The sequence below is a fragment of the Phragmites australis genome, chromosome 5 (assembly GCF_958298935.1).
Source record: "Phragmites australis chromosome 5, lpPhrAust1.1, whole genome shotgun sequence".
Classification (NCBI taxonomy): Eukaryota; Viridiplantae; Streptophyta; class Magnoliopsida; order Poales; family Poaceae; genus Phragmites; species Phragmites australis.
The window spans coordinates 42,401,712-42,459,700 of NC_084925.1; the positions used below are offsets into that span (position 1 = coordinate 42,401,712).

The 57,989-nt window shown below is 43.0% G+C and overlaps 2 protein-coding genes and 2 pseudogenes across 2 annotated transcripts; 3 read left to right on the forward strand and 1 right to left on the reverse strand.

Annotated features, from left to right (window-relative positions):
• The first annotated feature begins 5,363 nt into the window (after positions 1–5,363).
• LOC133919792 (sphinganine C4-monooxygenase 1-like) lies at positions 5,364–7,563 on the forward strand. Its single transcript, XM_062364297.1, has 2 exons — positions 5,364–5,982; positions 6,741–7,563. Exons 1-2 carry the CDS (start codon positions 5,752–5,754, stop codon positions 7,305–7,307), a joined length of 798 nt encoding a protein of 265 aa, XP_062220281.1. The 5' UTR covers positions 5,364–5,751; the 3' UTR covers positions 7,308–7,563.
• Positions 7,564–12,280: 4,717 nt separating this feature from the next.
• Positions 12,281–14,015, forward strand: LOC133917712 (uncharacterized; annotated as a pseudogene).
• Positions 14,016–14,458: 443 nt separating this feature from the next.
• On the forward strand, positions 14,459–16,344 carry LOC133918094 (probable hexosyltransferase MUCI70; annotated as a pseudogene).
• Positions 16,345–20,530: 4,186 nt separating this feature from the next.
• LOC133919793 (cullin-3A-like) lies at positions 20,531–23,655 on the reverse strand. The gene is made up of 2 exons (XM_062364299.1): positions 23,235–23,655; positions 20,531–22,720 (listed from the first exon to the last, which is right to left on the reverse strand). Exons 1-2 carry the CDS (start codon positions 23,402–23,404, stop codon positions 20,680–20,682), a joined length of 2,211 nt encoding a protein of 736 aa, XP_062220283.1. The 5' UTR covers positions 23,405–23,655; the 3' UTR covers positions 20,531–20,679.
• Between the last annotated feature and the right edge of the window lie 34,334 nt (positions 23,656–57,989).

A 57,989-nucleotide genomic window follows, 5' to 3' on the forward strand; every position in this document is an offset into this window, starting at 1 on the left:
GAAGCCCATTTTGTATTAGAGAAAAGTTTTCTTTGCAATTTGTTCGAGCTCTTTTGTCCACCATAGAATTTTTGCACATTGTTTTGCTACTGTTTCATCGTTGCGCTTTTCCTATGATTTTTTTGGCAATTCCATTAGGTCAACAGCCGTGGACCATCATTGCCTTGTCATATTTTGTCTGGAAAACTAAAATACTATTTTGGACCAACAATAGGTCCCCAAGACCTCTCACTAATTTGACTTGCTATTAGCCAACATATGAACCATATGTAGATCCTGATTTATCATAATTGGCTATATATTTGAGAAGAAATACGAGTTGGGGAAGAAGGTCAAATGGTATTATAATGCTTCTATCGGTAGTCAATGTCCGTTCAACTGACAGCTGCGACAAGAAAACAATATCTAGAAGACTAAAATGGCAAAAATTTCCGATCAACTGAGATTGCAACAATAGAAAGATGCAAATTTACTATGGTAAAATAGAGAACAAAGCTCAAACTAATGGCAAAATGAAAATTTGAAGCCGCCAGCCAGCCGAGCGGATCATCCTTGCCATCATAAGTCAGGAATTCGAGTTTGTGGAAGCAAGGCACACCTATGTTACCACCCGTATGACCGTGGTCAATGGTGGAATTAATCTGCACAACAGATGAAATTTGTGGCGGCTACAAGATTGGAATTGGGGATGGCGAGTGGGAAAATTGGATGTTGTGGATGGTGGTGGAGGGCGGCAGCATGGGGTGGGTGGGTGGTGTGGCATAGATGGAAGGGGCTATTGCGGCAATGGCGGGATAGCTGGAGATGTTGTGGCTGTCAACAGAGATGGCATGGGCACCAGCGGTTGCTGCGATGGTAAAGCAACAGATGGCAAACTGGCCTGCAGAACAGCCAATTGGTTCGTTGTCTCTGATGTTTTCTTGTCAATAGCTGCCACCTGCACAGCCATCTCTCTCATCTGCAGAGCCAATTGCTTTTGCATGTTAGCCAGGAGCTTGGTCAAGGCATCCATGGCCTGCGCATTAGAACCCGGCATCTCTGGTACCAGATTGATAAGGCCTCGCCTTCTTAGATTACACCTATGCTTCGCAGCCGGCTGGGGCTTGAGAGACCTGCGAGGAGGTGCCGTGGTCACCTCTGGTAACCACGGCAGCAAGCAGCAGGGAGGGGCAGAGGGCAGCAGAGAGAGAGAGCTTCAGCTGGAAAAGATCATAACATAGGAGAGGGAGAGACCTGCTGAGAGGGTAGAGACATGGAGAGACAAGGAGGAGGAAGGTTGATCTCTTTATTGATTGTGTTCGGCCAGAGGCCCCTCATATATATAGCCGCCTGGAGATAATCCCAGCTGGCCCACAAGATATCTTTATCTCTAATTAAATCTCTAATTTAAATTGATTCTATCTCTAACCCTTATCTATAATTAATATGAATCTCTTTTATCTCTAATCTCTAGACAAAATCCTAATCTGACTTGATGTCTATCTGCCTCCATCTAGCCACCGACTACCGCCTCCATCTAGCCACCTTTGTTGCGCCGGCTATTGTGCTTGCCGGTCATAACAGAAGCACTCTCCACTAGCTTCTCAGGAACCAAAGGAAGCTATATTTAGCCTATTTGAAGCTTTTAGTACAAAAATGCTTATATTTGTTGTGGTTTCTAATTCCCAGTTGCATGATAGAAATGTTTTGAATTTTCGCTATAAATTTCAACTTCCACAACGGGATATCAACTCAAGTAAATTTTGAAGCTTTTATTGGGGGTTTTCAGCTTCAACTGTGAGTGGCTCCGAGTGCTGGTGTTGTTGGTCCTTGGGGCTCTATGGTGCTTGGCACGCCATACGCTCCCGAGCCACTATGAAGGCAGTAGCTCGCCGGTGACAAAATGGGGCATGTGTTGTTTCTTGGAGATTTCATCTTGCAAGCATGAAGTGGAATTGGAATGGGGTGATGGGGATTTGTAATGGGGAAAGTATAGGTGTAGAGGGCAGGTGGGAGAGTAGAGGGTCGTGATCTACTTATCTGACAAAAGCCTTATCTGCCTAGATCCAACAATTGATACGGTGCCTGTTTAGGGTTTGCAATAGGCACCTGTATAATAGTTGTTTCATAGACTTACAAGATGAGCCTAAGCAGCTCTGACAGATTTGGCCTAGATCCACCTTTAAGAAAGCCTAGATGCTGCGGGCCTGTGGCCAAAGCTTGGGCAAACATTTGTAATGTGACAGCCAATTGAACTGAGGCTTTGGCTGTTTGTCAGTTTGGCTTAATCCTCGACATTGCTAAATTTCGTTGTGACTCGTGAAAGTAGAAATATTAGATGATCCTTGAAGAGCTAGTGATCCCGCAACTATATTCACTTAACTTGCAATAATCCAAAAGTTCCATTGTGCAGGTAGCAGAATTTTCATAATCAGTGGCAATTAGCTACGCAAGAGACTAAAATATTAGGAATGAAACTGAGAAGCAAAAAATATTGGATTTCTTGCTCTTTTTTTTAAGGTTGGCAGTGAATATTTGAATGTGAGAATGAAGTGTTTAACTGAGCGTGCATTGGGTTTCATATTTCGTATACCATTTGTACCTGCTTATTTTTCTGTGGCAATGTGACATTTTTTTTTTGAAATTACGGCCTATTGAAATTCCTTTTATTTGCTCACAAGTCGTATATCCGTTAATGTTTGATGAATGTTGAAATTCTTGAACTTCAGTGTTGCTTCAAGACCTGCAGCTGTTAGGGATCCGCTTCTTGCAAGAGATTACCGAGCACTGCCAGGGGAGCTTGCTGCACGCGCTGAACGCCTGGATGAACTCTACCTTTCTCAGATTATCTTCAACCATATTCCTTTCATTTCGTTCGTTTTCTGATTCACTTCTTCGTTCCTATTTCTTTTATTTTCTCTTATCTTCAACAACTTTCCTTCGAAAGGAATCGTGAAGAAAAAAAAGAGAGAATCATGTCGTGACGAAAACTGTAAAGAAAAATCGTTAAAACGCTGAAAAAACAAAAATCCTTTCGCAACGAGAATATGACCCTAAAAAAAATCGCTAGTCCAAACTTTCTACTCGCACGATGGACCTACATCAGGACCCAGCCTACGTAGCAACTTCCTATAGAACCCAAGAAGTGTTTACAGCGAAAGCCTGAGGCCTGTTTCTACAAGGGTTAGCGGGCCTAATGCGCCGGTGTCCACCCGTTATTCTTTTGCTGGTCCACCAACATATCAATGAGATGATCAGCCAAATGCATGCGCTCAAAATGGCCCCAGTCAGATTTGCTAGTTAATGTAACTAATGGCTTCTAGTAACTTTTGGAAGCCAGGACAGAACTTATTTGTACTGGCAACTGCAGTTCATCGATTACTTTTGATAGCCTTTTCAAGATAAATGTATGGAATCTGGGCCTTGTTTCATTCACGTTGTTGATCAACAGTGCAAAGCGCCTGATGTGTCCTGTCTATATGCAGCGGGGGTCTTGCAAGTTGCAAAGATGATTTGTGTTGTTTGTCATGCAAAAAGTCTTGCACCCTGTCACTCCTTTTGAATCGTATTTCCGTGAAATGTCTCAGGCTAGCAGCGAGTGCGTAATATTTCATTCAGGAGATTGTCGTTTTAACCAGCTTGAGAACTATGCATTGCCTTGGGGATAGCTTGGCTTCGGTTGGTTTACCCTGAAACTCGGTGGGCTCCATAACAGATTTTGTGTGTCCTTTTGCAGCCCGTTCTGATGAATGTCTTCACAAGCAAAACTTAATAATCGACACGATTCACTGACCAAATTAGCACGAAGTTTCTAGCATATTAGGATCTGACTACTCGGTGTTGGGGAAAACAATTCTTTCCAATATCCAGTTGACACGCAGTTCTGAACTGGGTTGTCAAAACCACTAGTTCAGTGCAGATTTTTTCCCCTTAGAAATACAGTCACCGCGCGGTGCGTGGTGCAGGATGCATGCGTGCGGCGCTTGGAAGCCGACGCCGTCCACGAATAGAAATGAGGCTACTATGGCCGGCGTGACCTGGTGCGTGGCGTGTACTGAACTGGCATTATCAGCTCTCAGCTCCGGCCGGCTCAACACCAGAGCTTAGGGTGTGTTTGGTTGATCATTGAATAGATATATATACAGGGTAGTAGGGTAGTATGAGACCTGAGCATGTTCTGATATTAATTTGTTGAATCGTATTATTCTGTTCAGAATTAGACGATTCAGATTCTTAAAATATATCGAGAATATATTGTACCGAGCCGTATGACAAAATCAGCTAAACGACCCTATACATGATCTATCATCTCCGCTAATCGCTTGCGATTAGTAATGATTAGTGACTATCAGCAGTTATTAAGGATTTTTTAGTTAAACATTAGTTACATTTATATATCATTAACCATATCTAATTATTATTATAGGTATTTAGCGATGATTATTGATAATTTAAGTTATAATTAACTAGAATTAGTAATAATTAGCACTAATTAGCATAGTTGGTTGATAATAACAAATGTAAAATTATTATTTTTATAAAATAATTAAGTTATACATAAATATAATACATAGCTTTTAAACAACTAAATATATTCTCATATCATTCAATACATACAACCAAATATATTCTCGTACCATCCTATACATCTAAACAAACAATCTACGTCACATCATCTAGGACCATCCCATTCATCCAGAATAATCTCATCACATTTTACTTCATTCATCGAGAATAATCTCATCACATTCTACTTCGTTTAATTGACAATGGTGCCAAGCAGGAACCTGCAAACGTTGACATCAGAAGGGTCTCGTCACATCATCTCACAATCTAGACTTGGAACACGAGGTTGCGGTTCCGGAAAGCGTTGTTGTTGGCTTGTTGCCCATGTAAGCCAGATGATAGGTCAAATAAGCAACTCTTCAGGAAAAAAAATCTAGATAAAGACGCAAATCAGTAAACCATAGGTATCTAATGACTCTCTATAGTTCAATTAATAATTTTATTTTTCTCAAAATTTAAGGTTCCTAATTGAACTAAAAACGATGAGCAGATACCTTTAAATTCACAGATTTGCACCCCTGAATCTAGCTGTTGTACGTTCGTGAATGAAAAGTCCATTCCGTGAATGAAAAATACATTCCGTGAATGACGTAGTACAAGATATAGCTGCGATAGGTAGGATACTTGACTTATTTGTGTCCATGGATCGAAAAAGAAGATTCATTCGTAGTTGCACGATCATATGATTATATCATCATGACTTGGCCGGAGAAAGATGCTTCGTTTTGTTCTTGCAAAAAGAAAGAGCCATGCCTAGTAGGTCGGTCTAGTTTAGCCGATCCGAGCCGTCCGTTGCCGATAATCAGACGGCCTATCTACCTTACCCGTCGCGTCCTCGGCTCCTCGCCGCCCAGTCCACCTGTTAGACAGCCCCCGTCCGGCCGGGTTCGTCGCGACCGCCCCCCTCCTCTCCTTTGCATTGCAACCACCGCCCGTCCGTCCGTCCGCCCGCTCGTCCCCCGCCTTGTTCTGACCGGCGGTCGTCCACCGGTATATATCTCCCTCCCTCCTCCCTTACCCCCACCGCGGCCACCAACCTCCCCCAGAATCCAACTCCTCCTCCCTCCCCGTTGGAGAGATCCGGATTGGGGTTGGGCCGCCTGCTAATAATTCCCCTCGTATCCATTTCGCCTCCTAACCCGACCGCCGGGAGCCGCAGCGGCGGCACGGAGGGCTCCGAGGGGGAGGCGTTCTTTCCCCGGGGCGATGGCGATTGGGGTGTCGGACGAGCTGCTGGGCACGTTCGTGCCGATAGTGGTGTACTGGCTCTACTCGGGGCTCTACATCGCGCTGGACGGGCTGGAGCGGCTGGACGGGTACCGGCTGCACTCCAGGGAGGAGGCCGCCGCCAAGAACGTCGTCTCCAGGGGCACCGTCGTCAGGGGCGTCCTCGTCCAGCAGGCCTTCCAGGTCGCCGTCTCGCTCACCCTCTTCGCGGTAATCCTCTCTTCCTCGCCGCCGTCTCTTCCCTTATCTTTACTAATTACAAGGACGCCGGCGCCGGACGAGTTGTGTTAGTTTTAGTTGAGCCTCACGCTCAATAGTTAGCTTTTCTTTGTGGTAATCATACTGTGGAACGAAGCAAAGTTGATATTTAATTGCAGAAATGATCATTTGAGGCACAAGACACTTGCGAAATCTGAAGAAAAATTGGTTTACCAGCTTCCTAGATTGTTTTGCCATCCCGTCACTGCATACCGCTTAACACTTCTTTTTTTCCTTCTAGACTTGACTCTTGTGCATCTATCCTAACCTATGAAGTATGAAACATAAGGAATCAGAACCTGTTTAAAGTTGTTGGTGCTAGGAGTGTTGGTCAGTGCTGACTTTTGATGATCTGAGCAAACATGTTGTGTTTACATGCTTTGAATATTTGGAAGCTGAACATAACACTCAATACATTTGTAGCTTGTCAAGTGGGTGAAAATCCTTGTATCGATATCATGGGGGGTTCAGGGTTGTCGGGTTGGTCCATGTTGATTGGAATAAAACTATGAGTGTGAAAAAAAACCTAGCATAGGGTCATGAGAAATAAACTAATGCAGGGATATCCAATTCTATGGTCAGTTTTGATTTTAGAGCCAACTTTGTATCATAATGTTTCTTCTGGTCCTAAAATAATAATGTTTCTTCTGTAATTTACTCCATCATCTATACGGAAGTTCTTAAAATGCTGACATTTCCTTGAATCACAGGTTATTGGTGATGAGAGTGGTACTGGACAGAAGCAACCTCCTGCTCTTGTGATAGTCTTGCAGTTTATAGCTGCAATGATTATTATGGACACGTGGCAGTACTTCATGCACAGATACATGCACATCAACAAGTTTCTGTATAAGCACATCCATTCCAAGCACCACACTCTTGTAGTCCCTTATTCCTTTGGAGCTCTTTACAACCATCCTCTTGAGGGCCTTATTTTGGACACCATTGGTGGTGCTCTCTCATTCCTCCTCTCTTGTATGACTCCACGGACATCCATATTCTTTTTCTCCTTCGCAACCATCAAAACAGTGGATGATCATTGTGGACTGTGGCTTCCCGGTAACATCCTCCATGTGCTGTTCAACAACAATAGTGCTTATCATGACATTCATCATCAGCTCTATGGCAACAAGTACAACTTTTCACAACCCTTCTTTGTTATTTGGGACAAGATACTCGGAACTTACATGCCCTACTCTATCGAGCACCGAAAGGTTGGAGGGATTGAATCACGGCCAGTTAAGCTCAAGTTAGCAGAGGAGGCCAAGACTGATTGATTAATACATGCATAGTTTGTGATTCTTGTTTTGACCGGTCCAATACTCAAGCCTTGTGGTGCCACTGACTACGCAAATGATGTAAAACTCTCACCCCGGTTCATAACTTCATATAGTGAGGTTTTTCTTGCTTTCTACTTTCTTTCTTTTTTTGTTTGTTTTTGGGGAGTTCCATCCTGTAACAAGATATAGTGAGTAAAGTACTGTAATGTTTGAAAGAATACTCAATACCACTTGGATTTGTGTCCTTTGGATTGATCTGTACTTCCATCCATGATGTTGTTAACAAAGAAAGTTGATATTAGGACTTTATACAACATTGGCTCATTCTTTCTTTTCTTTGTGTGGTGCTTTTTGAGGAATATTTTTTTGAGTTCTTTGTGGCGCTTTTTGTCGTTTCCTTGCTCCTTAACCTCTGCAGGCTATAGCAATGCTATTGGTTCGTGCTAATTTATTCTTCTGTAGATTTGTCAGGTTATGTTGCTGCTGGAGGTATGGTTAGAACTGGACTGGTGTACACTGAATCTGGTTTTATATTGATTACAAAACTGTTGCGCATCAGGTTTGATTAGTTTAAGACCATGTTTGCCACTAGTAAGGAAAGGTTCATCTGTGTCTTACTTGTCTTAGGTCTGTATACAAGGGTATGCTCTCTCTGGGGAGTGCATCGATTGGGCCATCATGAAGCTATTTAATAAATCTTGTGGAATGACTACAATTCTTCTTTTCCTACCAGTAATTTGGTTATAAGAAATGATAGAATTAGGGACCAACTCAACCCATCCTTGGAACTGAACAAGATGCTGCTAATACCATTCTGACAATTTCGACTGCTCTGTAAGTTCATATGCCCCAAACTATCATCGAAGTGGGTTTTTCTTATTAAACAGTTGCTTTAGCAAACCTTAAACACTCAAGAAAATACATGTTCCAAATTTACCAAAAGTTAAGTTTATTTATGTGTCGGAATGATGTGCCACTGGCTGAAATCTTGCGAAATGCGGTCGATCCTTGCTGGTTGGAGCAGATTTGCTCTGAAAAATTATGCGTTCCCTTTTCTTCCAGGTGTTCATTCTTGTTTTTGTTTTTAAAAAATTATGTTACAAGCTCTAGTGTTATTTCAGAAATAAATGATGGCGTGAGGGAATAAGCGGATGAATGAATATTTGGTGGGAGGAATAGATAAATGAGATTAGACATGTGTGTACAACAGGTATATATGTTGTTGCATTTCTCCCAGATTCAAGCCCAGCAGGTGGGACGCTAGAAAACGCCGATGGCGCTTGATTCGCTGGTGGGAAATCCTGATGATCCCCGGATCGGATATGGGACCCTTGAGTTCGTAACCAAGGAACCCACCAAATTATCAAGCCATTTAGACCCGTTTGGCACCCTTGAAACTACTTTGGAGACCTCGCGCCACCAATCATCATTGCTACGGTGCTAGGTGATTTTCTCTAATAATGTATTTTTCACCTTTTACTAATTTTTTGAGCTACCATTAAGTAATTCGAGCCCTCTAATATCAGTGTACTACGGTAGCAGTAATAAAAGCTAGTACGTATAGCAGGGCTGGTCAAGAAATTTGGCATTTCACCAGAAACGATAGGGATTAAGGGTCTATTTGTTTTGTGACACAGGAAGCCAAATTAAATTTTGGTCATGTCAGGTGATTTGGCTAGCGTTTGGTTCGAAGCCAAACTTTGGTTACGTCCGAAATTTTTTGGTCAAGGTCTACAGTCAACTAGCAGCGGGGACAGGTTTTGGATGGCCGGTCGCATGTCTTTTGGCCGGGCTATCAAATTTTGGCTTGGTCACAAATCAAACGGTTTTTTTTAATTTAAATTTTGGCATTGTCCTGCTTGGCCGCCCACGTTTTGGTCGAGCTGCCAAATTTTGGCTTCGTTGCGAACCAAACGGCTATTTTTTATTAAATTTTGATATTACCCTGACTTTAACCATGACCAATATTTAGCTTGACACTCAAGGTCTGCAACCAAACAACTCCGAGAACACCGAAATAGTAGGGGGAAAACCAAAGGGGCAAAAAATTTCCCTCTCTCTCGACCTACCACCAGCGCCGGTCCTGATGTTTTGGAGGCCTGGGGCGAGATAAAATTAGAGGCCTTATATTTGAATACAAGCAATAATAAATTTCTTGTGTTAAAATCATAAAGTAATATCGAATACATCACAAGAATACAAACTGGGTAATTACTTACAGTCCAGTTGTTTATAAATGCTATTCCCTCCATTGAAGAATGTAAGGCGTATATTGTTTCGACAAAAATCAAACTTCATAAGTTTTGACAGACAATTAGTCAAATTATATGCATGTTTAGCATACAAATATGATGTCGATTTTATAATTTTGATAACATATTATAAGAGAAATTAACGGTCAAAATTTACATTTAATATTTTTTTCAAAACAAAATACGTCTTACGTTCTTGAACGAAGGGAGTAGTAGGTCCAATGAAACAATTTTAGGGTAGGAGAGAAGGAAAAAAACAAGAACATGTAACATACCACATATGCAACGGTTTTATGTAAGGTTTTTAAGTAGAATTGTTGCAGATGGATGAAATTAGACTATTAGAGGCGGATTAAGTTGAAGCTCTCGAGTTTAAGCCTTTGTCTTCCATTAACGGCAATAAAGGCTGACCTAGCAAACAATGTTGCCTTTGTTTGAGGAGAGGAGGGGAATTAGAATATGATATGGCTTCAAACTTGGTGAGACAGCATGGAAAGAATGAGAGCAAAAGGAAGTAACATGATTTAGGGTCTAGCCTTTCCAAATCACCGTTCTGGACCAATGACTTTCTCTTAAAATAACGTTTGGGCTAAATTTTGACTAGTGGCTGGCCAATAAATATTGTATTCATATACTATGTATTCCTAAGTACACATGAACTGGCCCCTGAGTTTTGGGGCCCGGTGCTGTCGCCCCTCTGCCCTGCCCTCAGGGCCGGCCCTGCCTACCACCTTGACGCTTCGCCAGAGCGCACGTGGGGCATGCCGAAGCGCCGCCTGCCTGTATCCACTCCGGTCGCGGCCGAACCATGCCGCCATTCCCGCTGACCACAGCACCACTGCCGCCTAATCATCCTACCAGCCTTCGCTCTCGCGCTCCTCTCCCTCGCCTACCTCTCCTTCTCCCATGCCAACCTCCTGTTCCAAGGTAAGCGTCCTAAATAACCAGACTAAAGATGTGTAGTTTTCTTGTTGATACCTATCTGTTTGCTTGCAAGTTGCAATGTAGTGGTAAATGTGGAACCGTCAAGAGAGACTTAGGCCCGATTCCTTGCATAAAATCTGGAAAGCCACATTCCACGGCCTCCTCGGTCGAACTGTCTTGTCCTCGACTCCCCCCGCATCGCCTCTTCGCAGCGACCGTCGAGTGCTCGCCACCGCCAAGCGCTCCCCACCACCGCCAGGTGCTTCCCTCTACCGTCGGGTGCTCCCCGCCGCCGCCGGTACCACCCCATCCTCCCCTACTCCCTCTCACCCCTCACACTCCACTTCATCTCCCCCTTCTGCTCCAAACATGCAATCCTAGCGAATCAATCATTTTTGTTATTGTTTTTATGGCCATATTTTCACATTGGTATCGTCGAAAAAGGCCTAGGCTCATTGTTGATGTTGATGAAACGGTAGAGAGGGATGTTAGAAGTAGGAAATAGATCCTAAGAAATATGTACCTGGGTTCAAATGTCTATTGTTATGACAGTTTGCGCCTAACTAGAGGCTATTTTCTGACCTGTGTGCCATCTTATGAGAGGTGTGGTGTGCATGACACCCTAAATGTGTCTGTAGAAGAAAAAGTTGCGATCTTTTTGTTTATAGTGGGCCATGGGACGAAGATGAGGCTAATTCATAGCACATATGGGTGGCCGCTTGAGCCAATAAGTCGGCATTTCAATGAGGTGTTGAGAGGTGTACTGTCATTATGCTATGAATTTATTAAGCTTCCCGACCCATCAGCTATACAACCTGAGGATTCCAAATGGAAGTGGTTTGAAGATTGTCTTGGTGCACTAGATGATACACATCGATGTTTTTGTGCCAATGGCTGACTAAGGGAGGTATAGGAATAGAAAGTAGCAGATTACCACTAATGTTTTGGGGGTTTGTGATCGGCAGATGAAGTTTATTTATGTCTTAGCGGGGTGGGAAGGATCAGCCTCAGATTCACACTTGTTACGTGATGCAATGTCCCAGGAGGATGCATTTACTGTTCCAAATGGTAATTACACATATCATAACACTAAGTTAGAGTTACTAACACGATATAGATGCTAGATACACCAATGGTTCGTGGTTCCTTGCTCCATATAGATCCACACGCTACCACTTGAATGATAGGCTCTCAAGGGAATAACCCATCTACTGCAAGAGAGTTATTCAAGTTGCGTCATTTATTGGCTAGAAATGTGATAGAAAGAACATTTGGACTGTTGAAGATGAGGTGGGCTATATTGAGAAGCAACTCATATTTTGACTTAAAAAATCAAGTATACCATAGTTAGTAGTCAGCCAAAAATTTAAGTGTGAGTTTCTTTAAGCATCTATTAACTCACTCCTACTAACTTCATGCAGATTAGGATCATTAATGTTTACTGCATATTACACAACTTTCTAATTGATAGGAAAAGTGGCATGGATGATTTAATTGTACGCTAAGTTGATAGGGTGATATCTGTTGAATCTGCTGAAATTCAAGGAGATATGAATATGATTACACATGTCAATCATCGAATGAATGGAGCAATTTTAGAGACACCAAGGCTAACCAAATGTTTGCTAATTATGAAGCGAGACGAGGCCAATATGTTTAGTTCAAATTTTCATTCTTACCTTTTGTATGTATGTACCTATATGTCTAAAATTTACGTTCTTACCTTTGCATGATGTTTGCCTATTACTTGATTGTCATGCTTACTAACATCCTTGTATTTCTTTTTTGCTACAGGATATGGAGAAGGGTAAGAAACTAGGTAGGGGTTACGTTTCTTGGAATGATGAGATGGATGAAGCATTGCTTAACACTTTTGTGGAGTACTACAACAAGGGTGATAGAACTCAGAATGGGTGGAAGTCTCATGTGTACACCGCTACTATAAAAAATGTCGTGAGAAGTGCGGTGTGGATATCACCAAGGATAATATCGTTTCGAGGAGCAAGACATTTGATAAGCACTACTCTATCATTAGTGGGATGCTAGGATCTAGTGGATTCGGTTGGGATTGGAACAAGAACATGCTATCAATTGATAGTGATAAATTTTGGGAAGACTATGTTGAGGTAATTTCAGAAATCTTCTACTTGTTGATAGTGCTATTCTGATTTTGTTTATGTGAATGAGTGAATCGGTTTGGGAATACTATGTTGTGTGTTCTGTTACAAGCTTTTATATGTTCATTCAATTATATGGGTTTGCACACTTTACATCAAACTGATTTGTTCTGTTTTACATATATATGAGTGAATCAAACTATTCTATGTGTGTGTGTGTGTGTGTGTAAAATAGTGTGTTGTTATGTTTCTTTGTTTGTTGCTGATTATCACCCTAATGTTGAAGAGATATAGTCTGGATATTGTGCCAATCACTGTTGTAATTACATAGCAACTTATGTATATTCTTCTAGATCTTTTCTTGCTTGCACAGGTACCTTTCATTGTCAAGTTTTCTCTCTCTAACAAATACCCACATGCACTTCTTTCCTGAACTCATGCTTGTATTGTTTCCTCAAATTTAGGGTTGTGTGGTATTTAAATTTTGTTGGCTTGCCATATTTGTAGTTTCATAATTTGTCTTCTTTTTGGCAAATGCTTAGTGAAGAGAGGATCTGAAGATTTGCACTTGAGCCATATTAACATTGTTGATCTACTGTTCCATTGGGTAGAAATTGCATGCTACTCAAATCCATGTTGTATTGTTAGTTTTCTGACATTTGTTCGTCTGATGTGAAGGTGTATGTCTTCTAATTCAACAATGTATACCTGTTTATACGATTGTGCATTTTTATGTCTATTTGTGATTGTGACATGAGTTTGAATAAATAAAATATTAGGCGATATCTAAAAGAATAGCCATACAGAATTTAGTGCTTCAGTGTTACGATTTCATCAAACTGTGTTGTTCTGCCAGCATCGATCTTTACATCAAGCTGTGCTGATTACATTTTGCACTCAACCAAATAGATACCTCAATTTGGTAGCCGAACCAAAGCTAATTTATGTTCCATTTATATATTACAGAAAAATAAGGAAGCCAATGGCTGTATGTACAAGGTTATAAAATTTTGGGATTTAATAAGTCTGGTTTATGGCAAAGATAGTGCTAATGGGGAGGCAGCAAGAACCGCCACTGAGAATTCAAAAGAAATATCTAAGGAAGATGGTACCGCTAAAAAGCCTATCTCAACATCAACTATGACAAGTTTAAAAATGCAGCGGTCTGAGGATTCTTTCACTTCAATGATGTTTGAAAATTGGATAAGTTTGCTGAAGCACTTAAAGATGATATGCCAAATGGTCCTTCATCAAAGGAAGTTCTTGCCGCACTACAAGAGATAGGACTTGATGAAGATACTGAGCTTGACCTGTATGATATTCTCACTTCTGATACTCGCAAGTTTGACTCATTGATGGCACTTCCAATGAAAAGGAGGAAGAGGTGGCTCATGAAGCAACTTAAGAAGTGAAACCATTGTTTTGTTTGGGAAACTCCTCTGATGATTTTGCATTGTCTTAATCTCAAGAACCTATGTGACTGTGTGTTTGTAGGAGCAAGTGTTGTCTGTCACTTTAGGAACTAAATATGTTGTGCATTTAAATTCATGGTGTGAATGCTTATTTGTAGGAGCAAGTGTTGTCTAACATTGCCTTGTAAATGTTGATGCTTATTTCAAATATCTATTGAATTGAATGGAGAACTAAATCAAATGCTGATGGTTTTCAAACAATGTAGTATTGTGTTTCCTGTCGTTCTGTTGTGTCTGTGTGGAGAGAGGGAGCTGTGTGGATGGATGGAGAGAGAGAAGAATATTCAGCTCTGGAAGCACACGTACCATATTTTGAATATCCTATCCAAATAATATTTATAATTTGATTCCTAGAAAAGAATTCTATGTACATCCAAACAAGAATGTTAGATTTCAACCAAATTCTGGACAATTCAATTGCTCTTGAAAGTAATTGCTGAAATCTAATTGCTTGAATTAGTTTTAATCCTAGAGATCCAAACAGGCTCTAAGAAGAATGTGTGCTTCGTCATGTTCATGGATGAGCTAACGTGGGCAACCCTTTCCTCTGAAGGACACATGCCTGATGAAAATGGATTCATTGGCCTGTGGTGAGTTGTAGTTAAGAACTTACCATATAGAGATATGCGAAGAGCTGGGAAGGTGCCAAAATTTCCGGCCCATCGACTATTCCCATCTGCCATGTAAGTCTTTGAGGAAGGATGTGTGCATCTTACCTAATTGCACAGTGAATTTATTTATTACCAACAACGTCCTTTTTCACAAAATAAAATCTTGTAAATCCTAAAGTTCATGTAAGCACTGCCTAGAAACAGGTTGGCACGTGTCATCCCACCAGCTCCTAATGTAATTTAGGACTTTGTAGTTTGCTTTTTGTTGGAGCATACTTGCCTTTTCTTATTTGTGTAAACAATGCATACTCCGGTCACAAAAGAGTGTTTTCTGGTCATCTTCGTAGTCTCCAAAATGTAGCATTGACCATCAATTTCTATAGTAATATGTTTGTAAAACCTAGTAAAATTGTATGTTAAAGTATTTTTCAAGAAAAATCTACACATGACATTTTTATATGTTCATGTTATTATTCATATATATCAATAGCCAAATTCATTATTTTGTAGCTGGAGGGGTATTTTCTCACCTCGGCTAACAGAACGTATTTTTTCATTCTAGGTACTCTATGTGGTTGGACAGCAAATTGTGTCTCCATTCTGATCCAATGCGTATCATTGAGTATTTCTTATGGAGAAAGAAAGCAGAATACGCCATTTCAATGCACTATGATCGCTCGTGTATGGAATGAAGTGCTCCAAACAAGCGCTTGAACAAGTACAATCATGCTGCTATTGATGAGCAATTTTACTTTTATCAATCTGATGGTCTTGTGAAGTTTAATGACTCTGGCCAGCAGCCTGTTCTTCCAAGCTATCCGTATCTTATCATATGGTTTAGTAAATGCATTATGAGTATATTGTTTTTTGATTGATCCATGAGTTGATCTTGTACACGATCTTTTTGCAGATGTGCCTGAAGGATCATTCATTGTGCGTGCCCATACACAAATGTCTAATTTGTTCTCGTGCCTTTGGTTTAATGGAGTCAACCGCTTTACCTCATGTGATCAGCTGAGTTCTCATACACTTGAAGCTCAGGAGAATGAATCCAGGGAAACATTTTCACCTCAATATGTTTAAGGTAAAAGCAAGCCTAGCTCCATTTCACAATATTTGTCCACGCACGTTATGCGCAGAGACCAAGAAGTCGATAAGTCTAAAAAATAGTTGAGGACATTTCGACCATATGTACCGATACAGAATGACACCAATATGACTACTCAGCCTATTTTACACCATTAAATTAGAGGTACAGTGTGTATGTAAGAGCTACTGGTAAGACCTTGTTTCTTCTCCTGAATTTATTTTGATGTGGCACCATGCATTAGTAGACAATAACCGAGTGTAGCATTCCATGCTTTTGCATATTCATTTGCTGGCATTGAATTATCCTTTTGAACTATTCGTCTTTTAAGGTTCGCAAAATGCAAATCTACAGAATCAAGTAATCACCGGTACATTAATTGAATGGGTTTACACAGAATCCTAATACTATGTATGTTGATTTATTGTTGAAACAGGACTGTGAAAGAAGAGCAATAGCTAAACTGTTCCATCACCGAACTAATGAGACTACAGATCCACCACCAAGTAATCTCCGATTGGACAAGAGTACAAGACTCGCTCATCGATACAAGGCTGAGACTGCCATTTGAGGAATTAACAGCAACATAACTATATTTCATTGTGCCAAATATATCAGGCATCCAGCTGTTGCATACAGGTTACATTTTGATCTTGTCCTTGCCGCGTCCAAGTTTTTACTTTCTTTGTGAGCAGCACTGCTATGATCAGAGAAGCAGAAGCAGTGTGCCTAACATGCTTGTAGTGAGAAGAAATTGAGAAACTTTTGCACAGCCATTGGTAGTAGAATCGTAGAAATACCAATGATTACTTTCTCTGGAAATTCTTTTTAGTTCAAGTTAGTGTTGTTCTAATGTTCAATGAACGAATTTAAGAGTTAGTATAAGATTTTTTATGCCCATCGGCTCATAGCAAGATGTATCATTTTCAGGATTTATAAGTACATATTTCTAGTCCTAGAGCAATTTTTTACGGTTCCTTTATTGATACTTGAAATTCAGTGTTGTGTATCCAAATTTTTTATTCGATGGCTGTTGGCCTCATTCAGCAATAAACAATTGCATGCCTAATGCAGACTCTGATGAACTATCTTCGGTATCTGATTCCTTCCATGTACTATACTTCAAGCAACAGTGCGAATCTTGCTGTTAACGGGTGTTAGTACGAAAACATTGACAACAACAACAATAACAACAAAGCCTTTCAGTCCCAAACAAGTTGGGGTAGGCTAGAGATGAAACACATAAGATCTTGCAAGTCTAGTCATAGCTCTGGCATGTGAATAGCTAACTTCCACGCACCCCTGTCCATAGCTAGTTCTTTGGTGATATTCCAGTCTTTCAGATCCCTCTTTACAAACTCCTCCCATGTCAAGTTTGGTCTACCTCAACCTCTCTTGACATTATCCGCACGCTTTATTCTTCCGCTATGTACAGGCGCTTCTGAGGACCTGCGTTGTATATACCCAAACCATCTCAAACGATGTTGGACAAGCTTCTCTTCAATTGGTGCTACACCAACTCTATCACGTATGTCATCATTCCGAACCCGATCCTTTCTTGTGTGGCCACACATCCATCTCAGCATGCGCATCTCCACTACACTCAACCGTTGGACATGTCGCCTTTTAGTTGGCCAACATTCTGCGCCATACAACATCGCAGGTCTAATTGCCGTCCTATAGAACCTGCCTTTTAGCTTCTGTGGTACTCTCTTGTCGCAGAGGACGCCGGAAGCTTGGCGCCACTTCATCCATCCGGCTTTGATTCGATGGCTCACATCTTCATCGATTTCACCATCCTTCTGCAGCATCGACCCCAAATATCGAAAGGTATCCTTCTGAGGTATCACCTGCCCGTCAAGGCAAACCTCATCCTCCTCGTGCCTAGTAGTACTAAAATCGCACCTCATGTACCCAGTTTTAGTTCTACTAAGCCTAAAACCCTTCGACTCCAAGGTCTGTCTCCACAGCTCTAACTTTTCATTTACCCCCGTCCGACTATCGTCGACTAGCACCACATCATCTGCAAAGAGCATACACCATGGGATATCACCTTGTATATCCCTTGTGACCTCATCCATCACCAAAGCAAAAAGATAAGGGCTCAAAGCTGACCCTTGGTACAGTCCTATTCTAATTGGAAAATCATTGGTGTCACCATCGCTTGTCCGAACACTTGTCACAACATTATCGTATATATCCTTGATAAGGGTAATATACTTTGTTGGGACTTTGTGCTTCTCCAAGGCCCACCACATAACATTCCGCGGTATCTTATCGTAGGCCTTCTCTAAGTCAATGAACACCATATGCAAGTCCTTCTTTTGCTCCCTGTATCTCTCCATAAGTTGTCTTACCAAGAAGATAGCTTCCATGGTCGACCTCCCAGGCATGAAACCAAACTGATTTTTGGTCACGCTTGTCATTCTTCGTAAGCGGTGTTCAATGACTCTCTCCCATAGCTTCATCGTATGGCTCATCAGCTTAATCCCACGGTAATTAGTACAACTTTGAATATCCCCCTTATTCTTGAAGATTGGTACTAATATACTCTGCCTCCATTCTTCGGGCATCTTGTTTGCCCAAAAAATGAGGTTGAAAAGCTTAGTTAGCCATACAATTGCTATGTCTCCAAGGCATCTCCACACCTCAATAGGGATACCATCAGGGCCCATTGCCTTGCCTACTTTCATCCTTTTTAAAGCCTCCTTGACCTCAAACTCCTGAATCCTTCGTACAAAACGCCTGTTGGCATCATCAAAGGAGTCGTCCAGCTCAATGGAAGAGCTCTCACCTCCTCCATTGAACAGCTGGTCGAAGTACTCTCGCCATCTATTCTTAATCTCATCTTCCTTCACCAGAAGTCGATCTGTCCCATCCTTGATGCATTTGACTTGGTTGACATCCCTCGTCTTCCTCTCACGGATTTTGGCCATCTTATAGATGTCCCTTTCCCCTTCCTTCGTGTTTAACCGCTGGTAGAGGTCCTCATACGCCCGACCTCTTGCTTCACTCACTGCTCGCTTTGCGGTCTTCTTCGCCACCTTGTACTTCTCTACGTTGTCAACACTCCTGTCCAAGTGTAGGCGTTTGAAACATTCTTTCTTCTCCTTGATAGCCTTCTGGACATCCTCGTTCCACCACCAGGTATCTTTCGCTTCGCTTCTACTTCCCCTCGTCACCCCAAACTCCTCGGAAGCCACCTTCCGAATGCAAGTCGCCATCTTTATCCACATATTGTTTGCATCACCTCCTTCCTCCCAAGAGCCCTCCTTAATTACCCTCTCCTTGAAAGCTTGAGCCGCTTCCCCCCTGAGCTTCCACCACTTCGTTCTAGCGACTTTAGCGCGCTTATCCCGCTGGACACGTATCCGGAAGCGGAAGTCAGCCACCAAAAGCTTATGTTGAGGGACAACACTCTCTCCAGATATCACCTTACAATCTAGGCAAGCACGCCTGTCTTCTCTTCTCGAGAGGATGAAATCGATCTGGCTAGAGTGTTGGTCACTACTAAAGGTCACTAGATGGGATTCCCTTTTCTTAAAGAGGGTGTTAGCTACGATCATGTCGTAGGCTAGAGCAAAGCTTAAGACATCCTCTCCTTCTTGATTCCTGCTTCCATAACCAAAGCCCCTATGCACCCCCTCGAAACCTGTGTTAGATGTACCCATGTGGCCATTGAGGTCTCCTCCTATGAAGAGCTTCTCGCCAATAGGTACACTCCTAACCATGTCCTCCAGGCCTTCCCAGAACTCCCTCTTGGTGCTCTCATTGTGGCCTACTTGAGGGGCATACGCGCTGATAACATTGAGAACTAAGTCCCCAACGACCAGCTTGACCAGGATAATCCGGCCCCCTTGCCTCTTGACGTCTACCACTCCATACTTGAGGCTCTTGTCGATCAAAATGCCTACTCCATTTTTATTTGTAGTTGTCCCCGTGTACCACAGCTTGAAGCCGGTATCCTCCACCTCCTTCGCCTTCTGTCCTTTCCATTTGGTTTCTTGGACGCATAGGATATTAACCCGTCTTCTCACTGCTGTATCAACTAACTCCCGTAGCTTACCCATCAGGGACCCTACGTTCCAGCTACCTAAGCGGATCCTACTTGGCTCGGCTAGCTTCCTTACCCTTCGCACTCGTCGAGTCAAAAGCGAAGACCCTTGCTCATTTTTCACTACACCCGGGCGCCGATGTAGCGCGCCACTAAGGATGCGACGACCCGATCCTTGCCCACTTATCACCGTATCCAGATCAAGATACGGCGCGCCACCAAGGGGGTGACGGCCCGGCCCTTGCTCATTTAACACCACATCTGAGTTCCAATGTGACGCGTCGCTAAGAGGGTTACACCCCAACGATTTTCTTTCGGGTTTCATCTCCATAAGAGTGGCTGAGTTTTGCGTTGGCTCGCCAAGCCTATCACAACCCTCCTCCTTTACCCGGGCTTGGGACCGGCTATGTCGAGACAACATAGGCGGAGTTAGTACGAAAACATTGACAAAATAACGAAATGCAGCTGGACATAGCTTACGACGAAACCTTGGTGTCGGAGAGATAGGAAGCATACATGATACAGAAAAAGGAAAAAAGGAAATGGAGCCAAACGCAACATAGGAATTCTAAAAGGGCAAACGATGCAGCACAGGAAACAGATAGTATTTGCTTCTTGCAGGCCTGTTACAGCACCATCAAATGAAATGGAAGGGTACTTTGAAAGTGTTGGAGCAGTACAATTCAATAAAATCTCAAGCATCTAAGGTAAATAACTGATGCTTGGTAGCATATATGATTTCAAATTTTCAATGGCCAAATCCAACTGATAAAACTGAACTCAAGCATAATAAAATTGTTTTACAAGAGCAGAAGGACGCCACCTGATCATAAATCATTACACGATGGCTTTTTATGCAAGATAACGATATAATTTTCTATCTAATTTGTCTCTTTCTAAGAATTCACGTTCAATTAGAGATTCTATGCGTTTCTTTATGACAACAGGGTTTGGCAAGAACCGGGCTTGCAATTGCTTGGTAACCTCAGCTACAATACTGTTATGATCCAAGACCCTCCGGGATTTCATGATCCTGACAATGGCAGCCTCGATCTGAGGTTTCCTGTCCTCCTCAACCCGTTGGCGAGTTTCTTGTTTCTCTGGCTCAGATTCCTTTTGTGCCACTACTGTACCAATCTTCACCTTAACAAGCTTGCTTGTGAACTTATCATTAAAGTAGAATGTATCATCCTCTGATATATCCTTGCTCATGGGTTCCTTGCGGAGAACATTCTTCCCCTTGACACAAGCAAGAGACTGGAGACATCTCTTTAGGTCTGAGGCAGGGATCTGAGTATCCTGTTCGATCTCTTTATAGGTCAATCCATCAGCTGAGTTAAACAGCATGAGAACACACATCTGATAAGTGGATACATTCAGCTCATGCTTCTGGCCTTTTCCAAATGTGGCTTTTATATCAGCTGTACCCATGTTTGTTTGCCATGTCAATCTCCGGCCATTGTGAGTCCCAAGATAATATGCCTTGAACTTCTCACAAACTGTAAGGATTTCAGGTGGAAGGTTGCAGGGAGGGCTGGGCTGTGTTGGCCAAGAACCAGTTGTTAGAATGTGGACATCAAGTGTAGGGCCGTCCCCAAGTTCCTCAGACTTCTTGGCATAGAAGTCACGCATGGTGTCCTGAGAGGTTTTCATATCAGTAAACATGCCCTCTAGTTTGGAAGTGAACTGGTATCCACACTCTGTCTTGAGTTTAAGTATCATACTTCTCTCAGCATCATCAGAAACAGTTTTGCCAGACAGGAGCCTTTTCGCCAAATGCTGCTTATAATACTTCTCAAACACATCCTTCTCTTGGAGGTACCGAAACAGCATCATGACTTTGTCCAGTATAACCTCCATATCTTCTTCTGTAGCCCCTTTTAATCCTTTGCGGAGTTTGTCATCAACATACAATGATATGAACTCAGGTGATCTGTTGTTCAAGTTGATGAAATACTCGAAGGACGAATTCAGAGCATTCTGGAAGGTTTTGTCATTGCCAAAAGCAACACTGATGATCTTATCATGCTTGTCCTTCTCATTTAACAAACTTTGAACAAATTCCACAGGGTCTTTCAATCTTTCTGGATCCGTCACTAACTGCTTCCCTGTTTCTCTCAGGTAAGAAGTCATCACATCTCTGAGTATTGATAGCCCATCGGGAACCCTTCGGAACAAGGCATACATCCGACCTAAATCTTCATACTTGTCATCTATAAGCATGTTAACAAGTCCTGAATTTTCCATGTGAACCAATCTGTGCATGTGATTGGCAATCATTTCTTGCTCCACCACACTAGTTATCTTTGCCTCACTGCCAGCATCCAAGTAGTGTGAGACACGCTCCATTTCCTCATTTAGACGACTCTCAGCCTTCTTAAGGTAGTTCCCACAGTCACAGCACTCAATGAACTCTTGAGACTCCCCACTGTAGAAGCTGGCTGAAACTTCCAGAAATGGTTTCTCAAAATCGTCTTGATACACAAGAGGAACAAGATCCATTAGCATCTTTGTTATGCTCCTCATCAGGCCTCTGTTAATCACTTCACCCATTCTTTCCCTGTGTATAAGATCCAGAAGGGTGTCAAGCAGCCGACTATGGATCATGGGGGAGTGAATTATGTGATCTCTCCACAAATTCAGACCAAGCTCATGAACAGGTGTCCTATGAGATGCTGGGACATATGTCCTATCCATGTACATTAGAATATCTCGGATCATCTGCAGCGCCTTGTTGTGATCCATCCACTTCACGTTCAACTCCTCCAAAAATAAACCACCCTGTGCGGCCTCTATCGATTTAGATATTTCCTTCAAGCGCCATGTCATAGTGCTCTGAAGGCCGTCATAGAGCTTCTCACCATACTTGTGAAGCACCATGTTGTAGGCACTCCTGCAGAGAGAAAGAAACTGCGCAAGTTACAATCAGGCTAGACTGCACTATCTCTTGGTGTACTGCACCTCCTCCATAGCACACCAGATATTTTTATGCAGTAATTACTAATTGTTATACCAACTTTCTGCACAAAAGCTCAACACACACTATGATTTGCAGAGACTATAACAAGTCAATACAAATGATATGGCTCACATAGTCACATTAAGTGCAGTGCAAGATCAGTTCCTAAGTATAAGCAAGTCTCAGTTAATCAGATTGTTGGCTATAAAAATCCATATAAAGGGGTGGGGAGGATCACAAGAACTGATGTTCAGCTAATGATAATCTCAGAACGGCACAGGCTTGCCCGAATTTACACATCATCTCTACTCCAGAACGAGGGAATTCTTCGAATCAACACAGGTTAGGATCATCGCGGTAGTAGGATGATTATTTAGATTGGCAAGTGGGAGAGGTAACGAAAGGCGGCGACAGTAAGGAGATGTTGGGTTGGGGGATTCGGACCGACCTGTAGAGCTCCTCGAAGGAGAGGCCACTGGCGTTGTGGTTGTAGATCTCGTGGATGGCGTGCTCGAGGACCTTCCATGTCCGCTCCGCGTACTTGGGGTCGAGCTCCACGCGGTGCTTGAACGCCTCGATCTTGAAGTTGCGCTTCCTCGGCGGGCCGCCGCCGCTCATCGTCGCTGGCGGGTGGGGGCAGGGTGGAGTGGGTGGACGCCGGGGCGGAGGTGGCGTGGACACTGGACACAGGGATAGCGGCGGCGGGGAAGAGAACCGATGGGGAAAACCAGACGGCTCCTCTCTGTCTGTCTCTGTCTCTGTCTCTGTGTCTCTCTCATTGAGACGGCTATCTTCTCTATGGTCTTCTACTCTTCTTCTAGTTCATGCGAAATTTAGAGGATAACTGCAGTCATTCACATGGCTGTTTAGTGTTATCACCCAGTCATGGACCATGATAAACGCTATAGATATAGATTCTAATTCATCAGTTTTTAATTTTATACATAAAATCCATCGAACTTAAATAAATAGTATACAAGACATTATATATAGTTTGGTTGCCAATCGAATTGATAAACTTTTCACCACGATAATTGATTGGTGGACACCTCTTTTCTTCTTCTCATATTCTTATGTTCTTTTATTTTATTTTCATTCCTCATCGCCACTGAGATTCGTGTCTCAGAGTTGTCTTCCAATCCCTAATCAACGAATTTGCCATTAAGCTGCTTATTGTGCTATTAACTACCATAGATCACTTCCACCACCTATGTTTGGTGGCACCTTCATCACCATGCCATTTCATTCCTCTTCCACACCACCATGACGCTTGTTCTTTATTTCCTAACTTGTTGGGAGCGATTGTCATACCGCCTATATCCATCACCCACCACCTTATAGTCAGTGGTGACATCGTGGCTCTCTAGTTTCTTTAAGATTTAGACTCAAGTGACAACCCTTCTCTATCCCTAACTAATCCTTAATCTTATTCCTTTTCTTTATTTGGAAGTATTTCCTACTTAGCTATCTGGTGAATATTCAATAAGTAGCAATTTGGAGGTGTGTGTTGTTTTTTTTTTTTTTTGCTAAAGTAAATGCAGCATATATAATGTTATGTCTTCACATAGCTTTTGTTTTAGGATTCTTTTAGCATTGTTTGGTTGTTCTTTTCTTGATCCCTTGAAATGAGCTGACCCCTGTCTTCTAGTGACAAAAACAACATTCCTGAATGGATTTGGTACCAACAAATCAGCTCCAATAATGCATGTCAATGATATTTGGTATGGTTGCACACACACAATACACATATGCCACATATATAATGGCTAGGCATGACTATGTGCATCCTGGATGTCTTCACGTCTTGTTGGTACAGAGGTCGAAAATTGTACTTCCGTTATCTAAAACAATGTAGAATAGTTGGGCCTAACTTACCCCAATAACAACTAAATGAATTTTTATTGGAACATGGTCTCCATGTCACATTGGATTCGACAATGAAAACGAAAATTGATAATTCTTTTGTACAAAATTTCAGCCGTATTTGGTTCAGCTACTCTTATAATTTGTGAGAACTTGCGACTGGATAGAGAGAGCACACCGGGAGAAAAACTGCCCTAGGTTCAGCCATCGCCACTCTCTCGGTCCCCTTCCTTCCTCACATCTTGTGTTCTCGCTAGTGGCGAGAAGGAGAGGGGACCCAATCCTTTGTAGATCTAGATGTTAATAGCTTTACTCTCTAAATAATTTTCCCATGGCAGTGATGTTTCTGCGGTGGTGACTTGTGGATTTAGTCATCCTCCTCTTCTTTGGCTTCTCATTGTTGGATCTGGCATGATCCGCGGTAGAGAGGTTGTGAGGGTTGTTTTTTATATCTTGTATGTGTCTCCTAGCCTCAGAGTTCCTAGGCCGTCGGATGTTGGTTCCCTAGGTTGGGGTATTGTTATGGGTCGCCAGGTTTCTATTTGGTGTCGACAAAGATGCTGGATTCGCCTGCTGCAATATTGGAGAAGCTGACGGCCGAGCTCTTTCAAAGTTCTTCAACTTGTTGGCGACACACAAAGTACTAGTCTTGTTGCGAGGGAGGGTCTTCACATGCTGGCTTGGGTCTCTTATTGTAAAGACCCCGGCCTTAGGTTCTCATATGCCTCTTGTATCAGTCTCTAGATCAAGTAGTTGATATGCACACACAAAAATGATATCAAATACATATTTCGAGTAAAATAATTACCTGAAAAGAGCGAGTGATAGTCTGGTGGACTAGGATCCATGGTTGACCAGCCAAGCAGAAGATCCTAAAGGGGAACAAAGCGGCATAAAGTGGGACAACCCAATAGCACAAGCAACTCGGGTGCGGACATGACCTTAGAATTCTTCTCTTTAACTTCATTTGAGTCGAGGTTGATCTCCATCTCAATAATCTGAAAGTAGCAAGACTAAGTACGGAAGGTACTCAAGAAGTCATAATACTACTTCAAGATATTGAGTAGATGCATAAGGGGTGACTCAAGGATAAGGCTTTACGGTTTTAGTTTTAAACGTAAATCAATTTATGCAAGTATCTAGTATATATTCTCTACTAATAGCTTTAAAACAGTTTAAGCTAAATCTCACCTCACAGTCCCTATCATTGTGTCTGGTATACCTCTAGTACCACACAACTCCTGACGGATTAATCTAGTAACCTCATCACACGGACAACTAGACCACACACTCACTCATCAAAGATACACACGCCCCGAGTCTAACCAAGTGAGGTTATTACTTCATATGTCCATGATTGTGGACACGGTTATTCAAATAGTACACAATCCTCGAGTCTAACCAAGTGAGGTCATTCATTCATATTTCCATGACTATGGACACGGTTATTCGAATAGATTTACACTCTATGAATGTTGTACACTGTACTCATGTGATATGCTCCGTCTCAAAATTTTACAAGCGAAGGAGCGAATCATACCGAGAGACTTCAATCAACTTCCTTTGCCGAACTTCTCTACGAGATACTCCAAGTGCCGCAAGTCTCGTACTAGGTGCCAGGGTACCACCGGGACCTTTGAAAAGTGTTTGGTTCAATAAAACATCCCTGCAAGTACCTAACAAATGCTTGGTTTCTCGTTGCTCACCCAACTCTCCTAGTAGGATACCCAGCTCGGTCAGGAGAAAAGAAAATTCAAGTCATACCCATATAGGACGTATGGTTACACTAGGGTGGCTTAGCATGACAGCATAATGATTCAATACTTATACGACCGAGGAAGGCATCTTTAACATTAGCAATGAGTACTGCGCGATATCTCAAGCCCTCAAGAGCATCCTCACTGGAGGACTACTCTACATGCCCCCTCCAAAATAGTTTTTACCTATTTTAGACATCATCTGTCATATCCCACACGATTATCAAGGATTTCTCAATCACCAAAGACTTAGGATATGTAAGGTAAATTGATATTCAGTGAAGCGACACCTCCAAAGAGATGTGTTCCATCCTAAGCATGCTAGATATCAAGGCATCGTCCGACGTCAATATAAATAACGACATGTAAATACTAGGGTGATATGTATTCTGGAGAAAACATTTAAGGCATAACAATTGTTTGATAGGATGTAACTACTGCAAGTAGTTAAAATAGCACAATACATAGTATATGCGATAATAAGTCATATTTTAAGTTGACCAATTAGATTAATAGGACTTATCTTGACGAAGGTCAAATCTTGATTGGTCTTATCGTTTGAGTCTCCTGAGTTCTTCATCATCGAGCCTCGCCTTCAGTTCCTTCCTCGCATCCTTGCTTAGATTCTTTGCTTCGAGTCTAACACAAATTAACGATGAAAATCACACATCGACTAAGCCACGGAACACCAAAACAAAACCAAAGGAACACCAAAGTGAAAGAAGAATGACTGAAAAAATGACGAAAGCTAACCTAGCGAAAAGACGATCGACGACTCTTAACTATGTGAAACTAACATACCGAGTCTAGCGGGGTTATTTAGTGAAGCTAGGTTAAGTCATTCACCTAGTTGTTTTATTAACTTATGAGAAAACCTAATCAAGTCACTATTAACTAGATGAGCGTATATTAGCTTCACTATCGGAAAGCGACATTTAGGGTTTCTACGTGTATGTGAGTGCACGTGTACTGATACATAAGTACGTGTGATACTTACATCTATATGCATGTGAGAATGTATACATACACATAAGTATACCGCTAGGTATTTAAAACTATACACGCTTAAGCACCATGATTAATTATTCTAATCTATAGCGCTAATCCATGGTTATCTAGTAATTATTCATAATTACGTAGTGTTACTTAATTGCCAGTCTAATTAAGATATATTATATTGCTATGGTAAAAATATTTATGTAATTAATTAACTAGGCTAATTACTGCATTAATCTAATCTAATTAATTATTAAAGTGGTATTCAAACATTTAATTACTAATGTTAAATTATTCTATTATATCCTAATGACTGATATTAATTTATCTAGTAGCTATATTGGTTAACTTATTACATTAATTATACTAAGATTAATCTATGTCCTATAGCATGAAATAACAATCTATTCTAAACATTAATTAAAAGCAACCTTAGCTATCCTAAAAACTATTCTAAGTAACAAACGGAATAAACCTACACTTTAAGCTATATTAACATAAGCAACTTATTTATGATTATAACCTAAACATAATTATTGAATTATCTAAACTCAACTTTATCATTAAAAAACAAATTCTATTTCTAAGTTAAAGCACTGTGACAAAAATAAATATCGAATGAGAAAATTAAAAGAGCTCCAAAAAGTACAAGATTTGGCAAGCAGATAGATTATAATTTTAGAGGAATATCAGTGAAAGAATCGCTGAAATCAGAGTTAAAATAGAGAAGATATGACTCTCGAAAGTTTTGCCAGAAAAGAAAAATTTGGAAAAGATGAGGGGCTACTATTTTGTGAGCTATGAGGGTGGTGCACAGTGGACCAGAACTGTGGACTGATGGCCGCACTGTGCGGTAGATTCGGTCTACGGCGTAGTGGACCGAGGGAGGCTCGGGTGTGTGGTTCACCGTGGACTCAGCTGATGGACCGATGGATAGTGGGGCCCACATACTAGAGAGGGAGGGAGAGGATAAGGTCGGTGACTCATGGTTGGCTCATGGAGAGAGCGAGAGAGACTGGAGAGAGAGAGAAGGACGGAGGGAATCTCCGACGGCGTCTCAAGGCTGAGCAGGGCTCAGCCCGGCAGCGCAGAGAGGGGCCAAGGTGGTGGGAGAGAGGGGCGTGGTGGTAGAAGGAAGGCCGAAGAGGAGGGAGATGGCTGAAGAAGAGAGAGCTCGACGGCAAGCTACTCGGTCGAGCAGCAGACGGGGCTCGTCGATGTCTCGGAGCTGAGCGGGCTCAGCGGCAGCGCGCAGGACGATGTGAAGGGACAATGCAGCGCGTGTGGCTGGGCGTACCGGCGGTGGCTGCATGCTGGAACGGCACGTGTACGATGACAACACGGCTCGCGAGTGTAGCAAAAATGACCTTATTAGGTCATGATTATAATTTTAGTGATTAATTATAACATAGTCAATGAGACTAACATGTTTGTCAAGTATATGTTTTAGTAGGTCTCATGGATGCAATACATAAAGAAGTCACAGGAGCAGGGACAAAGTTTAATTGAATTGGAGAAGTCCTAGGAAAAATGTTCTCACCGGATGGTCTGGTGTTTGAAGAATTGTACGGAGTAGAGCTTTGTGTCTGGAGGCAGCTTTACCTCACCGGATGGTTTGGTGTCAAATGGACAGAAGCAGCAGAGCATTGTTGATAAAGAGGAGAATGCAGATGGCTTCTCCAGTGATCACTAGATGCTCCGGTGATCACTGGAGGATCACGTCGGACTAATTCTTGCAGAGAAGAATCCAAGTACATAAGAACGAAGATCAACTCACCGAAAAGTCCGGTGCCTGTGTTGTACACATCGGATACTTTACACTGGAGTATTTCTTGCAGAAGCGTTTCCAAAAGTTAAAGATCGAATAATACCTCACCGGATGGTCCGGTGATAGGTGATGTGTACACCTACTGGAGCAATTTACACAGAGAGACTACAGAGACTTGAATGGCTCAAATATACTCACCGTATAATCCGGTGATGGAGATGATATATCCACCAGAGTATTTGGTATTTAGGATGACTTTGAGTGGAATCCAACGGCTAGTTTCTAAGGTTGTACTCACCGGATTATCGTGTTAACAACTTTTCTAAGATGTTAGGTTAACAGCTAGTTTGAGGGTTTGAGGCTATAAATACTCTTCCACTTGATCATTTGAATATATGGCATGCTACTGGAGTCCAAAGAAATATAGAGACACCTGAAATAACATCAAGCCACCAAAGTGCTTAAAGTGATCATTTAAGGTGATTAAGCACAAGATTAGAGAGTGTTTAGTGCTTATAGAGTGAGTTGTAGCTAGGTGCTGCAGCTTAAAGAATGGATCAAGGGGTGACCCTAGCTTGTACCAAGTGGTACACCAACGCCTTTGAGTTTTGGGAACTCGCCGGCAACTTGAGCCAGAGTTACTCAAGTTTGTTGACCCTCCAACTTAGTGTGGAGTGACGGCAAGACACGTGTACGAGGACGCAGAGACCCTTGCCTTGGTGGCTCAATCTTCGAAGTGATCACGATAGCAAGTGATCAGAAGATAGGCTAGTGGTGAGATCTTGCTTTTGTGGTTTGACGACTCATTCAGCTTGAGGCCTTATCTTGGTGGCTTGGTAGCTCAAGAGTCATGACCGGGTGCCAGCCGGGAGTATATCCTTAGTGGAGCTTCAGCGTGTACTAGGGGTGGCATTTATGTCATCGATATCATGAGATAAAAATCTCTTTTGCTGAGTTTGCTCTCTCTACCTTATTTATGTTTCCTTATTTACATACGTGTAATCTACCTTTGCGCATTTATCTTACTAGAGTAATTTGCTAGGATTAGTTATAGGTTACAAAACTCTTTTGACCAATAGAGTAGACACACTAGACAAACCTAGAGCACATTTAGATAGAATTTGATATAAGTTTATCTTGTGAAACTTTTGAAGCCAATTAGATTTTAAATGTCCTATTCACCCTCTCTTGGGATGTCACTGATCTTTATAGTGGGATGACACGCGTGCGAGTGGTGACGTGGGCAAACAGAGGTTGGGACAGTGTAGGGGAAATGGAGAGAGAGAGGAGGTGCGACTGGGACTAGAGGAAGGGGAGAGGTGCTCATCGGTGCTTAGAGGGACTCAAGATTTGGCCGAAGGTGAGGCAACACAGCGTGAGGCCGGAGATCCTCACTCGTCGGCCATGGCTTCCACTGGTGCCCGCGAGCAGGGAGGCGTAGCAGCCCAGGATGGCGCGCGGGAATGTCATGGGCGGTGGCTGCACACGGCTCGGAAGCACGGTGCGCTAGCTTGAACGTGGTTGAGAGGGGATGTGGCCAGGAGGCTAGGTGGCGCAGGAGAACGTGCGGGCGAGGCAGCAGTAGAGCTGCTGGCGACGCGGCGTGCTCGCGAGTGTGGAGAGGAGCAGAGGAGGGCGCACGATGATGCTATTGTGTGTGATGTGCTTGTGTATGTATGCTCGTGTGTGTGCAGGTGAAGGGAGAGGAGAGAGGAGCTGGTGTTGTGAACAGAGAGGAGAATGGCGGCAGTTCACTGGTGAATAAATAGTAACTGTGACTTTTGTGCATTGGTGAACAGTAACCGATAGAGAGAAATATATGAGGAGAGAGAGAAAGATTAGAAAGTAAGAGAGAGAAAGATTAGAAAGTAAGAGAGAGAAGGATTTGAATGACAATTCAATGAATGTATTCTAATTTGTACTGGATTTATAATAATTCAAATTAAATAAATTGAACTTGAATTGAGTTGGGATAATTGAATTTGAATTTGACATTATTTTGGAATCATGATTCAAATTATGAGATTTGAACGTGAACCAATATTCGAGTCTAACAGAATCAAATTTGTGAAGTGATCAATATGGAATGCATTGGATTAAAACTCGAACGATTCGAATTTGCATTCAAATATGAAATCGATGAGGATTTGAACAAATCTGGATTCGGATAGGATTTTAGATAAAGGAAAAGTTGGAAGATTATTCCAGGGTTTGATATAAATTCAAATTAGAAATATTTGAATTTGAATCGGATTTGAATCGAGCCAGGATATCGAACTAAGATTTGAATTTGTTGGAGATCGAATTTGATTATAGGAAAAAGGGAATCGGTCCAGAATAATTCAATTAATTGAATTATTGATCAAAGTCAAATTTAGGGATAATTCAATTGAATAAATTGAATTTTGGATTGTGTTGGATTTGGATTTAAACAAAAGATCTAGCAATTCAACTAGAGTTGATTTAGACCATGATTCGGATGCTTGAAAGTCTAATAGTTGAAATGGATGTGGATCAGAAGATCGATTTTCATGGATTGATTCGGACTAGGAAATAGCCGAAAAGAACTAAAATGGATTTGAATTTGAGGAGCAATCAATTTGGATTTGCTACACAAAGAAACAAGGCCATCGAGAAAGAAAAATGCAATTGCTCAATTTAATGCATGGTTTAAATTTAGAAATTAACTCTGGTAAATTTTAGAATTTATAGTCCAATAATAATATATATGTATATATGCACATACAAATATACACATACACAAATATATATATCATGGATATTATGTTGTCTTAATTATTCAAGAGTATTTTTAAAATCGAAGTAGTTTTTGGCTATTTTCTAAATGCTAAAACGTAGGATGTTACAGCTGTAGTGAACCAACATGTGGTGAGCGACAAAACGTTCTAGATCTGGACAAGCCATGGAGATTTTCCTTTGTAATTTGAGTAAACTTTACAGAATTATAGATACTTTGATAAAATTATCGTAAATTTATATATTTAAGCAATAATTTCACAAAATTACAGATTTATTATCAATTTTATCGCAAAACTACAGATCTTTGACAAAAATTATCATAAAACTACAGATTTTAAAGAAGTTATTCCTACCATGACGACCGGGTCGTGCTTGCAGTCTCACAGTAGCTACTAGCTTATAAAACGGACCATTCGGGAGCTCATGAAACTACATATCCTTTGATAAAATTATTGCAGATCGTAAAATTATATATTTAAGTAATAATTTTATAAAACTATAAATTTAGCACCAATTTTATTGTAAAACTATAGATTCTATCGCAGACTTGTTAACCTAATGGATGAGCCCCGCTTGCAATCACATGAACTCACAAACAGTCTGTTTCATAAGCTGGCAGCTGCTGTGAGACTACAAGCGGGACCCTGTCGTCATGGTAACGCGGCTAGGAATGACTCATATGGAATCTATAGTTTTGCGATAAAATCGGTGCTAAATCTGTAATTTTGTGAACAATTGCTTAAATATGTAGTTTTGCGATAAAATTAGCACTAAATCTATAATTTTGTAAAACTATTGTTTAAATTTGTAGTTTTACGATAGTTTTATCAAAATATCTATAATTTTACGAAATTTCCTCTTGTAATTTTATTCTTGTCTAGGGTATTTTTCATAAAACCGGGGATGTAAGATTTGTCCTCACTTAGGGTTTTCAAGCCCTTCGCAAAAAACAAAGTACTCTTATAGTTCGCTCGGTTGACTTTATATCCTTTTATAAATAATAAGCTCGACATCGTTGTCACCAAATCAGAGTGGCGCAGCGGAAGCGTGGTGCGCCCAGCTGCCGGCTTTACTGCTTCTGAAGCTTATTTTGCTTTTCTTCTAGACGCCAGATTCATCGTGCTCTGATAATTAGACGGAACGCGAGGCCCGGGCCGAGACAAAGCAGCCTGCTGAAGTTTTTGCATGTGTCCATTGGGCTACAGCTACCGGCCCGCGCTTTCAAAATTAACAAACCCTGACCGCAAAAAGTTCTTCCGTTTCTGTTTCTCCTGCTAGCTGCCAGTACCCCTTTCCTCATTTCCCATGCGTTTTTGGCCGTTTGGCTGTCATGGCAGCTCTTCTCAGGACGCATATGCACAGAGGCAATAGGATCACTGGCTCGAGATCAACAGAGCAAGGCAGGTGCGAGATGCGGCATATATCTCCTCACATGTCGAGGGCTAGAGGCGTGTGCGTACACAGGCTACAGAAACGCTAAAGGTTCTAATCCCTGAACCTTTTCTTGCGTGCATGCATGCATCCGTGGCTCTTATCAGTACACACACAAAGGGAGCAGCTTCGAAGCATAGTCACATGCACCGACCTCGCACGGCGCCATGCACTGTGCCAGCATCACAGAGACGAGCTAGCGAGCGAGACACCGCTCGTCCGGGGTCGTCAGATCCGTCGGCTGATCGCGACGCCGGCCCGGACACTGGCGTGCACTGCTCCTCATCCGATGCGGCTCATGCACACTTGCGCGTTTCGTCGAAAAAGGCTATTCTTTCCGCGTGTAAAGACCACCGCGCACAGCTGTTCGCCGCATTATTGCCTACGACAGCTACTGCTTGCATGCTGGCCTCCTCTCGCGCTTGGCGCGGCCTTTTTTTTCCAAATAAAGTTCTTCTATCGATCGATCGAGATCGGTCGTACGCGTGCAGTGTTGCTAAGTTAATTTGAGTTCGTGCTTATAAGTAATTAAAAGCATGATTAAGATAGCTCTTGTCTTTCCACTGACCCTTGTTCATCTGATGTGCTCGATCTGACTGTGCGTATGGCCTGCTAAATATATCCATCGATTTCCATTAACTTGCATTGCCAGCAGGGCGGATTCAAGGCGGGGAGTTTAATTGGAGGCTCTCAAGTGTTTTTGGATATGAAAGATGAAGAACAAGAGAAGGAGAGAAAGAGAAGGAAAAGAAGAAAGAGAAGGAGGAGGAAGAAGAAATTGAGCCCTGCTAAACTTAGCTCTGGATCCGCTACTAATTGTCAAGTCAGCCAACAAAGCTCTGACCAGATGATAATGTATAGTGGATATCATTTAACTGCCTGACGACCATGCATGCAGCCAGCTCTGCCAATCGTATCAGTCCATATGTCCATTATTATGTCGCCCAGCGTTGCATGCTAGCAATTGCAGCTCTGACACATATATATCTCCTTAATTTACTGTAATAACTAATAACTGGACATAGCTACGAACTCGCCAGAGATTCGGAGCAGACCGCAACCGCGGCGGTCGCATGTGGATTATTACATGCGTGCAGCCGTGCAATGCATCATCATCGGGTCCAACTACTAAATGGGACCGTGCGCGCGCGCGCAGTGTGTGGTTTGAGGAATGAGGTAATCCATCATCATCCTATTTCTAACCCACATGTTTTGTGGTTTGAGGAATGGGTTGATCCATCACCAACTTATTCCTCACAAAGCACATAATTAGTCTAAACATGAGAGATAATATCATCCTACCAAAATTCATGGGATGAACCCATTATAGATCAAACACCCTGACGTGCATGCATATCTAGGAGCTAGCGTCGATATCTTGCTCGGGTTTAATCTCCGGGTGCAGTGCTTGTGTGGAGTATCAATCGACTAGTGGGCGTCATTGACTAGAGGCCGATGGAACAGGAGATCGAGGATGCTTGGCTGGCTCTCTGTCCTTGCTGTTGTTCCCGCGCCGTCCTTTGATGCCTGCTGCGCTCGGCATCGATCTGCATCTGCTGTTCCTTCTTCCATTAACACAGTAACACGTGATGCTACTGTGCTTTTCTGAAAGCATGCATGATTAGCCAACGGACGTACCCATGGCTAGCTCCCGGTAAGCATCGATAGCGAGCCGTCTTTTACTAGCGTCTTTACCAAGCTCTAGGCTCTAGCTCGCACGTGTGAACGTTAGATCTTGGCCATTAAGGCCCTGTTAGAGGGTAGCACAGCTACGAATGGCTGGGTTTCGTATTATAGGACCACGAGGAATGAGTCTACTCGATTGGAATTTGTTCTATGGCAGTGCATACATTATGCTATATATGTATGCAGATTGTTTTAGAAACTTAGCAGCCACTAATACAGATTCAGGTACAAACCGATAGTGATCAAGCTAGCTTGTTTTCTTTTTTTCCCTCTCGGAACTACTTTCACTGCTGGTTGGAGCCATAAATCAATAGTGATAGAAGTTTTCAGTTCTGATTCTGGAATCGACACTGATAGTTAGCGACTATCAGTGCTGAGTAATCTATAACAATTCAATACTCGTCACTGATAATAATTTTTAAACCGTCAACATGTTTGGTAGTAGTGACAGGTGTTCCAATTTTCACCGTGAGTTGAGATTTCTGTATACTTGGCGGCTGTGAGAGGTGAGGTCCCTGCGGACGTACATAGTATATACATTCTCATTGAACGTTCGGAAGCAGGCAGAGCAAAACCGATGGGTGAGTTAAATCGAAAAAGGTTTTGCACGGGCAAGAGAACAGTTTTGGACTTGTGAGTTGTGAAGTCTATGTGCGCTCTCCGCACGCATGGTTCAGTAGTGACTTCAGTCCGACCGTCCAAACCGGCCTGCCAAGCGCGCGCGATCCGGCCGCGCGGGACATCGCGCGCGCTCGATTTGACGCGCCATCACCCGCTGCGAACCCATCCACCGCCGGCCGGCTGTCGCTGGAAATTAATTAAGGCCAAACACAGTTGATTTAGCTGTGATCTGGTGGTTTGAAGCTTCAAAGATCTCTATGGAATTCGGGGCTATAGATCTTCGTCTGATCGAATGGTCTGAGTACGGCCAGGGCCAGCGAATTTGTGGGCGCGGTGCGTGCATGCGAGCAGCGGCGGCAGAGCAGAACTGAGCTGACACTGGGCTGCTGGACTGGCCGGCTAGCTGCGACCGCATGCGCGCCCACTGCAACTGCACGAGCTAGCCGCACGTAGAGACTCTTACGGTAGAGTTGGGGCCAATGTGGGGGCGCTTGGAGCTCCTGAAACCTGGAAATCTCTACGCAACAGTGGGGCGCGTAAAAGGTTTCAGAAAATTTTATCCATACCACCAAACTAAGGATGATACTTAATAATACCATTTTTTTTTCTTTTATCCATATCACCGCTCACTCAAATTTGTTCCATCTATACCATCAAATGTCCATTTTACCATTACTCCATTTATTAAGTACAAAATTGCTCCTCTCATATCCCATCATTCCCTCCGTCTCGCCTTTGGTCCCTCCTGCCGTTATCCCTAACCCTGTTGCTACCCCACTCTAGATGTTGGTCTCCAAATCAGGCAGTCTAACACCTAGATCCTCACTACCAACAATGCCTTCAAAATTGCAACTCATTCGCCTATATTGAGTCCGTCTCCTCCTGGCCTCCGCATGTGCCCCTTTTCCTCACATGTGTTCCCAATTTTTCATGATAACCCTTATCTACTACTAGTGTTGTCCTTTTTTTTAACGTGAGAAAACTTTATTTTCATTATGAAATAAGGTAATTCGCTCATGCTGCCCTAGTCCAACGAATGCCAAGGTATAGAAGAGGAACTATTAAAGTTAAAGAAGGAAATTGAAGGAAGCTCCAAACGAGAAGGGAAACCACAATCAGATGTGATTGATTGCAAGAGAGAAAGAATCCCTTAATTGGGAATCAAATCAAATCAGCAAATTGCAAGAGAGAGAAAAAGTGAAAAATCCATCCCGCTTTGCTTCGAGCGCATGTTTCTCCTCCTCGCTGCCGCATGGGCCGCCGAGCCGGGCACCCTCTCCGCCTTGCGTGCAACCTTCACGGTTTGGGTGTACCGGCAAGTCCGACTACGAGCCAGGCACCACCCTCGTCGCCTCGACAAAGATCGAGTCGGGTTGGGAGGGTATTTCGGGGAAAGAAGATCGAGCGACTGTGTGCCTACGTGTATATATATACGACGGATATGCATGGCAACTGCTGCGGAGCCAACGGCTGTAGGGGTATATACCCCGGGGCCCATCGGGCAGGGAGTGGACCCGTGAACCGGACGGCCAGTCCAATGTCCAATTGGGACTGTCCAGACTGCAGGTGCTAGCTGCTGTGGCAGCAGCTGCACATGTCATCGTCCAGGTCTGCCCGTTTTGCCTCCCTAGCCTCTCGTAGTCTGGCGATTTTTTTTATATTTCGAAAATAAAAAATTATAAAAAATAGGTGTTGGTTCAAAAAATTGCAAAACTAGACTATTAGCTTTCAGCAGCGGCGACAGTAGCCTAATTCTACAATTTTTTTAAATAGACATATTTTTACAAATTTTTATTTTCGAAATATAAAAATAAAAAAGATCGTAGTCTGGCTGGCCCCTCGGCTCGTGATTTACAGCCCAAATCGAAACCCAACCATCCCTTTTTTACGAGGACCACCTCAAGTACTAGTGATCTATCCCGGCCTCTTTGGTCCTCGTGAACACTACACTATGTTTTTCTTACAGGAACTGACCTGCAAATTAAAGTGAACCTGCTGGACAATATCCATGGGTCGAGCATCCATACAATTTTACTTCCTTTTACTTCCTGGATAACAAAGGTTCTTTGAGACTTATGCATAAGGATTAAAAAATAATTTCAATAATATTTTTGAGAGGAAAACTTAAATAATATTGTTGCCCTCCATTTATACTATATTAGAAAGAGAGATCATTTATTTATGAGAGCAGTAGTATTTATTTAGCAGAAGTAAAGATGAAAGAAAATGTTAAAAAAATGCATAATTTTTGTATGATGATATACATTTATCAAAGAGTGGGAGAGGCTAAAACAATGTAAATTTGTGATTAGAGGAAGCAGTGCGCATCTGCTAGTGTGTCCGTGACGCAGGTGTTGTTCCCTCTGTGGTAATCCACACTCCGCACGGATGAACTGGAGCTCTTACACAGAATTAACGCGCACTGGGGCAGCCACAGATCTGCAGGGACAACCAAGAAAAAAATTGCTAGACTGGATCAATGTCGAGTTGTAGGGATGGTAGCATGCATCGATACACGCAATGCACCAACTTTCACTGTATTGGATTAACTACGTGGCATACAAAATAACTACGAAAACTGTGAAGAGGAAAAAAAGATGGTCAAAAGAACTTTATCTACAGTATCTCCTTCAATGCCTAAGAGAACGAAAATGGGGTTGAACAGAAGGACATATATGCGTACCATTTTAACTGCACTGTAGAGATAATTCCAGGTATGAAAACTATTACTACAGAGATATAAAGCGTTTTTTTTACTACGAGATACTGTGTGTGTACACTATGCACGAACAAATGCATGCACGCAATGAATTAATTGCCCCATGCCTGCATGGCGAATGTATTATGTTAGTCAATGTTTCAAGCCAAAGTTTACATCACACGCGACCTCCTGCTATATGCATCTCGATCAGTACAGCGGCAATGGCATCTCTTTGCTTGGGTCAGCCCGTACGTTGTGATCGCATCAGAGACTGGCGCATACATGCATGCATTATTCAGACCGTAACGTAGCTAATGCTCATCCTCCTTTTTTCTTTTTGCTATCCCAAATTTTCCTTTTTGTGGATTAAGGTGAAATGTCGGTCTCACTGCCAACTGTGGTACAATATCATAGTGCTAATCATCATGAGGTTATGTAAGGATAAAGAGTGAATTATACGAAACTTAATTTAGAACGCGTGCGTTTCTGGTCGACATCTCAAGTACCAAGTGCATTTTATTTTAAAAAACAAAACTTGCAATTTGATTGCTCCTGTTAGGAATATATAATTGGCATTGCATCTTCATCGATCGGTATATCGGCTACATGAGTGACACGTTCAAACTGGTACGTTTGTAAGTAAATATCACTTTTCTGTGTTAAGATCCGGCATACATATCTGTATCTTTTACGTTTATGGGATCAGTCAGTCACTCCTTTATTTATCGCGCTTTTCCAACGGTAAGTTCACCAACCTGCTAGTTGTAACAGTAACAGCAGGTCTTTTTTCTTTTTCAAAACGTCCGGGAACTTCAAACCTTGGCGGGTAAGAACGCAATGGCGCCGTGTCTTACCATCAAACCTTGCTCAGTCAGACAGATGGCCAATTCACCGATGAAAATCAGCCCGATAAGGGACAAGAAGAAATCAAAAGAATAATCATGAAGAACTTCCCAAGCTTGATCAAGCTCTGCGATCCTTGCAAGGGTATCATTATCATGGGGCTCACTCGAAACTCAAAAGACAATTTCAAGTTTGTTTTCTCCTAGCTGATGAACCTGAGAATGAGCACACAGGCCGGGATGTGAAGTCCAAGGCACATGCCACAGGATCATATCCACAAGATATCCGAACAGACACATGGGGCCTATGAATTGATAAGCACAGACGTGAACACATGCTATTGTTCAGCTAAAGCTAGCGGCTTCATCTCTTTTCAACAGCGGTTTCATTTGCGCGCGCGCGCGCATACTTTGATGCACCATTCTATGCGATGTCGATGTGTGCATAGTTGCATACTGTTGCGATTTGTGAGGTTACGAGCTCACGCATCAATCCTGATACATTTGCTAGTACCATGCTGCGATGTATATATTCTCGCATCACAGCACAGCTCAGGATCTGTGCGCGAGGTAAACGTGTCTCCTACACCCATGCAGTCACACAGCTACAGGAAACAGATAACTCTCGGTTATTATGTAAAAAAGAAAGGAATATAGAAACACCAGACAACCCATCACCGAGATTAGATGATATTTATTTAACTAGTCCAAGCAAATAATCTCTCAGTTGGATTTGTTTAGAAAGATGCCCTGTACGCCATAGATGGTGCATCTGCAATTCTGCATGCAGTTAAGATGATGCAGGTCACCACGTGCACCTGTTAGGCTGCCCTTGGCAAGAGCGCGGTTAGCACGCCTCAGCTGTGACGAAATACCAACTCGTTCTCGAATTCATTCTACTTCTGTCCCAATTTCCAGATGGCAATGTCACAAGCTGCTACATTATCACAATGAACAGTCTTCAGCGTTAGGTCCAACGACACAGACGGGGGTGCATGCATGTATGCTTAGGCCAACAGCAGATTAAATAAAGCACGCAGCATTCCTAACACGGAATATATGCTCGGGTATCAGTTCTAATCTTATTTCGTACGGTTGAAACTTATACAGAAGCTAGCTTATGGCTGGCTACTTTGAGAAGCTGTTGGCGGGAGAAGCTGCATGCTGTTTGGAGAAGCTAGGTGTTTGGCCTTTTTAATAGGCTGGTTAGATGTTGAGTCCAGTACCCTTGAGCTTTATGTAACCTGTCTGAACAGCAATAAAGGGTTATTTTTTCCTATTTGTATGCATGGTAAAAAGATACTTTCAATATTTTGAAGCCATAATATATATACATATATATTTGTATATTGTCTTCCATTATATTACATCCTTGATGATGCATTAACATAATAAAATATGATGGTTAGCGATCACTATCATTGCTACACCACCAAGGCCGCTGCAATGACATCACATACTTCTCCCATATCACTATCATCAACGACATCGTTAGCAGTGGTAGACCCAGTACCTGAGCGTTGGGTAGGCACCCGATTAAGCTTTTCTTTTTTTCCTTTTTTCTTTGGACGAACCGTGGGCTAAGTCACATACTGAATCAACTTGGATCAGATCCCAGGGTAGTCCCAGGCCCACCTGGACTACCCTCTGGGTCCGCCACTGATCGTTAGGGTTGACCTGATATTGGCTGTCCCCATCAACATACGCCCCGTCTGACTCAAGCTCATCAAAATGGTCATCACATAATGATTGTCTCTAATGAAATTGTGTAGAGCTATGCAAGCAATTATGTTTTTTTCCCTTCTCCGTCGGGTAGCTCGGTATATTTAGAAGAATGTGCCATTCCATCTTAAGAACACCGAATGAGTGTTCAATGACATTCCGAAGGGAAGAATGAGCATGATTGAACACCTCCTTCAACCCAATTGGTTGGCCACTGTCGGTGACACAGGAACCAGGGGTCCCCGAGTCCCGAGGCCAGATCAGCAGGTTGCCACGTGGCGCCCTCCTGCGGGGATTATCTCCCAGAGGGACGAGAAGACTAAGTCCCAGGAGAGGATGCTCGGGGCCACGAACAGTGGTCCCCGAGTACCCGAGTTCTCCGGTGACCCGAGAAGACCAAGTTCCGGGAAGAGAGTGCTCGGGGCTGCGAACAGTGGCCCCCGAGCACTCAAGTCCTCCGACGACCAGAAAAGCCAAGTACCGGGAGGAGGGTGCTCGGGGCTGCGAACAGTGGCCCCCGAGCACCCGAGTCCACCGAGGACCCAAGGGAAGTCAGTTCCGGGAGAGAGTGATCGGGGCTGCAAACAGTGCCCCCCAGCACTCAGTTCCCCGAGGACCCGAACAGTCAATTCCGGGAGAGAGTGCTCAGGGCTGCGAATAGTGGCCCCCGAGCACTCGATTCCCGAGGACCAAGAAAGGGCATATCCGGGAGAGAGTGCTCGGGGCTGTGAACAGTGGCCCCCGAGCACTCGGTTCCCTGAGGGCCTAAGAAGTCCTTCGCCGGTGGCCCCCACAGAGGTCCAGCAGTGAGGTGTCAACCAGTGAAAGGCCCGATGCTGCATTTAAGAGGACGCGTGGCCTGTCACCTCCAAATGCTCCCCCACGCTTGCTGTCAGTCCCTACCACATTCTGGCAGGGGGCGTGGGGATATTTAATGCATGGGTCCCATCACGGGATATCTGGCACACCTCGGGATAACATCACGAAGCCCAAGGCGCCCCGCCTGCCGCCCTGCTGTGTCAGGCGTACAAGACCAGGTGGGCACGCCGGGCTGCTCGGTGGCTGCCAGGTGGGTCCTCCTCGCGGCGCCCGTTGAAAAATGGTATGATGATTTACAAGACCGGACGGGGCGCGTTTTCAACTCTCCCCGTCACCTCGCACAGCAGCCCATGATGGTTGCTTTCCATTTATGGCGCCTTGGAACTCCACCCTCCCTTTCTGGACACGCTACCGCCCCGGTGGGTATTTAAGCCGGACGGGCACCCCGGAGAAGAAGGGCACTAGTGGAGTCGAGACAGCAGTAAAGACAAGCACAGAAGCTTAGATCACCAAAGAACAAGGAGCCTGAAGCTCTAGACTAGACAGATATTCTTGTAACCCAGCAGAAGCTCTGAGAGATATTCTCATAGCATTTATAGCATACACACAGGAGTAGGGTGTTACGCTCAGTGCGGCCCGAACCTATCTAAAAACCTCCTGAGTATTTACTACTTTCTGCATCCGATCCTTCCATTCCACCTGCATCGCATTTACACCTATTTATTTCACCCGCAAAACAGATTCAGAATCATCCCCCCGGCCGAATCTCAAAGGGAGTCTCTCCGGATCCCTGCTTGAGGAGTTCACCCTCCGACAGCCACTATTTTGAAATTTAGATATATGGTACATTTGACCCTTGTAGGGTGCTAGATAACCCTTTCGGTTTGGATACCCCAAGTCAACAAGGTAGTACTTCCCTAAAAGGCAAAGAATTATCAACATAGCTTACTTATATATTAAGGAAAGGTTAATTTTTTGAAGCAAAAATAAAGTAATGTACCTTCAGGTGGATGTGGGAAGTAATCCTTGTACTTGAACAAAGAATCCAAGAAAATACGAGTATCATGAGCCGATCCAGGACATCCAGCCACAACAAATGTGAATCTCATGTCGAAATCACATACGACCATGACATTTTGACTAGCATAGCCATGCTGACCAATATGCACAGCTTGTTTCAATAATGGCACAGTGATAGGAATATGAATCCCATCTATAGCACCGATGTAATTTTTGAAATGAGGTCAAAATCTAGGCTCTCGAAGTTTACTATGCACCGTGGTAAAGGTAGGGTTTTTAGGTTTGATAATGTGAGTAGCCAATCAGTACACACACTCCAAAACTTCAGTAAACTTCCCACTGATAGTTTCTCCAGAACAGGTAAACTTGTTCTTAGCTTGCCTATTTGACTGGGGTGCACCACACATCCATAAAAACAAGCCTAATGCTTCTTTGGAACACATCTCTTTCAATGATGTCAACCCATAATTATTGATCAATAGTTCATGCAAGTTATGGAATATGGACCTCCTCATTCAGAACATGGAGTAACAATCATTTGAATCTCTAAGTTGCCTCTCAACCCATTGAATTCCAGTCTCCATGGGTATTTTCCTTGGTTTTTAGATGTTAAGTCATTGTGATGTAGCATTGCATAAGCTACAATGGCAGCAGTCTCAAACAACCACTCATCATCATCCTCTTCCTCATCATAACCACTCAGCACATCACCATCACTTGACTCACTTGAACTCAAAGCCATCTGCTCTCAACACACATAGTCCATGACCAAATAAATAAACAAGCTCACAATAAACCATAGGTTCACAAGAGTAAATGCATAAGAAAAAAGAGGTGTTCAATTACAGTACCACAAGGATAACAAGCCATAGGTTCAGAACAGTACATGAATAGAAAAGAAATGTTCACTTACATGACCACATAAATAAAATAGTGATGTTCAACTACATGACCATATGAATAAAAAAGGATACTTAATAAAACTACTAATGTCTAACGTTTCTTCCTCTCCTCCCATGTCCTCTTGAGCCATGCAAGCTTCACTTCTAGCTTCTTTAGAGTGGCAAAACACATATCAATACTCCTTCTTGATGAATGGTTGTGTTGCATAGAAATGCTCATCACTCCTTTCATTTGCCCTAGCTTCAATAACTGAATCCAACATTTTAGATACCTCTTGCCTAACTACATCATTAGCAGTTGAGGTTGCAGAAGACTTGCTTGAACTTGCTCTTTCCACAAAAGAGTCAACAAATCGTTTGAATTGCGTGTCTTTAAAATTCTTGATAGGTTTATTTGCTGGTGATCATTGAGCAACTCTTTTATTAGCCCCCTTGTCTCCAATGGTTGTCTCAGTTGTGGACTTGTCCTCAACAACATCGGTTTGAACCACATCATCTACACCTGGCACTTGTGTAGATTCATTGGTACATGTTGACATATAAAAAATGACGTCTAATTCATCTTCATATTCCAGTGGTGCAAGCCTAAACTTGTTGCAAGCTGGCATTGCCTACAAATAAAAAAAACAAATTTCATTCCCTTTCATCGATTAATGCACAAAAACTAAGAACAACAAACATAAATTCATGTATACCTCAATTTTTTCAATCACCATTCTTTACTTGTAGCAATAGTCCCAGTTTTAGATCCATTCCTAACCCGGAGGCATCCAGTTTCAAAGTCTTCTATGCTGTGTATTCTGCTTTCAGGGCATCCCACCTATTTTTCATTTGTCCACGAGTGTAACTCTTGCTAGTGCATTCTTCAAACTTGGACAAAAGGTTAGCATATCCTATGTTATTCAAGCAACCTTGTGGTCTGTTTTTGGCAGCAATTTCTTCCAAAATTATGTCTATCCAGACCCTATGTGCATTGGCATCCCATCTTGCATTTGCTTTCCTGATGTTCTTACATTTTCCCATCTATTATATGTATGCAAAATCATTAGAGCAACTAGTAAGAACTAGAAATCATACAACTATAGATACAGCATGTAAAATGACATGTATAAACAACGATTCATGAGCAGTGTGTTGACAACACTCACATAGCAAAAAGATCACCACCCATTTGCTATGCAACTAGCAAAAAGATCATCACCGATCTGCAATTTTGCAGCCTCTTCCATGTATTGTAAAATTTAAAACACTGACATCAACTAGCAATGTGTCAACTACTTTTAAAAAATCGACTACAACTATCTCAACTCACATCTATTTTATTTCTTCACTCAAACCATGCAGATCTAAAAGTAATAAACAAGGGAGATAGAAGTTACCTCACCTTCTCTTCCGTCCGAGGAGGCAGTCGATGGGGACAACAAGGGATATAATGGAGCAAAGGATCACACTGGCGACAAAGGGAGGGTACTTCACCCAAATCCACACCTGCGGCGAGCTAGAGCAGTTGGGGAGGGACCAGATCTGGCTCGAATTGGTGGAGGTTTCCTTGGACGCATGTCGGTGAATCAGGAACCGGGGGTCCCCGAATCCCGAGGCCAGGCGAGCAATCCGCCACGTGGCGCCATCCCGCGGAGTCTCCTCCACGAGGTAAAAAAGATTAAGTCCTGGGAGAGGGCACTCGGGGCCACAGTCAGTGGTCCCCGAGTACCCAGGTTCCCCGATGATCTGCGAAGTCTAAGTGCCGGGAAGAAAGTGCTCGGGGAGGTATACGGTGGCCCCCGAGCACCCGAGTCCCCCGACGATCAGGAAAGCTAAGTACCGGGAGAAATATGCTCGGGGCCGCGAGCGGTGGCCCCCTGGGCACCCAAGTATCCCAAGGACTCACTGAAGGAAGTTCCGGGAGAGAGTGCTCGGGGCTGTGTGCAGCAGCCCCCGAGCACTCGATCCCCCAAGGATCCGTACAAGCGTGCCCGGGAGAGAGTGCTCGGGGAGATGAACAGTACCCCCGAGCCCTCAGTTCCCCGAGGATCAAGAAAGGGCATTCTCGGGAGAGAGTGCTCGGGGAGGTGAACAGTACCCCCCGAGCTCTCGGTTCTCCGAGGATCAAGAAAGGACATTCTCGGGAGAGAGTGCTTGGGGAGGTGAACAGTGAACCCACAAGCACTCGGTTCCCCGACGACTCAGAGAGCCCCCTGACAGTGGCCCCAGAGGGGCCCACTGATGAGGTGTCAGCCAGTCAAAGACCCAAGGCCGCATTTAAAGAGCGTGCGTGGCCTGTCACCTCCAACTGCTCCTGCCACGCTCGGTGTCAGTTCCTGCTACATTCTGGCAGAAGGGCGTAGGGTCATTAAATGCACGGGTCCCATTCCGTGCCATCCGGCCCGTCTCGGGATAACGTCGTAAGGGCTGAGGCGTTCTGTCTGCCGCGCTGCTGTGGCAGGAGAACAAGACAGGGCGGACACGTCGGGCCGTTCTGCGGCTGCCCGGTGGGCCCCCTCCACGGCGCCCGTTGTCAGTGCATTTATGGTGACGGATGACCGGGCGTGGGGCGCATTTTCCACCCCCGGTCACTTCGCACAGAGGCTATGATGACGCCCTTTCTATTTATGGTATCTTGGAACTCGTGCCCCCCTCCCGTTCGGGGCACGCTACTGCCGGCAGGTATTTAAAGCCATCGGCAGCACGGAAAAAGGGGGTTGAGTTTTAAAAGAGGAGTTTTTTGAGAGAAGTTTTTCCAGGCTTTGAAATCTCTAAGAAAGCTCTCCGGCGCTCAAGAATATCAGAATAGGCTTTAAGCAGAGAAGAGAAGAGAAGATCGAGAGCACCAAAAGCCAATAGATACACACAGACCGAAGAACAAGGAGCTTAAGGCTCTGAGTTAGACAAACATTCTTATAGCCAGCAATATCCTTGAGGGATATTTTTAAGGCATTTATAGTATCCATACAGGAGTAGGGTGCTACGCCTCTGTGCGGCCCGAACCTGTCTAAACGCCAGTGCATTTACTTCGTTCCGCACTCGATCATTCCACCCCACCGGTCATCGCATTCGTACCCATTTATTTCTCCGGCGAACATATTCAGGATCATCCCCCGGTCGAATCTCTAAAAAGGGGTCCATCAGGATCCCTGCAACAGGAGTTAACCCTCCGATAACGTACTTCTTGATAGTGGCGGAGGACTAGTTGGCAAGAGACGACCGAAGAGAGACGAGGGAGGGGGAGGGGGCTGAACCCTAGAATCGTCTCTCTTGATCGCCCAAGAGGTGCGGGATGGGGAGGGAGACGGAGGAGGGTGCTGAACTGCCAAGCAGAGACAGGGGTGAGTGACGAGATGGTTTTTATGCAGTGGCAAGATGTGGATAAATAATACGAAGTTTCACGGGTACTGTGCTACCTCCATCCCACATAAGCCACGATGAGTTGGTGGAACCTCGCTTCTCCCACTAGCTACTTTCTAGTACAAATGAAGAAGCGCTTTGCTCGTAAAGCGATTTAGAAACAAGCTGCTCGGGACAGCAGGTGCTTGTTTTTATTCAGAAGCTTGTTGAGAAGGAGGCCCTAGAGGCAAGTACAAAAGCTGGCCGCGTACAAGCTAGCGCACGGGCCACGGCACGCAGCAGGTCAGGCTGCGCCACAATAATAAAGGACACAACCTGGTGCCTGCGGCTGCGGCTACGTACGGCCGGCGCCACTGCGCGCGCATCCTGGTCAAATCAGATCGAATCCCCAGGCGGGGGGGGGGGGGGGTTGTGGTCCGACCCGGGCGGGCGCAGAGGGGCGGGGCCAAAAAAACGCGTGCGCTTGCCCTGCCCCCGTCGTCGGAGGCACGCACCGTCAGCTACACCTACGTGTGGGAAACTGGGGGTCAGCTGGGGGATCGACTCGACTCGACGCCACCCACCGCGCCCCTGAACTCGTGGGTGGGGGCACCGGGCCACCCGACCGGACGCGTCGTCAAGTTACGCGCGGGCCGGGCGGGGGCGGGGCTGGCGCCAGCACGCACACATGCCGCTGGGTCGTGGGGCGCGCGCGGACGCCACCTGGCCAACAGATTTGGTGCGCGAGATCGCATCGGGCGACGCGCCGGGCGGCCCACCCGGGGCCTCTCGTCACGTCTCTTTCGCCGTTTTCGTGGCTGCCCCCGCGCGCGGTCGCCTGTTTGGCTGGCCCGTGACACCCGGCCACTTCGGCCGGTAGCTGGGGCGCCAAACGCTGGACGCCTACTTGACCCATGCGTAATGTACCGATCTCACCTCATCCGCCGTATGAAACGGATCGGAGGGAATTTTATAGACTGTAGTCACAATCAGTCTCTATGTTCTTGGATAAGGAACCACTCGTCGGTTTGGTTTCTGTAGAGCCGATCGAGCTCGATCGTTTCGCCCCGAAATCACTTGAGGACAGCCACTTGTGACCTGATGGGTACGGGTACGCGGGACCGATAGGACCCCTGAATTTATTCATGTGCCGCTGGATCATCGTACCCTTCCATGCATGACCAGCTTCGCCAAGGAGCTAGAGAGATCGAGCTAACCTAACTGGTGTGCCAACATGTGCCGGGAATAGGACCCCCAGCAACAACATCGGACTCTGGACCATCTGAAAAAAAAGATGAATTGTGGAGACATTTTGGTAAGGAAGGCTATCGACGTGAGCAAAAGGACTATCTGGCCATCTCCTTGTTCGTGCAACAAGGTGACCACTGAAAAGGAGAAATGGTAGCAGCCGCTTGCCTTCGGTAGATGGCTTCCCGGCTTCCGCCTTACCTTCTCCTTTCAACTAAGAAATTGGACTTTCAACTAAGAAGATTTGAATTCCAAATCTAATACATCCAGCTTTCGAACCGGTTAGTGACTTCAAACACGTGAATCTAGAGGCCGCGAATTGGTAGGCGGACGATAGCAATGGCGTAGGGGAGACGGGGACTGCAGCAGAGCACTGTTGCCTGTCCTGCACGCATGAATAACATCAGTGTGCAGTAGCAAAACATCCCATGGTATAGAATCGTAGCATCACAAGTGGTGGTAATACACTAATACTGGATATATTCTCTAAGTTGCCATCGAACAAGTCCAAGCATTGCATGGTACGTTTCCAACTATTCGGAGAAATAAAAATCAACATGAATCCTAAAACAACTTCATAATGAAAATAAAAAGGAAGGGGTCGAGATAATACCAATGCAATCACACCCAATCATTATCATGATATACAATTATAACAATCTTAAAAGATTGCAACCACTTGAACTGGAATGACATGAAAGCTCACTACCACCACATTTTAAGTACTCCTTTTGTCAATGGGCTAATCATGCATTCTTTGAATCAGCATGTTCCCAAGTACTGGTTAAAAACTTGCAGTAAGGCCCTGCTTGGTTTTGTTGCGGATTATCACAATATGGATTCTGTGAAGAATTTTTTTTTATCAGATTATATATTGTAGGATTTTCTAGTATAATTTGATTTGTAGATTGTGCTAATCAATTTTTAGATTGGAACTGTTTATTTTTGTTTTTTACTTTTGAGGCTATAATCTATAATCAGAATTAAAAACAAGCATGACCTAAATCAATGTAAAAATCAGCCAACAAAAATGGCCAAACACCAGATGACTTTGATGCTTTCATATACTAACTCGTTATCATTTACTTATCACTAATTTTTTATTATAGTAATTTTGATCTACGCTTTTTTTTAATCAAGTTTTGCTGTGGAGTATATGGTTGCAGTCGAACAAGTTACTTTACAGGCATCATTGGGATCGGCACGAGAATCGAAGAAAAACAAGGAAGATCGAGAGGCGCAAAAAAAAAAAGTTCCAATCTCCGGGAGCAAGAAGAAGAGGGTACAGCGCTCTAGCTACCGGGCTAAGAGGGGCTGGTAGCTGGTTACCGTCCGCAATATGCGGGGTGGGCCCGTGGGGCAGGATGTGACCGGACCCATAGGGCCCACATGGCAGGGTGACGTCAGGGAAAGTGATTGATGGCCATGGCCTAGGGATCCAGGCGGGAAGATTCCAACTGTCTGGATGATGTGGCGAGGCCCATCCAATCCAACTACCCACCTACTCTCCTACGGCCCTCCTATCTCTGCTTACCTAGACCTGGCGCTGGTCGTAGTAGTACTCGTACACGCAGCAGCAGCGATAGTCGTTGGAGTTCCTCCCCTCAGCAATAAACGTCATGCATGGTTTATCGGTGATCAGTCCATGGTCTGAAACATTCTGTCCTCCATTCGAGGCAATGGTGATCAGTATAGGACGTGCTAGGTAAGATCATTGGAGATTAACTACTCAAGCTTGATTATTCTGAAAAGTTCGGTAAAGGGTGGTACTATATGTACAAGCCCAGTGAGAATCCAGAATAAATATGACCGAATATTTCAAGCTGGCATGCTAATAGTTTAAGTATATAAATTATTGGGCTAAGGTATTACCTGAGGTAGTATATACAATAAATTACTAAAAAATAAAAAAATTTAATCTTGTCACTAAAGGCCGTAGTGATGGCTTATATGAAAGTCCGTTATTAATAATAGAGTTATTAGTGACAGATAGATACGTCATATGTCACAAAAGCTAGCCTGTAGGCTGCATAGTGCAGTGTCCATTCATTAGTGATGAGTGACAACTATGACATGTAACTAATGTAAAAGTAATTAGTGACGGGTGATAGCTATATTATGCCATTAATGACTGGTCGGATCTCAATCACTTCTATGATGATAATTGGTTGGAAGAATTCACATTAGTGATGGGTTAAAGCTTTGATCCGTCACTAATGATCTTCCGACCAGCCCTTATTCCTTCCGACCAATATCAAAAAGCTACTCGAAATCTGAATAGAGTCAATAGTGACGGGTGATAGCTATAATATGTCACTGATGATTAAATGCAATTTATTTAAAAATTCATAACTTTTTCATATAAGGTCGAACGGAGACAAACTTTATATGAATTCTCGACGAGATCTACAACTTTATAGTCGATCACTTTTTTATTTGAAACTATATAGATGCACAAATAAATGTCTCAATATTATCGAAGAAAACCACACTTGACCACAAATTAAATTGCTAGATCTAGTGTAAAACTAGTAAGAATGATTGAAAAAGCCACACATAGGGGTATAAAGTTGAATTTGTCTCCATCCAACTTCATAAAACATTTTTATCATTAGTTTGGTAACTCAGATTGATGAAACTTCTGCGCAACACTAACTTTCAGATATAGCACTATATCTCTAAAAATTTCTAAGCAAATTAGAGAAGGTAAATTTTTGATAAAAACTTTAGAGGTCCTATCGAGGGTCTTTCAAGCTTTTTTTGGGGCCAAGAAAGATACATATCTAAAGATTTGTATTTCTTTCGGATATGCCTCCTCGTTAGCTTCAAAGGTAGAGGTCCAACATCAAAATCTGACTTCAAAAATTATGACTAATTTACTAAATACTACACAGATTAGACACAAACTTTTTTATACGAAGTTGGATAGAGACAAACTTTTATAAACATTGTAGAACTCAACGAGATCTACAACTTTATAGTTGATAGTTTTTTCAGTTAAAACCGTATAGATGCCCAAATAATTATTCAAAGATTTGAGCAGGAAAGATCAAAAGAATAAATTCCAACATAAACATCAGGTAAGGCTATGAGGTGAGATGGTAAAGAAGCTTCATGAGAGAGATGGGTCACCGGTTTGAATCCCAGAAAATGCACGGGCACTTTTCGAGTGAAAACGACCACAAGAGCCACGGGGATTCGTTCGTCGAGTGTGAAAAAGTTTCCATTTTTTTGTTTGTTAAACACACTCATTACTGATGTACAATCATCCGTAACGAATCTGGATCCGATCCATCACTAATATTTACTAATATTTAGTCATCCGTGATGAGCCTAAATCCGATCCTCGTAGATGTACAATCACTAATGTCACATCCGTTACTAATAAAAAATTATCATCCATCGCTAACGTAGATTTCTGTCCTATTGTGTCATATTGCACCTGTAGTCACAACGTTGAAAGGCCTATGTACGGGCGACGCTATGTTCTTTGTTCAAAACTAGGCGGTGGGTCCGTATTTTTGCATGATTATGATATTTGTTCAGAACTAGGCGGTGTGTACGACATTACGTGTCGATGGGCGGTAAATTAAAAATAAATATGCTTGAAACTTTTCGTCTTTGCGAATATGCATAGCTTAAGTTATTGTGCGTAGGCTTATCAAATGAGAGATTCTGTGTTGTGGTAAAAAATTTTCCAGAAAATATGTAAATAAGCCCACCAAATACATTCGTTTTTAGAAATGGATTTGTCCAAGTTCCATTAACGAACTGAAGTTCTTACAAGATCCAACACAAACAGAAAGTAAAGAAACTATGCATATTCATTAGCGACGAATACATAGTTTAGTTTGGTTTCTGCACGGATAAGATGTTTTTTAAAAACTAAATATTAGATTATATAATTTATTGTGAATAGTTGTGTTTTTCTTAGCACAGACTGAATTGATCTGGAGCATGCCGGCGCACATTATGGGCGCAATGTCTTCATGCAACGTTTCAATTCAGAAAGACTTGACCAATTTGATTTTTCACTCCATAAGAATAGCAATTGCCATTATATATATCAAAGGTTTTCTTTCCTGAAACTTCTGAGAGGCCCATGCCTAGGGCGTTCCATGCTGGACGTGCAATAGATTAACAAACAAAATCAGTCATGCACTCGAATATGAAAAAAAAAAAAAAAAAACTGTAGCTCCTGAACTCTTATGTATACTTTGACTGGTTGGCTTGCTGCTTGCAATTATCTGTAGTCTGCCAAATGCTTATTGAGAGAGGAAGATTTCTTGGAGAATTGCAAGATAATCCTCATTGATGTTTAGGTGTGTATTTGTACATGTTGTATAGCTGATTTACAGGTCGTAAAGATCTAAAACAACAACAACAGAGATAGAAAAGGAAGCTACAAATCTGGCACAAATCAGGAGCAAATCTGGACAATACGGATCCTAAGCTGGCCTCTGATCTTGGCCTCTGATCATGGCAGCTCGGCAGGCAGAGGTATATTCGAACAGCCCCCCTCAGACTCAGTCGGGTGCGAAGCATAAGTTGAGGCTGCATTTGAACTGATTGAACACCGAGGTAGGTAGTCCTTTTGTGAATATATCGGTGAACTAAAGAGTGGTTGGCACATGGAGAACTCAGATGTGACCAAGTGCGACCCTTCCATGGACAAAATGGAGGTCGATTTTCACGTGCTTTGTATGTTGATGTTGAACCAGATTTATGGACAGATAGACATCACTAATGTTGTTGCAGTAGACCATCGTGGCGCTGGGAGGAGGCCATCATAGTTCAATGAGAAGTTGTCGAAGCCAATAAGCCTCAGCGACGGCGTTGGTGACTCCGTTGTACTCTTCCTCGGCGCTGGATCGTGAGATAGTGTGTGGTCTTTTAGAAGACCATGAGACAAGGTTGTCACCGATGAACACACAGTAGTCAGAAGTGGAGCAACGCGTGTCGAAGCAGTCGGCCCAGTTGGCGTCAAAGTACGCGATAAGGTCCTGGGATGAAGAGCAGTGCAGCTAAAGGCCATGGTGGAGTGTGCCTTTCACGTATAGTAAGATGCGTTCATGGGGGTCATGCATGTGCAAAAACACTTGTTGAACTACATGGGAGATGCTAGGGCGTGTAATGGTGAGGTACTGGAGTGCCCTAGCTAGGCTCCAATAGAGAGTGTGATTTGTGACCGGATTACCAGTAGTACCAGGGAGCTTCGAGCGAACCTCAATAGGTGTGGCGCAGGGATTGCAATGAGTCAAGGAGGCACGGTTCAAGATCTCAACCGCATACTTTTCTTCGGTTAAGAACATGCGAGATCGGGAGCGGTTCATAACAATGCCAAGAAAGTAGTGTAGTGGGTCAAGACCAGTCATGGAAAACTCACGGCGCAAAGCAGCTATGATGCGCTCAAGAAGAGAGTTTGTCTATGTTACTAGAATGATGTCATCTACATATAGAAGTAAGTAGGTGGTGTCATGGCCACGATGAAAGGTAAAGAGGGAAGGATCACTCTTTCAGTTGCGGAAACCAAGGGAGAGGATGAATGACTGAAAGCGATTGAACCAAGCATGGGGAGCTTGTTTCAATCATTATAGAGACTTATTGAGGCGGCACACATGGTTAGGCTTGTCAGTGTCAATGAATCCCAGAGGTTGTTGATAATAAACAATTTCCTCGAGTGTGCCGTTGAGGAAAGCATTTGACATTAAGTTGATGGATGGGCCAATCTTGACTCAAGGCAAGAGAAAGAACAACACGGATCATTGCAGGTTTGACAACCAGGCTAAAAGTCTCATCATAGTCTAGGCCTAGTTGTTGAGAGAAACCATGCAAAACATAGCGAGCTTTGTACGAGAGAGGGAACCGTTCATTTTGAACTTATGGCGGTAGATCCATCTACCGGTGACTATATTGGAGTGGTCAGGGGTGGAACAAGATCCCAAGTATTGTTTGAGGAGAGGGCATGGAATTCGTCCACCATGGCGGCGTGCCAATTTGGATCATTGATATGTCTTTGGAATTGGAGAAAGAGGTTGTTTGGTGGGTGTATGGAGGTTAAGAATTTGTCTGGGCATGCGGAAACCATCTTTCCCATGCGTTTGCATAGAGTTTGTGTTGGAGATCTGCTGGATGGGCACCATGGAGGAGGACCTAGGGATGCCAATGGAATGCGCCATGCTTGGAGATGTACTGGTGGATGGAGCTAAGGTGGTCTAGGCACCCATGGGAGGTGGTGCAATAGTTGTAGGCTCGAATGGTGCTGCTGATGTAGGTTGGGGTGATGTTTCCGGTTCTAGTGCAGCAAGTGTGGGTGTTGCCGGATCGGGAGGAGGGGCGTATGGTGCAGCGGGGTAGGTGATGGTAGGGAGTGAAGGATTGTCATTAGTATCATCAAGAAAATGATATGGATGGTGAGGGGGTAGAAAGTGTTGCGTAGGGGAAGTATTCCTCATTGAATATGACATGGCGGGAAAGGATGATCCTGTTTGTGGAAAGGTCCAAATAGTGATAGCCTTTGTGATTTGTTGGGTACCCAAAAAATATGCATTCTATTGAGTGAGGTGCGAGCTTGTGGTTGGTGGTTGAGGAAAGGATTGGGAAACATTGACAACAAAAGACGTGCAGGTGGTCATATGTAGGAGGGGACCCAAAAAGAATTTCATGAGGAGTTTTGTGGTGAAGAACTTTGGTGGGGGTGCGATTGAGAATATATTTGGCGGTATGAAGGGCTTAAGTCCAAAATGGAGGTGGGAGAGAGGCTTGGAACAACAGTGTGCGAATGATATTGTTGGTTGTGCGAATGGCACGTTCCGCTTTGCCGTTTTGAGGGGAGGTGTGGGGGCAAGAGAAGTGGAAGTGAGTGCCAAGTGCAAGAAAGAATGAGCGAGCGGGCTCATTATCGAATTCCCGACCATTGTCACATTGGATGAACATTATGTGAGTGTGGAAGTGAGTGGACACATAGGCATGAAAGTTTTTGAGAGTATATAAGTTGTCAGATTACAGCTTTAGGGGGAATGTCCACATGAAGTGAGTGTAGTCATCCAAGCAGATGAGATAGTATTTGGCACCAGAAACACTAGGTAATGGTGACATCCACAAGTCACAATGAATATGTTCAAAAGCCATGCTTGTCTTTGAGGAAGAAGGAAAAAATTGAAGGCTAACATGCTTTCCAAGTTGACATGCGTGACATGGTTCATTGTCTATTTTATTACAAGGGATGGCGTTAGAGTTTGCTAGGATGGATAGATTCTGGTTGCCGAGGTGACCAAGTCGATGGTGCCAAAGGAAAGCGGCCGTGGAGAGGAGGGCGCATGGCATGGAAGTTGTGGGCGATAGCATTGTGTATAGATCACCCGAGCTATTGCAGCGAGCCATCACGGTCCTGGTGTTGAGATACTTGATAGACAAACTAAAGGGATCAAATTCAACAGAAACATGACTATCAGTTGTAAATTTATGAACCGAAACGAGATTGGCATTGAGCTTAGGGGACACCAAGACATTGTTTAGGTGGAGAGGACGAGATGAAGTTGGGAATGAGGTGTGGCCAAAACCGGTGATGAGAAGCTTGGATCCGTCCCCAACCACGACATGAGAAGAGAGGGGTTGTGAGGAAAGGGAGGATAGTTTACCAGGGCCGGAGGCAAGGTGGGAGGAGGCATTGGAATCCATGATCCAATTTGCCCCGGAGTTGGTCATGGACATGGCATTGAGCGCCTGATCCCATGAGGCCCCCATGCTTGGAAGATTTCTGGGAGAATTGCAAGATAATTCTCATTAATGTTTAGATGTGTATTTATACATGTTGTACAGCTGATTTATAGGTCGTTAAGATCTAAAACAATAACAACAGAGGTGGAAAAGGAAGCTACACATCAGGCACAAATCATAAGCAAATCCAGACAATTTGGATCCTGAGCTGGCCTCTGATCACGGCAGCTTGGCAAGGAGAGGTATATTCCAACACTTATCTTTCACCTTGTGTATACATATCAAATTGTAGACAGAAATGTTGCAGTGGAGTATATAAAGAAAATATTAGAGCTAGCACCTCTGGTTGGATCTGTCTCTTTCAAGATTCCAGTTCTGCATGCTTTTGAATAAGATAGAGATATCTTGTTGCTAGTTAATATCTCCCGACTCTAATATTTTATACATCAATAAATACTAAAAATAAGCAATATGGAAAATAATTTATCTAATATATGCATATATACAAAAAAAGGGATGGCCCATCGATAGTTTGACTAATAATATACCCTTGGCTGCCAACTACTTATCAACCCAGGTAATTAATAAAGAATATAAGATGGATAAAACTGAATAAATGAAATGAAAATTCTATAGTTACTCTCTTCTGTTTTGGAATGTGTATCCAGACAAACTCTCTCGGATGAAAAATATAAGTCATTTAGGATATTAACATAGTCTCCAAAATGACACTTTAACCAATTATTTCTATGAAAATATATTATTTACAATAAAAAGAATTGCACATTATGGAAGCACATTCATAATAGATCTAGTAAAATCAATCTTTGTTGTTGTCAAACTAAATGCTTCTTTATATTGGTGGTCAAAATTTGACCAACATGGATCCTAAGATGACTTCTATTTTCGATCAGATGGAGTATATATATTATTTTTTGTGTAGACCACCAAATCAGTAAAATAGTTCTGCATCTTCAGAAGAAGGAAAAAAACCAGCCCACACGTTGCCAAACTATTTTAGCTTTAACTAAAACAAAAACCGTATTCAATAAAATGATTAATCTAATAATTTGTTAAATGTGTGAATTAAGGAAGTTGCGTGCATCTTGTGATGTAGAGGCCAAAACAATTTCCTTTATTTAAAAAAGTGTGAATTAAGGAAAACAGATAAAACCCCTATTGTATACCACACCAATTAACTATGAACGCCGCTGGATCCCCACCTAATCTTGGTACAAACTCTATGGTTAATTTCGTGTGTGAGTGTTAGGCTTGATAATCTCTCAACACTAGAATTCGAATTTGTATAATAAAATACCTAGTTATATGAACCCATCATACTTCAAACCATGCTAAAAAAGTTACCTATTTGAACAATTTAAATCTTGCCACCGAAACATGCACAGAAAGCCATGCATGCAACTGTTAGGCAGATATTAAATGCATGTCTATATAGGATAAAATATGATGTGGCAAGCAATTAAAAGATAAAACATTGTGAAAGAAACAAGCTAGGCTCAAAATCCAAGAGACAATAAATAACAAAATATGCATTAGGAGAAATTTAGTGTTCTCAGTATATGTTATCGCATTTATCAATTGGTGGTCATCATAGCTAGTATAATTCATTGATACCTATTAATTAATGGAAACAGGATGTCCTCCCTATTCATAAACCATAGTAATTAACATGCCACCATTTGCCGATCTTCTTAGGCCATTTTTAAATGGATTTGATAAGATTATCTTTAATTTGAGACATAAATACTACCGTATATCATAAAATACAGTAATTAGGACAGACAATAATTTATACTTACACTCTAATTAGTACCCTAGAGCTCATTAACAAACCTCATCATTTGTTCTGTTAGCTTCTCAATCATTTGATATCAGAAGTTCATGCTTTATTTTATTCCAATGCCCTCATCGATCACACACGGTGAATATTTATTTTTCTTCGCTAGATTGACAGTTGTGGACACCTTTGCTTTTAGTTTCTGTGCATATGAGTATTCTACATTCAA

Bases quoted from the DNA above. Each gene is read 5' to 3' on its own strand.
- LOC133919792 (XM_062364297.1), top strand. From the start codon at position 5,752: ATGGCGATTGGGGTGTCGGACGAGCTGCTGGGCACGTTCGTGCCGATA. The intron at 5,983-6,740 runs GTAATCCTCTCT...CTTGAATCACAG, and splicing joins TCTCGCTCACCCTCTTCGCG to GTTATTGGTGATGAGAGTGG.
- LOC133919793 (XM_062364299.1), bottom strand. From the start codon at position 23,404: ATGAGCGGCGGCGGCCCGCCGAGGAAGCGCAACTTCAAGATCGAGGCG. The intron at 22,721-23,234 runs GTCGGTCCGAAT...TTCTCTCTGCAG, and splicing joins TCCTTCGAGGAGCTCTACAG to GAGTGCCTACAACATGGTGC.